This window comes from Cornus florida, unplaced genomic scaffold, assembly GCF_030987335.1.
Source record: "Cornus florida cultivar Cherokee Brave unplaced genomic scaffold, ASM3098733v1 CherokeeBrave_3.0.0_Hap2_Chr02, whole genome shotgun sequence".
Taxonomy (NCBI): domain Eukaryota; kingdom Viridiplantae; phylum Streptophyta; class Magnoliopsida; order Cornales; family Cornaceae; genus Cornus; species Cornus florida.
This window is the reverse complement of record NW_026775572.1, coordinates 61,950,423-62,022,511: the sequence shown is the minus strand read 5'-3', so window position 1 is coordinate 62,022,511 and position 72,089 is coordinate 61,950,423. Positions and strand designations below refer to the sequence as shown.

Here is a 72,089-nt window from a genome sequence, read left to right as displayed (position 1 = left end):
CTTTTATCATCCCATTAACATCCCCAGGGTTTGTTTACAGAAGATAGAAGCAAGAATCGTAACTAAAATCTCAACAGATTTTAATATGCTTTAATGAACAGAACTGGGAGCAACAATACACGAACTGTAAACAGATTTGAAATCAATGCAAACAAATCATCAACAAGCATACATTAAACACATAAGTTTCATTTACTAATTAGTTAATCCCTAGAGACTATCTAGGTGCACAGAACACGAGCCAAAGAAAAGGAGAAAGAGAAGAACTTGCCTGTAGTTTTAGACTCAAAATTTATCGTCGTCGTCCTAACTTCCGGCAACCACAGACTACCTTCTAGCCTCCTCTGGTTCTGGTCTAATCCACCAAAATCCTCCCTTGGTACTCACTGTTCTTCTCCTTGACAATTTTTACAGGGCCTCCATTCGCAACCCTCTGTGCCAAGAACTTACTTCACGTTTATATAATCTGATTTATGGTTGTAAACCCTAGGCTAAAGCATAATGGTTGTATTTATAAGTTTAGCTCTCAAACCCTAATCCTTGTAATTTTAGAGGCAGGGCCCTAATCTTAATCCTAGTCGGCCCATAAACAAAACCTATGATTAAATTAAAAAATCACGTAACTTAATTTTAACAATTATAGTAAGTTAATTACCTAAATTTAAAACAGTGAATTACAAATAATACAATTAATAATTTATGAAAATAGACACAACAATTTAAAACCAATTTAATTTCAAATAACCAATTAAACAAATGAAAAACAATAAAAGAAATAAAAAATGCGATAAAGACAATAAAATAAACAAAAATGCAATACAATAAATAAAAATGCAATACAATAAATATTAAAAATGCCGAGACTATCCTTTTTAAAATTAGGGGTATTACATTCTTCCCCCCTAACAAACGGAATTCCGTCCTCAGAATTCACTCTTACCTTCTTCCAATATTTCAGGAAATTGCGAGCGAATGACATCCTCCCGTTCCCAAGTGGACTCAGCCTCATTGTGATGACTCCACTGCACACGAACCAAAGGGATAACCTTATTGCGAAGGATTTGATCCCGACGATCAATAATACAACATGGTGGCTCCAAATAAGTTGCATCCGGCTGCAACTCAATCTCACCGACATCGATATGCTGATACTGATCCTCATCGCGCAGAAATTTCCGCAACATGGACACATGGAATACGTTGTGTACGCGGTCCAAATTATCCGGCAGTGCCAACCGATAAGCAACAGCTCCAACTCGATCCGTAATCATGAATGGACCGACAAACCGTGGAGACAACTTCCCTTTCTTCCCAAAGCTCATAACACCCTTCATAGGAGATACTTTGAAAAGAACCTGATCCCCAACCTGAAACTCCAAAGTACGAGTGCGACGATCAGCATAGCTCTTCTGCCTACTTTGGGCAGTACGCATGCGATCTCGAATAAGAGCAATCTTTTCAGAGGTATCCTCGATGAACTCAGGACCCAAAAGGTGCCATCCCAATAGTCTTCTGAAAACTATTGTTATAAGCAAACTCCACAAGTGGCAAATACTCCTCCCAGTGGCCCTTGAAATCCAGGACACACGACCGAAGCATATCTTCCATAATCTGATTCACCCTCTCAGTCTGCCCGTCAGTCTGAGGATGATAAGCAGTACTAAGGTGTAACTCCGTACCTAAAGCCTGCTGAAAACTTTTCCAAAATCCAGATACAAAGCTCGAATCCCTGTCCGATATAATAGACAATGGAATGCCATGTAGCTTCACAATCTCTGAAATGTAAAGCCTCGCCAACTGCTCCGAAGTGTAGTCAGTGCAAATAGGCAAGAAATGAGCTGACTTGGTCAACCTATCCACAATGACCCATATGGAATTATACCCCTTGAAAGAATTCGGCAACCCTTCCACAAAATCCATAGATATGCTCTCCCATTTTCACTCCGTAATTGGTAGTGGCTGTAGAGCTCCTGGCGGCCTCTGATGATCAATCTTAACCATCTGACAAGTACTACACTGAGAAACAAAAAGAGCAATGTCCCTCTGATAAGCGCCGAATACTGTATATTCAAGCGCCCTAAATTACATTAACAAAGTCCATTAATTGATTATTTTATGTAGATTATCTCCATTTGCATGTTTTTGTATATTTTTAGGTTAAATTGCAAAAAGGAAGCAAAAATGATGCCTTATGGAATTTTGAACAAAAAGGGTGCCAATTCTGAAAATCTGACAGCAGTAGAACCTGACTTTTGTCTCCATTTTTGACCTAGCAAACTCAAGAACTGGACTTCCATCATAACATGAAAGATTTAGAACTCTGAATTAGCTTTCCAAATCTTTAAGCATTTCATCATTCGGAGTTCAGAGCAGAGAGTTATGATCTTCTTAACAGAGGTACGCAGAACTGTCTGGCAGCACTGAAGTACTGCCTTTCTCCCCATTTTCTGCCAACCAGACTTGAGAATTGGGTCTTCATCAAAACATGAAGTTTTTAAAGCTCTGAATCAGCTCTCCAAATCTTCAAACAGATCATTATTCGGAGTTCGGAGCACAAAGTTATGGTTATTCTTCAACAGTTGGTCAGAGATGCGTAAGAATTGCATGTTGCTCATTACACTAATTTAGAGTGCTCGAGACCACCCTTCGAGTGCTCGAAATTCTGGCAGATTGCATTCGGAAATGGCTCAATTTCAGCCACTTGCACAATGGTTTCCTCAATGCCATCTTCCTTCTTTATGAAGTGGTTGGAGGTGTTCCTTGGAGGAGAGAGAGCCTTGACTTGAGCTTGATAAGAGAGAGGGAGGACCACACAAAAATTATCCTATATTCTAGTAAGATAGAGGAGAGAAAAGAGGGCAAAGAGGGGAGTTCTTCAAGCAAAGGAAGGAGCACGAAAATGGAGTCTTGGATGGAGCTTCTTCCTTCTTCTAGCTTAGCAATGGGTAACTAACTCTTTCTCTAGGGAGGTGATGAAGTCCCTCCCTTGTAAGCATGTCCTAGGATAGTCTATTTTGGGGATTTGCCATGTATATTTTATGGTCTTTTCATAACCAAGAGCACCTCATTTGTTGTAATGAATGTTGATACATGTATGGATGATTTCTTTAAGTTGATTATCTTGTTTTAGATGATGTCTTAGAGTAATCATATTGCTTGAGTTTTCATGGTGAGAGTGGAAGCAAGGTTATGAAATAGTTTCATGGCATGCTGATAGGTGACTTTGATAGACCATTGCTTAGGAAATCCTTTGATGGTGTATGCTTAATCTCTAACTCCATGTGCTTTATCATTTTGTCAAGAACTTGATAGTCTCTTATTTAAGTAAATGTGTATAAGCTACACCTTAGTTAGGTAGTCTAAGCATGTTTATCTTTTGATGGATTATACTTGTTTGAGACCTAATGTACCTCTTGATTACTTACATGGCAACCATGTGTTGCTATGTAAGTCTTGACCATCATATGTTGTTTTTTCCCCAATTTAGGTCTAATCTAGCATATGTATAAGGATGGAGGCGGATTCACTTCCCTAGTCTCCTCTTCTTAATCTTTTCATCCTAAATTCCTTGCAAATTAGTGTTTTATGCACTTTGAATTCCTAATTTAAGTGACAACAAACAAAACCTCTATGAACACCCCTTCATCATCCTAAGAATGACTCTAGACACTTAGGTTGCCTTAGACTAGCGCAGTCCCAGTGGTTCGACTTACCCGACCAATAGCCCTATTTTACAATGATTCGTGCTATTGCGAAGGTTGATGTTAATTGACCAACCGATCAATTTTTGGCGCTATTGCCTGGGACTTGCATACGGTTTAGCAACCAAAGTTTAGGGTTAAATTTAGTTTGATTGTGCATATTGTGTTTTGTGCATATTTTTCGTGTGGTTTAACCATTTTCGTGTTGTAAGATTCTAGGGACCCGAATCTCGCCGTGGGAACGCTAGCAAAGCGTAAGTCTAGAGGACCCCAGGTAAGTTTCTTGACCTTTTAGTTTCGCATTGTTATATATTGTGCATGTGTTAAGCTTAGAAGTAGTTAATTTATTTGCAAGCCCTTGTTGAGGCTATATTATTGTTTTAATTTCGTGTTCAAGCATCGGTCCTTGTCGTGGCCATTTACTTTCTGTCTTGATAATTGAGGAGAACGGGAACATCGTATGTGGAGTTGTGGATAATGAATTGCTTTGTTTATTATATGCTGTGCTGTTGATGTTCGGTTGTAGGTCACTCTCTCTACCCACACTTGACTCGCCTATTGATATAAATTCACTTGAAAGAACTCTTAGACGGAACCTTAGGGAACCCACTCTTACAAGGGATCTTGAAACTGAATTTAATACAATGGGAGATAATATAGGAAATTTGGGGAATGAAAGGGCTGAAATTCCTAATATCGAGCCAATGACTCTTAGAGATCATTTCATCCCTACCACCTATGCTTCTCCTTCTTGCATAGTAATGCCAAACATCGATGCAGCTCAATATGAGATCAAATCAAGCACCATCCAAATGTTTCCATCATTTCATGGCTTTGATAATGAAGATCTATATAAGCATTATGATGAGTTCCTTGAAATCTGTTCGACCATCCGGTTGAGAGGTTTTCCGGACAATGCACTCCATCTCCATCTTTTCCCATTCTCCCTAAAGGATAGGGCAAAATATTGGTTGAACTCCCTCGCTCCCAATTCCATTACTTCTTGGGCTCAATTGCAATAAGAATTCCTTAAGAAGTATTATCCGGTGAGTAAAACCAACCAAATGAGGCGTTCTATTCTAAGCTTTTCTCAAATTGATGGAGAACAACTCCACGAGACTTGGGAAAGGTTGCAAGATCTTCTTCGAAAATGTCCTCATCATTTTATCCCAAAATGGCAATTAGTGCAAGTTTCTATGCTGGCTTGACCGAACCCCATAGATTCATGGTTGACTCTTCTTGTGGTGGGATGTTCATGTCCAAGAATGCGGATGAGGCTTGGACCCTACTTGAGAATTTAAGCGAAAATTCACTTCAACATAATTCTCGTAGGGCTCCGGCCTCAACCAATGTAAAAAACACCAACCTTTCTCAACCAAAATCAATAAGGGAGGAATCATCTCAAGTGGATGCCATAGCTCATAAATTCTACCAATTAATGGCACCACATCTCTCTCCTTCATTGTCTCAAAACTCGGCAAGTTCGGTATGTGCCTCATGTAATAGTCCATTTCATCTCTCGGAAGATTGCCCCACACCGGAGCAATTTCCCAATCCTAACCAAGAGCAAGCTAATGCCATGTTCTCACGGCCCGGGAACAATCCATATTCCAACACCTACAATCCGGGTTGGCGAGATAATCCGAATTTTTTGTGGCGGCAACAAGCCCCACAAAATTCCCAATTCCAAAACCAAGGGCATCAAAATCAGCCCTCTTCTCAATATCAAGGTAGGCCTTTCCAAGCCTCTTCAAGCTACCGTCCTCCTTACAATCCACATGTTTCCAATCAACCTCCTGTGTGTCCAATTGACGAGATAGTAGCTGCAAACAAGCAAATGATGGAATCATTGAACAAGCAAATCATGGATTCCAACAAGCAACTCTTGACATCCTTGCAGCCTACTCTCCAAATGGTTCACTCTCATACTCAATCCATAGCTAAGCTCAAAAATCAAGTGGGCCAAATAGCTAACTCGGTGAATCAATTGCTTCAAAAGGACAAGGGCAAACTTCCCTCTCAACCTTTTGAAAATCCTAGAGGAATGCATGTGATTGATGAAACCCCTCCTCTGAGTGGGCCGACTCATGAACAAGTTCAAGTTATCACCACCCTTCGGAGTGGTAGAGTGGTTGACAACAAGGTTGATGGAGACACAAGTGAGAAAAACCCTCCTTTGAAAAATCCAAATTCAAGCTCTTCTAATCCAAATCCAAGCTCTTCTAATCCAAATCCAAGCTCTTCTAATCCAAATTCTTGTCCAAATACCATTCACAGAAATCCCACACATATCACCCCAAATGTGGAAACTACTTATGAGCCAAAAGCTCCGTTTCCTCAACGTCTTCGAGAGTCGACACATTTTGGGAACAAGAATTGTAAAATTCAAGACATGTGGGAAGTTTTCAAGCAAGTGAAGATTAACTTGCCCCTCTTGGATGCTATCAAGCAAATCCCTCCCTATGCAAAATTTCTCAAAGATTTGTGCACTCAAAAGTGCACTTCTAAAAATCATTTGCCAAAAAAGGTAAGGTTGACTGAAAATGTTAGTGCTATCATTCAGCACAGCACTCCTCCAAAGTATAAGGATCCGGGTGCCCCCACAATCTCTTGCGTCATTAGTGACAGGAAAATCGAGAGGGCCCTCCTTGACTTAGGAGCTAGTGTGAATTTAATTCCATATTCAGTTTACCTACAACTTGGTTTAGGAGATCTTAAGCTGACTTCCGTGGTTTTGCAACTTGCCGATAGATCGGTCAAGCATCCATGAGGTATTCTCGAGGACGTTATCATCAAAGTGGACAAATTCTACTTCCCGGTAGATTTTGTGGTTCTTGATACAGAACCGGTCCATGACCCAAAAAAGCACATTCCCGTGATCCTTGGTAGGCCATTTTTAGCCACGGCTAATGCATCAATTAATTGCCGAACCGGGGTGATGGACATTGCTTTTGGAAACATGCAAGTCAAACTCCACATCTTTCATGCAACTCAACATCCCTCCAATGAGGATGATTGTTTTCTTGTGGATGTCATTGATGAAGTGGTCGAAGAATCTCTCCCCTTTATTCTAAGCAAAGATCCTCTTGAAACTTGCATGTCCCATTTTGACTTCTCAAACTTTGATGTTGATCAAGCCATTCAAGAAGTCAATTCCTTGCTTGATATTAATGCTATCATGGATGTACCTCCTTGGAAAATTCCAAAAGAACCACTTCCCCAACTTTTCACTACTCCTCCAATCCCATCATTGTTATCCCCGCCACAACTTGAGCTTAAGCCGCTTCCGGCCCATCTCAAGTATGTGTTCCTTGGTCCAAAGTAAACCCTTCCGGTCATCATTGCCTCGGACCTTCAAAAAGACCAAGAGACCAACCTTTTAGCGGTGCTCCAAGAGCATAAAGAAGCTATTTGTTGGACAGTAGCAGATTTGAAAGGAATTGACCCCTCCATTTGTATGCACCGCATTCATATAGAGGATGACGCAAAGCCTACTAGAGAGGTCCAGCGCCGGTTAAATCCAAATATGAAGGAAGTGGTCATGAAAGAGGTGATCAAATTGCTAGATGCGGGAATCATCTACCCTATCTCTGATAGCAAGTGGGTGAGCCCCACACAAGTTGTCCCCAAGAAATTCGGTCTCACCGTTGTTGAAAATTCAGCGGGTGAGCTCGTGCCACAACGAACCACCACCGGGTGGCGTGTGTGCATTAACTACCGGAAACTCAATTCATCAACTAGGAAGGATCATTTCCCACTCCCATTTATTGATCATATCCTAGAAAAGTTAGCCGGCCAAAGCTTCTATTGTTTTCTTGATGGTTATTCTGGCTATAACCAAGTGGCAATCGCCCCCCAAGATCAAGAGAAAACAACATTCACATGTCCCTTTGGTACTTTTGCCTATCGACGCATGCCTTTTGGTCTATGCAATGCGCCGGCAATGTTCCAAAGGTGTATGATGTCTATATTCTCGAATATGGTTGAAAAGTTCTTGGAAGTTTTCATGGATGATTTTTTCGTATTTGGCTCCTCCTTTGACTCGTGTCTCAAAAATTTGTCTCCGGTGCTCCAAAGATGCAAAGAGACGAATCTCATTCTAAGTTAGGAGAAAAGCCACTTCATGGTCCAAGAAGGCATTGTTTTAGGACATGTCATTTCTAAACGGGGAATCGAGGTAGACAAGGCAAAAGTTGAGTTGATCTCTAATCTTCCTCCTCTGAATTCCGTCCGTCAAATCCGTTCTTTTCTTGGCCATGCCGAATTCTATTGTCGCTTCATCAAAGATTTTAGCAAAATCTCACTGCCCTTGTGTAATCTCTTAGCCAAGGATGTTCCGTTCAATTTTGATGACGCTTGCATGGAAGCTTTCATCAAACTTCGCACTCTCCTCTCATCCGCCCCAATCATGAAACCCCCTAATTGGTCTCTTCCCTTTGAGATCATGTGTGATGCATCCGACTATGCATTAGGGGCGGTTTTGGGCCAACGTGTGGATAAACTTCCGCATGTCATTTATTATGCTAGCAAAACTCTCTGCGATGCCCAATTGAACTACACCACCGCTGAAAAAGAATTGCTAGCTGTGGTGTACGCCTTGGATAAATTTCGCTCTTATCTTCTTGGCTCCAAGGTCATCGTCCTTTCAGATCATGCCGCTCTTAGGCATTTGTTAGCGAAAAAAGAGACAAAACCCCGTTTAATTCGATGGATCCTCTTACTTCAAGAGTTTGACATTGAAATTCGGGACAAAAAAGGGACCGACAATGTTGTCGCCGATCATCTCTCTCACTTACTTATTGAGAAATCTTCAGAATTCGCAGCCATCCGTGATTCCTTTCCGGATGAGCAACTTCTTCAAGTTTCACATTCTACTCTTCCATGGTTTGCTGATATTGTCAATTATCTTGCGGTTGGCAAAATTCCAGCTCATTGGTCCAAACAAGAGAGGGACCGGTTTTTCTCCCAAGTCAAGCATTTCTTTTGGGAAGATCCAGAACTATTCAAGTATTGCCCGGACCAAATCATCCGGCGATGCATTCCTGAAACCGAGGCCACAAGCATTCTAAATATTTGCCATACTTTTGCTTGTGGAGGCCATTTCAGTGCCAAAAAGACCGCTAACAAAGTTCTTCAAAGCGGATTCTTTTAGCCTACCTTGTTTCGGGATGCATACAATTTTTGCAAATCGTGTGAACGATGTCAAAAACTTGGATCCATGTCCCGAAGAGATATAATGCCCCTCACCAACATTTTAATTGTTGAAATTTTTGATGTGTGGGGGATTGACTTCATGGGACCATTTCCATCTTCTTATGGCTATGAGTACATCCTTGTAGCGGTGGATTATATGTCTAAATGGGTTGAAGCCGAGGCTACCAAAACCGATGATCATAAAGTTGTGATCCATTTCATTCAGTCTCACATCTTTAGTCATTTTGGTACGCCCCGAGCAATCATTAGTGATGGTGGATCTCATTTCCGAAATCGTTATCTCAAATCCGTCCTTGCTAAGTATTCAGTCATTCATAAGGTTACTACACCTTACCACCCTCAAACGAGTGGTCAAGTAGAGATTTCTAACCGGGAGATTAAGCACATTTTGGAAAAAATAGTTAGACCGGACCGCAAAGATTGGTCATTAAGGCTAAACGATGCACTTTGGGCTTACCGGACAGCTTATAAGACACCCATTGGCATGTCACCATATTGACTTGTCTTTGGCAAAGCATGTCATCTCCTGGTAGAATTAGAACACCGTGCTTATTGGGCCATAAAAAGGTTCAATTTTGATCTCAAACAAGCCGGCTCTAATCGTGCGTTGCAATTAAATGAACTTGAGGAATTGCGTAATGACGCGTACGAAAGTGCAAAAATCTACAAGGCAAAGACTAAAGCTTTTCATGACAAACACATCGTCAAGAAGTCTTTTGCCCCAGGACAAAAGGTTTGGTTTTTCAATTCCTGCTTGAAACTCTTTCCCGGTAAACTCCGATCAAGATGGGATGGTCCATACATTGTCACTACCGTCTTTCCTCATGGAGAAATCGAACTTCATGATCCTGCAAGTGGATCACTCTTCAAGGTAAATGGCCAACGGCTTAAGCCTTGCATTGACGGCACAATCCTAACCCGAAAAGTTGAGGAAGTCCTCTTGATGGATCCAATTTATGAGGATTAGTGCCTGCTCTAGCTTTGTCTAGCTATCGACATTAAATTTAGCACCTCAAGGGAAGCAATTCTTTCAATTTCCAAGCTTCCTTCTCTTTGAAATTGCTCGTGCCTTGCAAATTTTCTGGGAAACGGTTTAGAAAAGCCAAAAATTTGATTTTTCTTAAACCTTCTCAACTCTAATTTTCATTCCCGGAAGTCTCCATCGCTTTCTAGCAATTTCATTAGATTTTTCAAATGCGACTCATGTGCATATTTTCTCATTTTTAATGAAAAGTTTGAAAATTTTCTCAAAATTTTTCATGCATTTGAGATGATTAAAAAGTTGAAAAATTGCAAGGTTTCAAAACAAAACTTTCAAAATTTCCCATGCATTGGAATAGAATGAATTTGCAAAGTTAAAAAAAAAAAAAAAAAAAATTCTCCAGAAATTTCATTTATCCATGCATTGTGTGAGGTTGCAAAAGTTGGGAAATTTTCTTGAAATCATCCATACACTCATTAAAAAAAAAAATTTTGCACAGTTTGAAAAATTTTCTAATTTTTCCATGCATTGCAATGAGGTATAAAGTTAAATTTTTCATCCTTGCATTCGAATGACATGATGTTGCCAAGTTTAAATTTTGTTGCAATGTTTCAAGTTAAAAATATATATATATATACAAATTTTTGCAAAATTTTCATGAACTAGAAACATTGCAAATAAAAATAAAAAATAAAAAAATTTTTTTTTTACGTTCATGTCAACTTATTATTATTATTATTGTTAATAATAATAATAATAACGCAAAATTTTTAAGGTTCCAGTTCAAAGTTTTCTTGCATTCATGCATCATGATACCTGCATTCAGCTCTCAGTGCATGTATTGCCTTCATGCATGCATGCAAATTCCATGTAGCAATTCTTGCATGCCTTAACACCTTGCATGCATCGGACTCAATGTTTCATGGCATGCCCACTGTCATCATTTGCTCACTGGCATGCTCACTGTCCCTCCATGGTTCAATGGTTTCAAGAACCAGCTTCATCCTCATGCCCAAGCCCCGAGTGCTCAAGCTCACCCTCTGCTCTCATTTCAGTCCCAACAGCCGAGCCCACTGCCTTATTTTCGAGCACTCTCACTCCCTCTTCCGAGTGCTCGAACACCCCATACAAACCACCCGAGCCTACTGTCTCCATGTCGAGCACTCGACCTCCCCCTTGCGAGTGCTCGAAGCACCTCAACCCAACACCTCCACTTCGAAGCAAACCCACTGCCTTCAATTCGAGTGCTCGCCAGCTCATTTTGAGCACTCGAATCTGCTTCCTCACTCTTCATTCACCCATCAACCCTCTTCCTCACTCTCCTCACCCAAACTAACTCAACCCTAAACTCCCTCTCTCTCCATAACATCAACCCACCAACCCAACTCATCAACCCACCTCCCTCACACGAGCTACCAATATCCCTCCACTCTTGGCCATCACAACTCACAACACCATGCACCTCAACCCCACACAACCAACCTCATCCCTCTCGGCATCTCACCAAACCAACCCTCACCCTTCTCCTTCAACCCACAACCCATCCCCAAGACATGCATGCATGCATGCAAGCTCCATGCATGCATGCAACTTCAGCATCAAACCCAACCATGAAACCACCACCTTCACCTCACCACCTCTCCCATTCTCGGCAACCCAACTTACCAACCTTACCCCCCTCCTCCCTCATCCACAAAACCACAAACCATACACCATCCTAACAAACAACTTCCTGCATGCATCAACCTCAAATCACCCTCAACCCCATCAACCATCTCGGCTACCTCACCCACAAGCCAACCAAACCATGCAAACCACAAACCCACACTCTGCCAACCTAGCAACCAACCAGCCACCAACAAAACTCCACCAACTCACCAACATCCCCCCACCCAACCACAAACCAACCCCCACCCAACCACCTTCCCCCTCTCGGCTGCAAGCCACACCAAGCCCTCACTCTCCTTCCCCAACTCTTCCACCACCCTAGGCCACAAACCCCACACCACCTTAACCTACCATCACCACCACCCCCCCCCCCCCACCTAGGATAGAGTCATTCTTGCTCTAGGATACACTCTCTCTCAAGGTATGCCTCTGCTATCTTTTCTTTTCACTTTCTTAGTTAAGTTGTTGTGATCATATTGAGGAGTATGGGAAATACCTTTAAGGAGGTTTTGTTGTGCTGTTGATGTTGCTCTATGCTAGAACCTTGTTTGTGCACAAATTTTTTGGGTTTTGATCCTCCATCCCACTCCTCTTCACATTCTCTCTTTTGTGGTGCATGCCAGGTGCTCGCTGAAATTCCTCAACCAAGTCCACCTCTCTAAATGTCTCGTGCCGGTCCTTCTCGCCCTCCTAGACCCTCTGCGGGTGCCCGTGCTGTCAATCGTGAGCGACCACGTGATCCTTGGGATCGCAAATAACTCAACTACGAGCTTTCTTTTTCGCTCATGGATGCCTTTGACATTCTACCCACTACTTCGTGGGCTGTAGCCGAATTGACTAACCGGCGTCTACAGCACATTTGCGCGCCCCTTGCCAGGGTTGCCTACCCCCGTGTAGTGCGCCTCTTCTACCAGAATCTCTAATGCCCTGAAGAGCCACCCATTTCTCTCACTACATCCATTGATGGCACCACCTATGCTTTCACTATGACTGACATCATTCAGGTTTCTGGTTGCCCCATTGAGTTCCCCGATGACATTGTCAATCGTAAGAATCTCCCTTTATATGAGGAGCCGGATACATTAACTGTGGAGCAGATTGTCGCTGCCATTTGCAATGTTGACGATCCTAATGGGCCCCGGTCTTTTATCCACAAAACCAATCTTCCGGAACGCCTCTGGTTCATTGACACTGTTTTCAAGCACAATGTCTACCCTTTGGTGCATAGCACCGAGCGTAGGGGCTTCCTTTTGTAAGCCTTATATGCCATGGACCAAGGCCAATGGTTCTCCATCCCGGAGCTCATTTGGACAACATTTATGAAGTTTTGGCATGACGCTCATAATGCACGGGCTCCGCGAGTTGAAAATCAGAAATTGCCTTTGCCGTTTTTCATCACTCAGCTCCTAAAGCACAAGGGTTTCATTGTTCCTCCCCATGAACCAAAAGGCGAAAAGATTAAAACTTTTACCAAGCACCGGTGGATCAATGTTCTTAGCCATTTTAGTACCCCTCAGCCTGCTACCCCCCTGTTCATCCAAGCTCCACCTCCTCCTCTTTCTGAGGATGCTTCCACGGCAGCAGCCGTTGCAAGGGTAGAGCCTCCGGTCAACTCTCAGCAGGACCAAGCTTTCATCCGGGCTAGCATTGCTGGTATTCATGAGCGGATGGATCGTTTTGAGAATTCTTTGTCCGCGTATACTCAGACTATGTGTGAGACTTCTTCACGTGCCGAAGAAGATCATCGTCTTGCTGCTGAAGACAGCCGTGTCGCAGCTGAGGAACGTCGTTTAGCTTCCGCTGAACGGCGTAAGACTCAATCTCTCCTCCATTCCATCCTCGCCTGTTTACCCTCTGGCTCGTAGCTTGTTGCGAGTGTTGGACCTTATCTTTTTGTTCATATGTAAATATTTCTCTTATATCTTTTGTTTTACTTTTGAACTTTCAGAATTTGCTATGTAAAGGTTGCTCTAGTAGACATGATCTATGTACAGCTCTTTTGTAATCATGTAAACTTCCTTTTGAATGCAAATTCTCTCTTTTCTGTTAACTTTTTGTTCATTATTTTTTTTGTATTTATGCTTGTGCTATTAATGATTTTTGTAGTTGTCTCTCTCTGTTTTTCATGATGCTCTCCAGGTTGCGCGGTCCAATTCAAGTTTGGGGGTTCTTCTCACCATGCCGTTTCTTCCCCCTGGGTATTTTTGTTCCTTTTTATACTCTGTCATTTTTGTCTTTAACTTACATCCATGTCCACATTGAGGACACTGTGTAGTTTAAGTTTGGGGGTGCAATATTGTATTTTTGGCATAGTTTTGGTATCACTATTTTGTAAAGCAATGATAGTATAGCTTTAAACTTGTCGGAGACAAAGCATATGTTTAATACCTTGTGTATAGAAGCAATTGAGAATTTTTGAAAATAAAGAAATTTGAATTTGAAGTAATCATGCAAAATACAATGTAGTCTGTATAAATGCCTCAATTAGATTCTTGCTGGATTTACACTCTTATAAGCTTCACAATGCACAGATGCACATTGGAAACTTAACTGTGAGGCATGCAACTTGATTGACCTTGACCTTAACATAGTTAATCTGATTTGATGAACCTGATAGATGAATATCTTTGGCATGATATAAGTTCTTTGTCTAAAAAAAAAAAAAAAAAAATGAAGATGAGAAAGAAAGAAAATAGTGACTAGTTGAAGGTCGTAGCCTTTCCAACTCGAGTTATTAAGCCCTATGGAGTATCTCTACACTTAACACCCTAAAGCCGTCTGGTTTGGGAGTTGTTGGCCTAACGCTTGCTACATGGGTTGGTTAGAAAGCTTAAAGGACTTAAACATTGCACGGTCATTCAAAAAAATGTGTGTAATAAACATGGTTTGTTGGAATTCGTAGCCTTTCCAACTTGAGCTATTAAGCCCTAGGAGTGTCTTTACACTTAGCACCCTAAAGCCGTCTGGTTTGGGAGTTGTTGGCCTAACGCTCGCTACATGGGTTGGTTAGAAAGCTTAGAGGATTTCAACACTGCACAACCATTTTATGTTTCACTTTTGAGTTATAATAAATTCTTAACAGGCAACAAAAGTTGTCTTGAAAATAAAATCATGCCTTAGAGACTTCATGTAAAGGGGAATTCATTGATTTGAAAACTTGTACCTTGGAATTGGAAAAGAAAGTAAAAGCCGCATGTTGAGAATTCAATTCACTTTCACTGGAGTTTGAGTTATTTCCATTTAAGAGATGATAATTGAATTATTTATATGGACTATGATGTTGATGCATGCATGTTCAAATGGTTTTTGCCAATTTTTGTATCAATGCTACATATATGCAAGGTAGTCTTCCCAATGATCCCGTCTCCAGCTCTTTATCTGTTTCAAGTTATATTTGAGCTATGTTTATGTTTATTTTTGCCATGGTGGATATTTTTGTAATAGCATTCCCATGTTTTTCATTCCATTGAGCTTTGCATTTTGGTTTTGTTAAGGGACTAGCAAAATGTAAGTTTGGGGGTGCGATAAGCGCCGAATACTGTATATTCAAGCTCCCTAAATTACATTAACAAAGTCCATTAATTGATTACTTTATGTAGATTATCTCCATTTGCATGTTTTTGTATATTTTCGGGTTAAATTGCAAAAAGGAAGCAAAAATGATGCCTTGTGGAATTTTGAACAAAAAGGGTGCCAATTCTGAAATTCTGGCAGCAGTAGAACCTGACTTTTGTCACCATTTTCGACCTAGCAAACTCAAGAACTGGACTTCCATCATAACATGAAAGATTTAGATCTCTGAATCAGCTTTCCAAATCTTCAAGCGGTTCATCATTCGGAGTTTGGATCAGAGAGTTATGATCTTCTTAACAGAGGTGCGCAGAACTGCCTGGCAGCACTGAAGTACTGCCTTTCTCCCCATTTTCGACCAACCAAAATTGAGAATTGGGTTTTCATCAAAACATGAAGTCTTTAAAGCTCTGAATCAGCTCTCCAAATCTTCAAACAGATCATCATTCGGAGTTCGGAGCATAAAGTTATAGTTATTCTTCCACAGTGGGTCAGAGATGGGCAAGAATTGCATGTTGCTCATTACACTAATTTAGAGTGTTCGAGACCACCCTTTGAGTGCTCGAAATTCTGGCAGATTGCATTCGGAAATGGCTCAATTTCAGCCACTTGCACATTGGTTTCCTCAATGCCATCTTCCTTCTATATGAAGTGGTTGGAGGTGTTCCTTGGAGGAAAGAGAGCCTTGACTTGAGCTTGATAAGAGAAAGGGAGGACCACACAAAAATTATCCTATATTCTAGCAAGATAGAAGAGAGAGAAGAGGGCAAAGAGGGGAGTTCTTCAAGCAAAGGAAGGAGCACGAAAATGGAGTCTTGGATGGAGCTTCTTCCTTCTTCTAGCTTAGCAATGGGTAACTAACTCTTTCTCTAGGGAGGTGATGAAGTCCCTCCCTTGTAAGCATGTCCTAGGATAGTCTATTTTGGGGATTTGCCATGTATATTTTATGGTCTTTTCATAACCAAGAGCACCTCATTTGTTGTAATGAATGTTGATACATGTATGGATGATTTCTTTAAGTTGATTATCTTGTTTTAGATGATGTCTTAGAGTAATCATATTGCTTAAGTTTTCATGGTGAGAGTGGAAGCAAGGTTATGAAATGGTTTCATGGCATATTGATAGGTGACTTTAATAGACCATTGCTTAGGAAATCCTTTGATGGTGTATGCTTAATTTCTAACTCCATGTGCTTTATCATTTTGTCAAGAACTTGATAGTCTCTCATTTAAGTAAATGTGTATAAGCTACACCTTAGTTAGGTAGTCTAAGCATGTTTATCTTTTGATGGATTATACTTGTTTGAGACCTAATGTACCTCTTGATTACTTACATGGCAACCATGTGTTGCTATGTAAGTCTTGACCATCATATGTCGTTTTTCCCCCAATTTAGGTCTAATCTAGCATATGTATAGGGATGGAGGCTGATTCACTTCCCTAGTCTCCTCTTCTTAATCTTTTCATCCTAAATTCCTTGCAAATTAGTGTTTTATGCACTTTGAATTCCTAATTTAAGTGACAACAAACAAAACCTCTATGAACACCCCTTCATCATCCTAAGAATGACTCTAGACACTTAGGTTGCCTTAGACTAGCGCAGTCCCAGTGGTTCGACTTACCCAACCAATAGCCCTATTTTACAATGATTCGTGCTATTGCAAAGGTTGATGTTAATTGACCAACCGATCACCCTCTTCATACCTGCCCACCAAAACTGCCACTTCATATCTTGATACATCTTATCGCCTCCTGGATGAACAGAGAACTCAGAGTGATGAGTCTTAGTCATCACATCCTTCCTCAAACCATCAGCAGAAGGTACCACTAACCGTCCCTTGTACCTTAAACCTCCATCAGCCCCAACATAGTAGAATGGAACCTCTCCGGAAGCTATCTCTGCGACCTTGTCGACACACTATTGATCGGTGAGTTGTGCTTGTAAAACCTTGCGAATGATGGAAGGTGTAACCACCATGCAAGCCATAAAAGCGTCTAACAACTCATCTACATTCTTCAAAGCATTCCACTCAGTAGTGAATGGAGCATAAAGACTACCAACAGGTCGGCGACTAAGTGCATCCGCCACCACATTCGCTTTCCCTGGATGGTACTGTATAGAAAAATGATAGTCTTTTACAAACTCCAACCATCTGGCTGTCTCATATTCAGCTCCCGCTGAGTGAACAAGTACTGCAGACTCTTGTGATCACTGAATAATCTGAAGGACTCACCTAACAGATAATGCCTCCAAATACGCAAGGCAAAAACCACTGCTGCCAACTCCAAATCATGTGTTGGATAATTAAACTCATGAGGCTTAAGTTTCCGAGATCCATAAGAAATCAGTCGCTCCTCCTGCATCAATACACATCCAAGACCCTGTAACGAAGCATCCGTGTAAACAAGATACTCTATCCCGCTCTGCGGAGTAGCCAGAACCGGTGCAGAAGTCAGCTTCCTTTTCAGCTCATCAAAAGCTCGCTGACAGTGTTCATCCCACACGAACTGTACACCCTTCCTGGTCAGATGAGTGGGTGGTCCTGCTATCTTGGAGAACCCCTGGATGAATCTCCTGTAATATCCTGCCAGACCGAGAAAACTTCGAATCTCAGTAGGTGATGTAGGCTGTCCCCACTCAACCACCGCTGAAACCTTGGCCGGATCCACTGCTATCCCCTTTTCTGACACCACGTGACCCAGAAATTTCACCTCCCGCTGCCAAAATTCACACTTCTCGAACTTGGCATATAACTGGTGCTCACGAAGCGTCTGCAAGACTATGCGAAGATGTCTAGCATGATCGTCCTCCGACCGAGAATAGATCAAGATGTCATCAATAAAGACAATAACAAACTGATCCAGATAAGCCCGGAAGACTCTATTCATGAAGTCCATGAACACTGCAGGTGCATTAGTTGTCCCAAACGGCATAACACGAAACTCATAAGAACCATATCTCGTGAGAAATGCTGTCTTAGGAATATCCTGCTCCCTAACCCTCAGCTGATGATACCCAGAACGCAGATCAATCTTGGAGAAGTATGTGGCTCCCCTTAACTGATCAAACAAGTCATCAATCCTGGGCAAAGGATACTTGTTACGAATCGTAACCTTGTTCAACTCCCTGTAATCTATACATAGACGAAGCGAACCATCCTTTTTCTTTACAAATAGAACCGGTGCTCCCCAAGGTGATGTACTCCTACGAATAAAACCCTGGCTGAGTAACTGCTGAATCTGATCCCTCAGCTCTCTCATCTCTACCGGTGCCATTCTATAGGGTGCCCTAGCAATAGGAGCAATGCCTGGAGCTAAGTCTATCACAAAATCGATCTCGCGACTAGGTGGCAACCCTGGAATCTCCTGAAATACATCCGGGAAATCATATACAATTGGTATGTTATCCAATGACACAGTAATCCCCTCATCCTTTTTCTCCTCCACATGGAACAAATAGGTGCTACTGCCTCCTTTAGAACGTGGCATAGCTACTACATGCATATCCTGACCAGGTATGGTAAAAATAATAGATCTATCAAAACAATCAACTTGGGCATGGTAGTAAGACAACCAATCCATCCCAAGTATCACATCATAAGTGTGCATGTCCAGGACCAATAGATTGGCTAGAAATCTGAGTCTGCCAATATCTAGTGTCACAGGCCCATCACTCTCATATATAATAGTTGTATCACCTAATGGTGTAGAAATACCCTGAGGTCTAGCGCATACCCTCGTCTTTATCCCAGATAAAGCAACAAAAGTCCTAGCTACAAATGAGTGTGTAGCACCTGTATCAAATAAAACACGTCCATGCAAACCATGAATAGGAAACTTACCCTCAATAATCTGAGGTGCTTGAACATCCTGTGGCATGGGGTTATACACCCTGCCATAATGCAACTGCTGTGATGCATGTCCCTTAGTATGCGGCGGTGCCGGTAAAGCCAGATGTGTCTGTCCCTGAATCCGTGGAACCTGTGGAGCTGGTAGAGGCACTGGTGCCCTCTGTCCCTGCTGCACATACTGTCCCTGTCCCTGTCCTGCTTTAGGACACTGCCTGGTGGTATGACCATACTCTCCACAAGTGTAACAACTACCCTGGAAAATACCAAATGGCCTCCTCTGTCGGTTAGCCTGTGGCTGACCCTGTCTTGCCTGTGGTCCCCCATTCTGTTGCCTCTGAATAGGTGCCCCATTCCGATGAGCATCTGAACCACCCTTGTGCTTCTTCCAAGGCTGTTGGCCCTGGAACTTGCCTTTGTCATTCTGCCGGTGACCATTGCCATTCCCCTTTTTAGCTGACTGGTTAGTAGAGTCTTTATCACCCCACTTCTCACCACGAGCCTGTCTGATGTCCACAGTCAACTGATACTGTTGTAGAGCGGCGTCTACCACCTGAGCATAGGTAGTATAGGCTGGACTACCTATAATAGCTCTTTTGATAGACCACATCAGTCCCTTAACGAAACTGTTATGCTTCTTCTCCTCTATATCCACCTCCTCCGGTGCAAAGAGAGACAAGCGTGTGAACTGCTGCTCATACTCCGCCACTGTCAAGTTTCTCTGCTGTAGATTTAGAAACTCAGTCTTCATAGCTGTCCTGACCGCATAGGGAAAATATTTCTCATCAAAGTGAGCACTGAACTCATCATAAGACAATGTCATCCTCTCCTCTGAGGTGGTAACTGACTCCCACCACTGTAGTGCATCCCCAACTAGCTTGAAAGTAGCAAGCATCTGCTTTTGAACCTCCGTGCACTGAACCAAACAAAGATGATGCTCAATGTCCTGTTTCCACTGGTGAGCTGTTCTCGCATCAGTTGAGCCTGAGAACACAGGTGGACTCCCCTTTGTGAAAGAGCTCCTAGCCTTTCCCCAAGAATCCGTCTGAACCACTGGTACTGGTAGCGGTGCCAGCTGTACCTGAGGCTGATTCCGAAGTGCAACTGTTACCCCAGCTTCTATAGCCCAAGCAATGAGGTCATTAAGGTGTGGAGGAATCTCTGGATCTCTGTCCCAACCCTGAGTCTATTGAACTTCCTCCTGCTCCTCCTGAAACCCTGGCATTTGCTGCTCTTCTTCCATTTGCCGACGTTCTAGACGTTCCTACTGTCTACGTGCCGCTCTCCTCTGTCGATTGTTCATATTCTGTCCTCTTCCAGTGTTAACCATGTTGTTAACATAGAAAGACAAACATCAGTACGAGTTTAAACGAACCGTAAAAGAATTCAACGAATCCTAAACATAAGCTCTATATAAAAAAAAACGTTACGCGGAAGTCTTAATACGAAACGTCCTAGAGACACTTGAACCTGGAGTGCTCTGATACCAACTGTGATACCCCTCGGATCCGAGACACGGGTTGATTAGGCCCAGGCCCAAACCCGAGGGAATATCAAACAATTAAAGTATTTTAAAACGAACACAGATGACAAAAAGAACAATAAAGATAGAATAAAACTGAAAGAAACATTAATTATAAAATCCTCTATGTATAACTGAAAATTGAAACTCCAATCCTCCAAAACTTCAAGGTTACAACTTGGGAATCCACTGATGGACCCCTAACCAAAAGTTCAACTGAAACTGAAAACTGAAAATAGATAATGCTAGAAATATCGAGAGAAGTCCTACGTAATCAGATGAAGGTGAGACTGTCCTCGACAAGCACGATCAAGCTCTAAAGCTGGAACCGTCCTGTACCTGAAAAGAATAATGAAGGAGTGGGTCAGGCCCACGAGCAAATTCTAATCTAACTGCAATCCATACAGTGACCCGATACGCAGATACACCGTATACACCTCATAATATCTATCTAGTCCATACGTATAAATATATCCACACTAAGGGACATTCACTAGTCTATAATAGGGGTCTCAACCTGAATAGAAGGCAACATGCGAATACGCACCCAAAGGTGGGCATGAGTACCTAGACCTAACAGAGTACACCTCAACCTATTATAACCAGCTACGCATCCACTGCATATACGCACCCTAACCAATGAGACTGAGACTCAAGCTCAACTTGTGGTACCATAAACATATATATAAAGTCCGTCCAAATCCAGGGTAAGCAGTTCAACTATTTATTAAACTAACATACAATAAACCACCTAGTTAGTCACTCAACTTATTCAGTTGATATGACTTAACTACCATCCGTTAATCCAAGAAGTCATCTAACTTGGTTACAGCTGATCTGACTTAGTCACAATTAGGATTCGATATCTTTCAATCCATTCCATTAATCCATTAGGTTAGGTTTATACGTTTTGAGCTAAACCGTCCCTAGTATGTCACCGTCCCATACCGGTACATACAATCCTCCATATCCAGGTAAATTACAACATATATAACAGTTTAATAATTTACAGACCCAAAAACCACCATCCAAACAATTGCAGAAAAATATTTAAAGCTTCAGCAATTTAAATCCAAGCATTTAACCATATAGTTGCAGGAGACGATTTAACAAATCAACAACTAACATCCAGAGCATGCATAAACCAAATTTAATATGTCAGGGACTCCATCATGCATGTGAATAGGTTAAATAATCCTATTATTATCCAATAAATTGCTAAAACAATTTCAAAAGATTGTTTAATATTTCGGCAATTTAAATCCAAGCATTAACCATATAGTTGCAGGAAACGATTTAATAATTCAGCAACTAGCCTCCTAAGCATGCATAGATCAAAATTAATAATTAAATGACCTTATCATGCACTTGAATGCATTCTAAAACAAGTTTTATAAACACATTATATTCCATCAAATTGCTGAAATTAAATTCAACAATTAAGTCAACTTCCATTTGTTAAGTGCCATAATTTTTACACTGTTTGTCCCGACAATTTAGAATTAAACTTTAATCAATTTAGGATCTGAATAACACTTAAAATTCATTCCTTAATCCCTCTGTAAAGTTCCAAATTCACTCAAATAGTCTCCATGCTCCAACAGTGAACATAGTACGTAGAAAATTAAAAAAAAAAAACTTAAAATAAATCAAAAATAAAAAGGGAGCCTGCTCCAAAATTTGGAGCAGGCTCTTTTTCCAGCCTAGAGCCGGCTCTAGGACTCCTTAGAGCCGGCTCTACTTTGTTATGGGAGCCGGCTCCCACTTCTATGGAGCCGGCCCTCACCTCCTTTGAGAGCCTTCGTCCCCGGTGCGTCGTTTCAGCTCTTGTGCTCCTTCTCCGGCTTATTCCTAACACTCTGTTAGTTTTTAAAACCAAACTTAGGTGTCATACTAATACCCAGTAGCATCCCAATGGCTTGATAACAACAATTAAAATCAATTACAGAGGTTAAATTTGCTACCGAACTAACCCGCGTTAGGAACAAAACTGAAACTATAATTCTATTCCAACCTCTCTGTTTCTCTTCACAAAACTGATCTTAGGAGTCTTATATCATCCCATTAACATCCCCAGGGTTTGTTTACAGAAGATAGAAGCAAGAATCGTAACTAAAATCTCAACAGATTTTAATATGCTTAAATGAACAGAACTGGGAGCAACAATACACGAACTGTAAATAGATTTGAAATCAATGCAAACAAATCATCAACAAACATACATTAAACACATAAGTTTCATTTACTAATTAGTTAATCCCTAGAGACTATCTAGGTGCACAGAACACGAGCCAAAGAGAAGGAGAAAGAGAAGAACTTGCCTGTAGTTTTCGACTCAAAATTTGTCGTCGTCGTCCTAACTTCCGGCAACCACAGACTACCTTCTAGCCTTCTCTGGTTCTGGTCTAATCCACCAAAATCCTCCCTTGGTACTCACTGTTCTTCTCCTTGACAATTTTTACAGGGCCTCCATTCACAACCCTCTGTGCTAAGAACTTACTTCATGTTTATGTAATCTGATTTATGGTTGTAAACCCTAGGCTAAAGCATAATGGTTGTATTTATAGGTTTAGCTCTCAAACCCTAATCCTTGTAATTTTAGAGGCAGGGCCCTAATCTTAATCCTAGTCGACCCATAAACAAAACCTATGATTAAATTAAAAAATCACGTAACTTAATTTTAACAATTATAATAAGTTAATTACCTAAGTTTAAAACAGTGAATTACAAATAATACAATTAATAATTTAAAAAAATAGACACAACAATTTAAAACCAATTTAATTTCAAATAACCAATTAAACAAATGAAAAACAATTAAAGAAATAAAAAATGCGATAAAGACAATAAAATAAATAAAAATGCAATACAATAAATAAAAATGCAATACAATAAATATTAAAAATGCCGAGACTATCCTTTTTAAAATTAGGAGTATTACATATGTGGAGCTCACCAAGCCGGCATAAAGATGAGATGGTTGATACGCCGATATGGATATTATTGGCCTGGAATGAGAAAAGATTGTATGACTTATGCAAAAGGTTGTATAGACTGTCAAAAGCATGGTCCAATGCAGTGGGTTCCAGCAATAGAAATGCAATTATTAGTTAAACCATGGCCTTTCAGAGGTTGGGCCATGGATCTAATCGGTAAGATTAATCCTCCTTCATCAAAAGGTCATCATTGGATTATTTTAGCTACCGATTATTTTACTAAGTGGGTTGAAGCCGAGGAATATGTTTTAGTAACTCATAACACGGTGATACAGTTTCTAGAGCGACATATCTTTCACCGATTTGGCTTACCAGAAACAATTGTTGCCGATAATGGATCTGTGTTTCGAGCAAATGAAGTATTACAACTCGGCATTGATCTGCAAGTAAAAATGGTAACTTCCACACCATATTATGCTCAAGGGAATGGCCAAGCAGAGGCTTCAAATAAAGTTGTTATTGAAATTATTGAGAAAATGATAAAAGACAAGCTGAGGCGTTGGCATAAAACCCTTTCAGAAGCTTTGTGGGCTTATAGAAATTCGAAGCGGACAAGTACTGGGACACCTCCTTATCGGCTTACATTTGGTCATGATGTCGTGCTGCCGATGGAGTTAAATGTAAAATCGGCAAAAGTAGCTTTATAACACAATCTAATACCTGCCGATTACAATGAAGCTATGCTTGCCGAGTTGGAAGACTTGGATGAAGTTCAGAAATTTGCTTTAGACCACCTTATGATCCATAAAGCAAAGGTAATGAAGGCTTATAATAAAAGGGTGAAGTTCAAATCATATGCAAAGGGTGACATGGTTTGGCAAACAATTCCTCCACCTGGAAAGATAGATAGAACTTATGGCAAATGGTCACCTACTTGGAAAGGACCATATATAGTCCATCAAGTATTACATGGAGGTGCTTATAAATTGAAGGATTTGGATGGTGAGGTGCATGAAAGGCCAATAAATGGAAGATATCTGAAAAAATATCAACCCACTATTTTTGAACTTGTGGAGGACAAGAAAGCCTCTAAGAAGTCAAATGTAGAGGGTCAGTGTTTAGTTTAAGCCATCTATTTTAGTTGTTTGCAAATGTGTTGAGCGGCACTATAGTGCATACACAATTTTGTTACAATGGGTGTAGTTAAATTTTGGAAGCCGAAGGGTTAAAACGGCTATCAAAATTGGGGGGCATTGTTGACACCCATTTTGGTAATTACATAGGCATTAACATGGCAATAAGCGTTGGTTTGAAATGGAACATTCTCGACAAAATTACTTAGCAGTGACGTGGCTATAATTTGGGCTGAAATGGGTTTATATTGTTTACGTGGATTAAAATGCATGCTAAGGTTGGAGAAGCCTTTGAATTGATTAGTGGACAAGGTCAAAAGCTAGTATTTATCTTTTAGATAAGTTTAGTTATATAATTTTAATATATATCAATTAGTTTATGTTAGTTAAATGGTGATAATTATCTCTAGGATTAGTTTATTTTGAATTTAAATTCAGTGATGAGATAAAGTTTTATTGTAATTAGAATACTTATTAGTAGGAGTTTGTTTCTAATAATTTCTATAAATAAACAAAAAGACATGCTGAGATAAAGGTTCAGCACCTTCAGAATCATTATTATTATTTGTTTGCCTTCTCAAGCTTTTCCGAGAATAGCATCCTTATTATTTCTTCTTTCTATCTCTCTATCTCTATATCTATCTCAATCTCTCGATCTCTATCTCTCTCTTCTCAATCTTTCTTTCTATTTCTTTCTATATCTGTTTCTCCATTTTTCTATTCTCTTAACGTTACTATAATTTGTTCATTGAAAAGTCCTTTTAACTAAGACAATTCTAAACTCAAAGAGGAATTTTTATTGTTCCCTTTTTTCCTCGCAATCACCTAAAAGTCAACTTTCTCAAATGGACTATAGTTGATAATTTACAATTGAACCATATATTTAATTCTGACACACCGATTTACATCAAATTAAGATCAGATCTTAGGAATCCATTTTAGATTCAACACCAAAAATGTTGACAAAAGATCTACAATTTGGTCAGTGGAAAAGCTTTCCAATTCCCACTTGAACCATTGACAATCCCCAACAAGTAACATGTTTGTCCGGGTCTTACTACGTCACTCGTAACGAATGATAGACAATTTTGTTGAAAATTTACAAAGTGACAAAATGGTAATAGAATCGTCAATTCTTATTTGGTCCAACAAAGTGAGAAAATGGTACTATAATCGTCAGTGTCACACGGCACGAAGGAGCCGCCAATGTAGACTACATATATATATATATATATATATATATATATATATAGTAACAGCGTTCTGTGGACCCCACGTTCATACCTAGCAATTGTAAGAGACTATCAAAGCCATTAGTGTCTTAACGTTATCCATCTATCTATTTTGCCTCTGCGTGTGTGTATAAATATATATAGTACTTCTTATAATATAGCAAAGAGCTCTGAACTGTCACACAAATAATTTGGCGGAGAGAGAAAGATGAGCAACAAGGAAGCAGTCGCAATGACAGAGTCATATCCGATGAAAGGTGGAGATGGCACTTACAGCTACACCAAGAACTCCACCTATCAGGTACTAAATTATGTGTGTATATCAGCATCTGATTATTTTGTTGAATAGGTACTCTTGTTCTATAAATTATTAGATTTGCCAAGGCTTATGGTGGTGATGAATTTAACATTTCACTCAATTGGGTGACTTATTCACCCCAATAAACATAATTCTTTCAGTAATTCGTAACGGAAAAGAATCTTATATTTTTTGACATAGAAGTATTCAAATTCCAAAAACAGGAAAAAAAAAATATTCAGAAATCTGTATCCATACATTTTGCTCCCTAAATGGAAAATGTAAAACAGATACTGATAAACCAAATAAACTGATGGCTGAAGTATAAATCTTGAATTTGGGTTTTCTTTTTTTCTTTTCTTTTATGATTAGTGTGTGGTGGTTGTGTTGAAGCTCATTTTGTACTTGGTTGTTGAAATTACTAAATCAGTTTGTGAGTTAGTACTGTTCTTTGTTGTCTATCAGTTCATGTTTTGCTAAACCTGGCAATGGAATACTTTGGTGGTTTTTTTTTTTTAGTTGGTACTCCCACACACGTCCCTCCATTTAAGCTTGAACCTTTGACCTTTTTTTTTTTTTTTTTTGAGAGATAAGAGCCTAGTACTGCTAGGCCACTAACCCATTAATCTGACAATAGGATACTTGAACATGCATTATCCTTTATTTTCCATCTTCTGGGGAAGATACTTGAATAGGCCATAAAAATGGCAACTGTTGCTTCAAACATGAGGTATACATACATTACAGAATCAATTCAACCATAATTTGCAAATTTCAGTAATTTGCAAATTAGTTGGTTCTCTATCATGTTAAAGGCTATATTGGTATGTTCAGCCATCAGATACACTAACCTATAGATATTGGAAAGCAACTAAATATTCACAATTTTTCATACTAATCTATTATTTCGTAGGATACGATGATATTCTATCATACATAGTCCAAGATGAGTATTTCCTTTGTTTTTGGATAATCCATATTAAAACAAACATAACAGAATGGTTTTATGAATAATTATAAAGAGAACGTGAATTTTAGATATATATGTGAGGTGGATGTCCAACAGATATGTCAAAGACATGTTCAATATTATACCCAGGTTTTCATCCTCATTTTAAAATAGTTCTATTATGGATGCCCTTCTCCCAATTTGAATAGCATATTTCAAGAACTATAGCAGAAATGAGCTCGTATATTGAAAGGGGGGGAATTTTTTTTAATGAATCATAGATTTTTCAATATGGTAATACCATCCGGTACAACAGATTCAGTCATGACATATAACTAGGTTTCGCCATCTTTGAAGTGGAATCAAGTAGTTTTTACTAGTCCATGCACTAATTGGATTTGTTAATGATGATCAAAGCATTCCGAATCTGATAGCAATGACAATGATGATTATAGCAACAAGAGCAGTAACATCTTTTTTCGATTTTACAGCAAGAATCTGCAAATTATGCTCAAGAAATGATCGATGAAGCAATTGCAAAGAAGCTCGACATAAAAAGCCTCATTTCTAATTCAAGCACATTGTGCATAGCAGATTTGGGATGTTCTGTCGGGCCAAATACCTTCATTGCCATGCAAAATGTACTTGAAGCCATGGAAAAAAAGTGTCTTTCCCAAAGCAATGCTTCTAAAGCACCCAAATTCCAAGTGTTCTTCAACGATCATGCAGCCAATGATTTCAATGCACTTTTTGCATCCCTCCCTCATGATAGGCAATACTTTGCTGCTGGAGTGCCAGGTTCTTTTCATGGCCGCTTATTCCCGGAGTCCTCTCTCCATTTTGTGTATTCCTCCACTGCACTCCAATGGCTTTCTAAGTTGCCTGAAGAGTTGCTCGACAAAAACTCACGAGCATGGAACAAGGGGAGAATTTACTACACAAGTGCGTCGGAAGAAGTAGCAAATGCTTATGCAGCTCAATTTACAAAAGACATGAAGAACTTTCTGAATGCTAGAGCTAAAGAGATTGTGGCTGGAGGGATGATGGTGGTGCTCATGCCTGGTCTTTCGGATGATATCCATTATTCTCAGCGGTCAGCAGGTCTGCTGATTGATTTCATTGGGTCTACACTCATGGATATGGTGAATGAGGTGAGTCAATGTTTAGCTTTTCAAATTGAAGTCCAAAAAAATAATATCTACCAATTGACATCTAAAATAATGGGAAAACCTTTGCTAACTAATGGTGGGGATTATTGGCAATTAACTCGTCAATGATTTTGAAATTACTGAATATACAATCACATTAAAATCATAAAACGACAGGTTTTGTTCTATTCAGTGTTGCACTGATACAGCAGGAATATGCATTCTGCATTACATTTTGATAAATCTATGTTGCACTTGAATCATATTTCCATTGTAATTCTGTGTACACCTTAATGCGTACCACTCTTATAGGGATTAGTCAGTGAAGCTCAAGTGGATTCATTTAACATTCCTGTGTATTGTCCCTCCCCCAAGGAGATTGCACGGCTTGTAGAAGAAAACGGGTGTTTCAGCATTGAGAGAATGCAGATGATGGATTCAAGGTCAAAGAGGAATGCCCCACTTGTTGATGCGCACACATTTATAATGCACCTAAGAGCTGCCATGGAAGGAGTTTTCACCAAACATTTTGGAAGCGAGATTGTTGGCGAAATGTTTGACAGAGTTTCTCAAAAAAGTGCAGAGGTTTCCTGCCTGCTGGACAAAGGCTACAATGAAAGAGAAAGAAATCAAGTATTTTTTGTTTTGAAGCATAAATGATGTGAGTTGGGATGGTATTGGCCTCATTATAAGGGTAATTTACATGTCGTTGCTATCTTATTCCCCTCTTCTTCTTTTTTTTCTTTTTTTTTTTTTTATTGTACTTGGATAAATAATATAATGTTATTCAAGAAAAAATTAAAAAATAAAAAATAATAATAATAATAATAATTAAAAAAAAAAAAAAGGAATAATCAATAAGAAAATGGTTTAAACTCAAGCGTGGGACTTATTTATTGTCAACAATCAATAAGAAATTTAGATTTTGTGCTGAAATCCAGAAATTGACAGATTTTGAATTTGATTCTGACAAGAAGATAACTATTTACCCTATTACATAATTTCCCAAAGGCTCTGCAAGAACCCTTTTGCTTGGACAATGTTATGTTATGCTGACTGATTAATTGAATACACTGTGATGTACTTCTGCAGTGACAAGCATCACCAAGATAAATCATATTTGCTTTCTCAGCAGTTACATCCTGCCTTTTTTATATAGATTATGGGACTTGAAGACCTAATAGATATGTAAAATAAGCCTATCTAGGAAAAGGAACTGATATTGGCACTCCAAGAGGAGTCTTAGGCACTGACTATGATATTTGGATTTAAGCAGTGGAGTGTCTCAGAATGTTTCCTTGGAGCCCCATATATCTTCCATGAACAAATGTTTTGGACATCTACTCTAATTTATGTAGTAATATTTCTTTTTTCTGTTATTCCATTTAGGGCTTGTTTGGTGTGCAATAATGAAATGGAATGGAATAGGAATGAAGCTAGGAATGGAATGAGAAGGGAATGGAATGGGAATGATGATTCTCGTTCTCTTATTTGGTTGCAAATTGCAAATATGGAATGTGTAAAAATAAAATGATGATTTCCATTTCCTTATTTGGTTGGACAAAAAATTAAAATGAAATGAATTTATATTGTTTTCTTCAAATTAACTTTATGATAGAAAAATAAATAAATAAATAAAAACTTAACTAAAAAGTTAACATCCTAAAGAAATTTTTTCCAATCCAGTGATAAGAAAGAGGCCTGGAATACATGGGAGAACCGGCCGGGCAGAGGAAAGTCCTCCGTAATACCATTGGGTTAAAGGTTCTGTAGACTGTAGTTTGGATACCGGGTAGAGCATTCAAGAGAGAAAACTGGTGGGGCAGAGAGAGAGAAAAAGAGATTGGGTGAAGCCATTAAATTAAAAAGATACCATAGAACGGTAAAAAAATGGAAACGCTATCGGTGGGAATTGAACCCCTTTTGAATTGTCAGCAAGATGGCGGTGAACTGATGGTGAGCATAAAGGACGGGTTGATGAGACTGATGGCGAGCAGAAAGGACAGCAGCTCTGACAGTTGTATTGTCGACGGTGAAGCTTTTAAGTATGCTTGGAGAATGCCGACAATGGACAAGGACGGCAGCCAGAGAGCTCCACAACGGTGACCAAATTTCTATTCAACAATGAGTTGGGTTGGGTTGTGTGTTCTTGTATGTTTCACTGTTGATAAAGGAGATGATGGTGGCAGCAAGAAAGAAGGCTAGATTGTTGTGGTGGGTTTGTAATTTATTAGGTTTTATTTTTTAATATTTTTTTTAGTTTGTATTTTTTTTAAGTAGGAATGGAATAGACATTCTTTTTGTCAAAAGGTGGAATGATTTTGATGGAATAACCAAAATGGTAAAGAATGACATTCTAAGTTTAAAATTAGACACCAAACACAAGAATGGTGATAATAATAGAGTAAATAAAAACTGATTTTTATTTCATAAAAATGATTTTTAAGAAAATCAATGTAAGTAAAATTATATATATTTTATTTCATAGAGGCGACTTTTACGAAAGCATATTTTATTTCATAAAGATGGTTTTTAAGAAAACCAAAGCAAAGTAAAAATAGATATTTATTTCATTATAAGTGGTTCCTAAGAGAACCAAAGTGAGTAAAACAGATATAATTTCATGGTTTTAAGAAAACTAAATAAGCCACTTAAATTGTTTTAAAGATATTAAAAGAAAAGAAATTTATTTCTTTTGGGTAAAACTTGAATTATCTAGAGAATACTAGTCTTATTTTTTTTTTAAGAAAATATGATTTAAGATGGGTATTTATTTAGAAAATATTATTTTTAAGGAAGGATACTTTTTTGGAAAATACTAAATTTTCAAAAAAATAATGTCCACAGCACGATTATTTATTTAGGGTGATATGAATAAATATTACAACCTACCCTATAAAAAGGGTAGTCAGCCAATCCAAAAGGTAGACAAAAATTCTTAGCAAAGTTCATTCATCTTCTTGTACTAACTTGATGGTCGAAGACTCTTGGATAATATCGCACCAGTGCCTTTCTGATAACTTTTTCTCTTCTTTGTAGCTTCTTTGTAAGTTACGACGTCATTTTGGGTCGTGACAGAATCTTGCATCGTCAATTATTATGGTAAGTAATTTTCATGTAAAGTCTCACATAGTTTTGCTGTCATTTTCTATATATGTTCGTATATAATTGAATTGGGTCATTATATTGTTTGGAAAAAGGCATGGGTATTTTCGTCTCTTAATTAATTCTTTAGGTTAAAGGGATTTTGATAAAGTGAAATGATAATAATATCTTTTTACATATAAAAAATAATATGACATAATTAAAAAAAAAAAAAAAGGATAAGTGAAAAATGGACCAAACCTAAACGCAATATAACTAAAATTAATCCTAAAATAACAAAGTCAACTGCGGCCAACTAACTTGGAAATTTACATGATATACAATCCTTAACAAAGCGTTTTCATTTTCTTAAATGTGGCCCTACCGATTGACAAAATTTTAGTACTTCGAACAATCGTCAACGTTACACGTCACATGAATCCGCCAATGGATACTAGTAACAGTGTAGGGTCTAAAGTCTCATCACAGTTTGAGATAGGGAAGAGAGAGAGAGAGGGTAAAAGGATAGAAATGAGCAAAGCCGACGCAAGCGCAGTTACGCAAGCGCAGTTCCAGAATCGTGTCCGATGAACGGTGGAGATGGCATTAATAGCTACACCAAGAACTCTATCTATCAAGTATATAATTACATGCTTCATAATATATATACACACACGTGTGCGCATATATGCTGATATAGATTTATGTGTCTATATAATTAGCATCTGGGTATTTAGTTGAAGAGTTTGTGGACTTCTAGGCTCGATTGGGATGGACGGATTTATAATAAATAAGGAATATATAGGTCCAACTTTTTACTTAGAAGTACGGCTTAAATTTTAGATTTAAAAGTTTTTTTATCTTTCAAAAAATATATATTAAATATATATATATAATAACAAGAAATTCATGTACTTATTTTGTTACCAACGAGACCGTGTAGTATAAATACATCTTTTGTATTTTCAAAAGTGAATGGTGAAAGTTCATTTAAAGGGACAAAGTCTGAAGATGCAAGACTTCGTTTCTTTTTTCTCTCTAGAATTCTTACCCTTCAATAGAATCCAAAAAATTCCCCCCTTCTTATCCACCAGACCATTACAATTATTATTGTTAACTGATTACATTGGGCCTATATTCAAAAGTTTTCTTCCTTCTGGGCCTAATCTTCCAATGGGCTTGATCTTCCTCGGTGGATCCTCTAGGTTTGGCCCATTCCGGGGTGCTTTGGTATGGGCCATACTTCAATTGTTCGACCCGATCCCGTTCCAGCGAACTATATCCAGCCCATGCCACTTGTTGCATCCTCAACTGCCCACATAATTACCCCTTATTGATTAGGGGGTAATTATTAGAGGCTGCTAATGATAACCTGATGGCTCGAAAAGATCGCGTGGGGGAATGGACGGTTAGATTTAGGGGTCGGCGTTTCGAGATTCAAAAAACTCATCACTTTCCTGACTCCTCGGCCCTTGAGCTCACCTTGTCTTTATAAGCTTCATAGATGTTCCATCGATCCTCTTTACCGTCTCCATCTCACTTTCTGTTGTTCAAATCCTCTCCGGCGATCTCTTGCAAAAGATCCTCCTTCCAGTGGCCTTGCAGTACTTTTTGCCGTTCTCACTCTCTGAGGTTAGTTTCATTTGCATTTTTCTTTTGGAAGACTTCTTTCTCCTCCTCGAAATCGTCATTCATTCTCACCATGACAGTAGATCTAGACGTTCTTCGCATGAAACTTCACCTCCCTGACGATGTAGAAATTAGAAATTGCCCCCGAGAGGTGAATATTAGAACCGATGCTGGCCTTCTTCCCGGCGAGGTCCTGTTTTCACTCCTCCATCTTAATCTCCTTAAGTTTCCTTTGCATCCCTTCTTTTGCTATGTTTTCAACAAGCTAAATCTTTCCCCTTTGCAAGTAAACCCAAATTTCCTTAGGATTTTGTCTGTTATGCTACTCCTGATTCGTGACAGAGGTCTGGATCTGGACCTCGTAAATCTTCTCCTCTGTTACAAGGTTAGCAAGATCAGAACTGATGAACGATTTTACTACTTTTTCCCCATTGAGAAGAGGTCCATCTACACGGATAAAATCAAATCCAAGAAGGGTTGGAGGAAAAATATAATTGGGGTTAGGGGGGCTTGGTTCTCTCCAGCTGCAGAGGATTTCCCTATCCCGAGCACTTTTGGAGAGTGCTCTGTCTCTTTTTACAAGAAATATAAAAACCATAAGAGTGACTGTCCTTGCGAGATTTGCATTCCTCGTTTTTGTACTTTCTTGTGCCATTCCTTAGGCATTCCTTGTGATGATTTGAGCTACGGTGTGTGCAGGGATAGGGATAACTACCTGAAGCAGTACGTTCTGACCAACGTTCCCTCCTGCTCGAACCTCCTCACTTCAGACAATCTCCTCGATATCTCAGTCCTCGGCAAGACAATGAGCCAACTCCAGATCCCTTCCTTCGGCAGGAAGAAAACTGCCCCCAGGCCTATTATCACCCCTGCATCAAATTCTTCACCAGCTTCAGCATCTTCCTCTGCTACCCTTTCTGATACCACTCCTTCCACCAATCCATCCGTGACGGCTGCTGACCCGGTCGCTAACACAGGGACCGCCAGTCCGAACGTTACCCCTTCTGCAGCAATCCTCCTGGTTCTACTACTGCTTCCGCACGGGAAAAGGCAAGAGGAAAAAGGCACCAACCTAATAGTGCCCTCAGCATCGATGATGTTCCTTTGTCTCAGAGGGTTAGACCCTCTGGGCCGAACGTGATATCCCTAGCGAGACCTCCTCAGACTAGGCCCCCTACCCCTTCTGGGCATGCCTCCGCTTCAGGAACGGCGCCATGGAACCCTCGCTCTATTCGAACAGACGGATCGTCTGTTAAACCGACCGAGACCATGTTCAAAGATGGTCAGACCACAATGGCTTACTACAGGAGCATGTGGACTCCCAAGGACATTGAGGTAGCCAAAGGTCTGTCTTAGAGGGAAGTATTCAGCCGATTTCCCTTATCCGCCATGGAGGTAACTTCTGCCCCTTAGTCAATAAGTCTTTACACAGTCTTTACACTTATTTTCTTCTAACCATCTGCTCGGCTTAACCAGTTGTCATGTATATCTCTACAGACCCTGTACAGGATGATAGCTATGCAGAAACAAGTTGAGCTTGTGAATGCCAAGGTCCGTGCGCTTTCTGACAGCCTTAATGCAGCAAACAAGGAGAACGATGATTTGGCTGCTCAGAAGACCGGGTTGATGGTTCAGCTTGGTAAGATTGAAAAGGAGAGGGATTCGTTGAGGAAGGAGACTGACTCTCTTTAGGATGAGAGGAATGCATTGCAGCTCGAAAAGAGTGTCTGGCATACCGAGCGGGAATCCCTTAAGGCTGAAAAGGAAGAACTGCTACGCCTTCTGAGTGATGAGCAATCCGCTCGGATGGCCTTTGAGAAAAGGGCCTTGGACGAGCGCAACGCTTTACTCGATACCATCAGTAGGGTAAATGGTGGTATGCTAGCTCTGTATGCTCGGTTTTCTAGAGTTGGAGCCCTCAGATATGCTCAGGGGTTCCGAGAGGGTTATGCCGATTGTGTTCCGGATGATGATCAGACCGGTTCTACCCCTGATAATGTTGACAAGGAACTGGATATTGACCCTCCTGGTGTTTATGCCGATCCAGACTCCACCGCTGCTGAGGGCATATTTGATGAATGCCAAGAGATTGCCTCTTCTCGGATCACTCCTACTCCTTCTGCTACTCTGACTTTGGATATTCTTCCTCTGTCCACCTTGACTCCATCTGTTATTACTGCTGAAGATAACCCTCAGCAGAATGATTCTTCCAACGCTATTGAGGGTAGGACTCAACAGAACGATTCTGTCATTCACCTCGACTCTCTATCTCGTGAGGATGGTGATACCAACAATAATAAGGAGACAGCCCAGCACCATCAAGAGGCTGACGAGGCAAACGCCTCTTAGTTAGAACTCTTTTTTTTTTTTTAATGTAATGACTTTTGTATATTCGCCATCTTTACACCTCATCTTTTTTGTAACTCTTTGAACTTTATTAATGAGATGGCCGACTTCTGATCGGCTTATAGTGCCAGCTGCCACTTAATATGCTCAGGCGCCTGGTGCTCGGCTAGAATGCCACTTGCCACTTGGCCCTCTCTTCTTTCTTTTTCTTTTTTCTTTTTTTTTAACGAGTGTTTGGCGTTCGGCTCATAATGCCAGCTGCCACTTACTTTGCTCAGGCGCCTGGCGCTCGACTAGAATGTCACTTGCTACTTGACCCTCTGTTTTTTTTTTCTTAGCAAGGGTTTGGCATTCAACTCATAGTGCCAGCTGCCACTTACTTTGCTCAGGCGCCTGGCGCTCGGCTAGAATGCCACTTGCCACTTGGCCCTCTTTTTTTTTCTTAGCAAGTGTTTGGCGTTCAGCTCATAGTGCCAGCTGCCACTTACTTTGCTCAGGCGCCTGGCGCTCGATTAGAATGCCACTTGCCACTTGGCCCTCTTTTTTTTTTCTTAGCAAGTGTTTGGCGTTCGGCTCATAGTGCTAGCTGCCACTTACTTTGCTCAGGCGCCTGGCGCTTGGCTAAAATGCCACTTGCCACTTGGCCCCCTTTTTTTTTCTTAGCAAATGTTTGGCGTTCGGCTCATAGTGCCAGCTACCACTTACTTTGCTCATGCGCCTGGCGCTCGGCTAGAATGCCACTTACCACTTGGCCCTCTTTTTTTTTCTTAGCAAGTGTTTGGCGTTCGGCTTATAGTGCCAGCTGCCACTTACTTTGCTCAGGCGTCTGGCGCTCGGCTAGAATGCCACTTACCACTTGGCCCTCTTTTTTTTTCTTAGCAAGTGTTTGGCGTTCGGCTCATAGTGCCAGCTGCCACTTACTTTGCTCAGGCGTCTGACGCTCGGCTAGAATGCCACTTGCCACTTGGCCCTCTCTTTTTTTTTCTTAGCAAGTGTTTGGCGTTCGGCTCATAGTGCCAGCTGCCACTTATTTTGCTCAGGCGCCCGGCGCTCGGCTAGAATGCCACTTGCCACTTGGCACTCTTTTTTTTTTCTTAGCAAGTGTTTGGCATTCGGCTCATAGTGCCAGCTGCCACTTACTTTGCTTAACCTTTTAAAGAGGAGTATAATCTTTATAAATCTCAAAAACTTGTACATTCGACTGTGTTCAATTGAAAATGAACAAAATTTAGTATTGAATCTCAACTTTTTATTGATAATACCTCTTCAGAGAAGTAGCATTCCAAGGCTTGTTAACCAGCCTTCCGGCCATGGTTTCTAAGGTATACGCCCCATTTCCTATGGCTTCTACAATTCTGTATGGGCCTTCCCATGGTGGCATAATCTTTTTTACTATCCCCACCTTCTTTTTCAGAACCAGATCACCTGGTCTAAAGTCTCTGTGCTTTACTTTCTTGTTATGGCTGTTCGCAAGCGTCTGCTGGTAGGATGCGAGCCTTACCGCTGCTGCATCTCTTTTTTCTTCTAGCAAATCGAGGTTAAACCTTAACATACTGTCATTATGCTCACGGTTCCATGCCAAGCTTCGAACAGTCGGAACTAAGTGCTCGACTGGTATAACTGCCTCGGTACCATACGCCATGGTGAATGGGCTTTCTCCGGTCGGTCGTCTTGGGGTCGTTCTGTAGGCCCATAGGACGTTCGGCAGTTCATCTAACCACCTTCTTTTCTTTTCTTCTAGCTTCTTCTTGATACAAGTAAAGATTATTCTATTTGTAATTTTCGCCTGTCCATTGGCCTATGGGTGACTTACTGCCGCCAGCTTTAGATTAATTCCATATTCCTCCTACAGCTCTCTTACTTGCTTACTGTCAAGGTTAGTCCCATTATCCATGACGATTGACCTCGGAATACCAAACCGGCAAATAATATTACTCCAAATGAATCGTCTCACATGAGTTTGAGTAACGCTCGGATATGGCTCTACTTCCACCCACTTAGTAAAGTAATCTGTAGCCAGCAGCACATACTTGTTCTGAGCTCTGGCAGTTGGTAGAGGACCAACTACATCCATCCTCCACTGTGCGAAAGGCCATGGTGTGGCCATTATGTGCAAGTCTTCAAGTTGTTGGTGAATCAGTGGTCCGAACCTTTAGCACTTATCGCACCTTCTGGACAATTCTTCCGAGTCTCGCGACATGTTCGGCCAGAAGTACCCTTGCGCCATTGCTTTATGCGCTAAAGATCTCCCCCCTGAGTGGTTTCCACATACACCTTCATGAATAGCTCGTAGTATTTGCCGAGCCTCTGTAGGGGTAACACACTTTAAGTATGGTCCGAAAAAAGATCTTCTGTACAACTGGTTATGCACTACGGCGTACTTCGCAGCATTCGCTTTGATTTTCCTAGCCTCATCTCTTTGCTCAGGCAGAGTACCATATCGGATGTAAGTTATGATCGGATCAATCCAACTTGGCTCATATGGAATAACATTCACTTGCCAAGGATCCGAGCCTGAAGGTTCTTCGAAAATGGATGGCTGGTTTAATATTCCCACTGGAATCACCCTTGCCAATGTTTCTCCAGAACCCGAGGCACTACATGCTAGCCAGTCGGCATCTTCATTATACTCCCTTGGAATTTGAATGAATTCAATTTTTTCAAAGTTTTTGGCCTCCCGCATAACAGCAGAACGATATGCTTCCATCATTTCATCCTTGGTTTCATACTCACCCCTCACTTGCCGAACAATTAACTGTGAGTCACTAAAAACATTCAAATTCCTGACCTTAAGCTCCTTGGCAAGCTTAATTCCTGCCAGCAACGCTTCATACTCTGCCTCATTGTTCGTGGCTCCAAATTCAAGCCAAAGCGCTTGGCTTAAGGCTGTACCTTCTGGCGTTTGCAATTTGATCCCAATGCCTGCACCCATCTGATTTGAGGATACATCAGCGAAGAGTTTCCATAAGCAACCACGAAGATCCTCCTCCACATCCTCTGAATCACATTCTAATAAAAAATCTGCCACCGCTTGCCCTTTGACTACTGTTCTAGGTTCGTATGTGATATCAAATGAGCTTAACTCTATGGCCCACTTTGTCATTCTTCCTGAGAGATCTGGTTTGTGCAGGATTATTCTGATAGGGAAAGTGGTTAGAACGATGATAGGATGGGATTCAAAATAATGCCTGAGTTTTCTTTTCGCATGCACTAGCGAGAGTATCACCCGCTCTGCCTTTGAATAACGTCTTTCGGCCTCAGTCATTGTCTTGCTAACATAGAACACTGGATATTGCTTCCCTTCTGCGTAGTGGATCAGAACGCCACTTGTCGCGATGCTAGATACTCCGAGATATAAAAACAGCTTTTCGCCCGATTCTGGAGCTGACAGTACCGGAAGGTTCTGCATATACTTTTTCAGAGCAGTTAACGCTATGTGTTGTTCATCCCCCCAAACCTGCCTGTCGTGGCTTCGTATTGTGTCAAAAAATGGTTTGCATCAATCTGCCAATTTGAAAATGAACCGGCTCAGTGCAGCAATCCGTCCCGTAAGTGTTTGCACTTCTTTGACTATCGTCAGCTCGGCATTCTTAGTCAGAGCATCTGCTTAGGCAGGGCTTGCCTCGATGCCTCTGAGATTAACCACATGCCCTAGGAATTGGCCTGAACGTACACCGAATGAGCACTTGGTCGGATTGAGCTTCATTCCATATCGCCTCAACACATCAAACACGTCTCGCAGATGCTTCACATGATCAGCTTTCTTCTTACTTTTTACCACTATGTCATCAATGTAAGCTTCCACTGTCTTCGCTATTTGTTCCTTAAAAATTTTGCTAATAAGTCTTTGGTAAGTTGCTCCGGCGTTCTTCAGTCCGAATGGCATAACTTTGTAGCAATACGTCCCGCGTTCGGTAACGAAAGAAGTTTTTTCTTCATCAGCGGGGTCCATAGGGATCTGATTATAACCTGAATAAGCATCTAAAAAGGTCAAGCGTTCATATCCAGTAGTTGCATCCACCATCTGATCAATCTTTGGCAGCGGAAAGCTATCCTTCAGACAGGCTTTGTTTAAATTGGTAAAATCAATGCATACGTGCCATTTCCCATTTTTCTTCTGCACAACGACCACATTCGATAACCAGTCAGGGTAGTACACTTCTCTTACAAACCCCGCATCAAGCAGCTTGTCAACCTCCTCGGCAATAATTCGGTTGCGCTCGGGGGTAAACCGTCGCTGCTTCTGCTTTACAGGTTTTGCATTGGGGTTAACGTATGGGAGCTTTCCCCTTTCCGGCATGTTTCAGTGTTACAGAATAACATTCTTTAGCTGCAACTTGGTTTCCATGAATGTCAATCACTTTGGTTCCGTCTGGCCCCAGGCATCTCATTACCTGATGCAGAGTGGAAGGAACACCTTGAACTCTGTGGATCCACCCTCTGCCCATCAAAAGATTGTAAGAGGGATGAATTTCAACAACCACAAAGGTTTCCATCAAAATCCTCTCGGCAGCATGTACCGCTACCTCCACTATACCGACGGGCTCCACTCGCTTTCCATCAAACCCTAGTAATGGATTATCGGTGGATTTCAGCCGATCCTGTTTGATCTCGAGTCGATCGAATGTATCTCTTGGCATGATGTTCGCACTACTTCTAGGGTCAATTAGAACTCTGCGCACCAAGCATTTTGCCACTATCAAACTTACAACCAGCGGGTCCTCATGAGGGATCTGAACATGCAACAAGTCTGTTACATCAAACTTTATCTGCGTTGATGCGCTCTGTTGGTGCAGAGTGTTTACACTGCCTATCCTTCTCTTCATCCATGCCTAGCGAAGGCGTGTTCGAAGCAGTTCATCTGACTCCTCGGCAAGTTCTGGCCGACCGTGAATTGCATTGATTACTCGAACTGGTTGCGTGTTGTGAGAATTCGACTTCTGATTCTTCTTCACGTGCTCCATTGGTAGGTTCTGTTCCACCGCTGGTCCTTGAATATAACTTGCGAACTCCCCTCTGGCTATCAGCATCTCTACCTGTCTCCTTAGGTTCCTGCATTCGTTAGTCTAGTGGCCAAAATCAGAATGAAATGCACAGTGCTTAGACTGATCCCTCTGTTCGAGAGGTTGTCTGATTGGTAAAGGAGGTCGGAACTTATCTTTATTTTCTTGGTACAGTTTTGCTAAGGTAACTTTCAATGGAGTAACCAGCTCTTCCTTTCTGGGCCTCTTCTCAGATTTCCACGAGGAGCGTTGCGGCTGAACCTGTTTTTGCCTGATGTTTGCTTTAGTATTTTCTTCCGTGTATATGACGGATGTCTTCCGAGCGTTTGCCGCCTCTTCTTCTTCCAAGCGCACAAATCCATCGGCTCTTTCGTTAAGTTCATCCATAGTCTTCGGCGTGTTCACCACCAAACTTGTGTAGAATGGGGTGCCACAATTCATGGCCAGTATGAATGCTTGAACTGCCATTGAAGGGTGACATTCAATAACCATGCTCTTGGTAAGGTTAAACCTGGTTAGGAAAGCCTGGAGACGCTCATCAGCATGTTGCTTCATTGTGAATAGGCTCAAAATATCTTTCGCTAGACGCTTGTTTCCATAGTATTGGCTTATGAACCGATCACACAAGCTTCGAAAACTATCCACTGAACCCCTCGGCAGGTTCTTGAACCAATTCAGAGCTGGTCCGGCTAGACTCGTAGGAAAGCACTTGCACATCAAAGAGTCATTCTTAGTGTTTAGAGCCATTTTCAACTGGATGTGATACACGTGATCGATCGGATCGGTCGTTCAGTCGAACAGAATGAAAACGGGCATGGAAAATTTCCTCGGACTCGGAGCATTCAGAATCTCATCAGTGAATGGTGAATCAACCGTTCGAGCTGCTGAACGGAGTGCTTCATTTTCCCTCTGGAACCCCGCGGTTACTCTCTGGTCTACTGATCTCCTCTCTGAGCTGTGATAGTCGAACGTCGTCATGGAAGGCCGATAGGTCGGATCGAATGACCTATCCTCAACAAAGTCTTTGCACCATGGAGGCATAGCTTTGTGACGATTCAACTATGTTGCTTCACCTCAGCTGAGCGTTTCTTGATGTGGATCAAAAGTCATTGCTTCGTTTCGCCTGATCTGCTCATGCCGTGGATCCATGTGAGTTGATCATTCACGATCATCAATAGGACGAAGATTTAGCGGCAAACTGTCTCGCCGGATTTCCTCGCGGTGAAGATCTACTAGATTATTTCCGATCTCCTCACCGTGATGTGCTGCATCGATACGTGCACCTTCTTCTCCTACCAGTAGTGGTCGTGGAATTACTGGAGCTTCTTGACGCTGCATTTCAGTCCTTAGATCCGCATTTTCTCTCTGGAGAGCTTCGATCATGTTCATCAACTCATCAAGTTTCACTTGCTGGACGTTCTCAACTGTATTGGAGTTTTCACCCCCTATTATGATTCCGGATCGAAGCAAAGACATGAATTACGAACTCCGAAACAGATCTAAGCGTCACCGATGCAAACTCCGTTAGATCTGGGCTCAACTTCACCGAATCGTGATCACTGTTTGCTAGATCTGAACTTTTCTAGCTTTGAACTCACCGGATCCGACTGCAATTGAGCAAATCACAATTGCATCATTCCGAAGCAAATGCCTCAAAATCCACAATAAGCAAGAATTCTCTCTAAACAAACTACAATCTCACTGATCTGGATTCAACTTCCAGAAATCACACTGTGTACTCACAAACTTGATTGAAATAATATGGTACTGATCGGGCTCGAATTGATCTTCTTCTTCGTTCCCACAGACGGCGCCAATTGAAGATGCAAGACTTCGTTTCTTTTTTCTCTCTCTAGAATTTTTACCCTTCAATAGAATCCAAAAAATTCCCCCCTCCATTACAATTATTATTGTTAACTGATTACATTGGGCCTATATTCAAAAGTTTTCTTCCTTCTAGGCCTGATCTTCCAATGGGCTTGATCTTCCTCGGTGGATCCTCTAGGTTCAGCCCATTCCGGGGTGCTTTGGCATGGGCCATACTTCAATTGTTCGACCCGATCCCGTTCCAGCGAACTATATCCGGCCCATGCCACTTGCTGCATCCTCAAAGTCGAATTGATGTATGAGTGAATAACTTGAATCCTTCTCTTACTAAATACAACAAGGAACGAAAATTTAAATTCATTTATTTATGCCCATTTATCGTAAAACATTGTGCGCCAATTTATTTGGTTACTCCCTCCGTCCTATAATAGATGGAACTTTGGGAACTGTGACTTTAAATTTATTTATTTATGCCTATTTATTATAAAACATTGTGCGCCAATTTATTTGGCTACTCCCTTCGTCCCAATGTAACAGTTCCCAAAGTATCCATCTACTGTGGGACGGAAGTAGTATATCTGATCCATAACCATTGAATACTTATGATAAGTTGGAATTACCTCATTTTTATTTATATATTTTTAAATTTTCTATTAAGAAACTCAGAAATTCATATGCCGCTGTGAGAAAAGTTGAAATCCATTTTGATGAAATCTATAATAATATGCATCGTGATTGTATTACAGGATATGCATTAACTTTTAATGGATCAACTATAAACGCATAATAAATTTCTAGTCTAGATTAACAAAATGCTGACCAATCACTAAAAAGCATGAGTTTATTGTTGAATGAGGCAACCATCCATTTTTAACTCAATTGGGTGGTTTATTACACCGAAATAAGTAAATAAATTAGATAAATTTTATAACGATTTCGTTTTGGATGTGATATTTGTACTAGGAAAAAGTATTCTAGCACTCTACTTTTCTTAATAAAATAACATAATTTCCCACTCAAAATATACCTCATGTTTGAAGCAACAGTTGCCAAAAGTGAAATGTAGAAGTAGAAATGAACACTAGTCAAGTGTAAGGCTAATCAAAAAAAGAAAAAATAAAAACACACTGGTAAAGTACTTAACCAATCTACCCATGTCCGGCTTGGATCTTAACTTTCAAAATTTAGGTCAGATTTCAAGACAACAATCATACTTTTATGGCGTGCTAATATTCATTAGTCTTTATCTAATTAACTTAAAAATATTCAAATTTCCATAAAAAATAAATACATAATTTACAAAATTTTGTATGCATAGTGGTAGTATGCACAGGGGCAAACTCAAATTTTTTCATATGGGGTGCCAACTAGTATCATTTAACTAAAACTAAAATTTGAAGAACTCGTAAAGCAATTGTAAAATAATTCTCGTTATATTTGTATTCAAAGTATATATATTGACATATATACCATTCAAAAAAAGAGAAAAATGCAACTTAAATACATAGGTTCCGTTTGGTTAGATGGAAAACTTTATGGAAAGTGAAAGTGAAAGTGAAATAAAGTGAAGTGAAAGAAAGGAAAATCAAGTTCCATCATGCATTTGGTTAACAAGAAAATTTTTGAAGAAAATTGTGGAAAAATTTTATTTTGTTAATTTAAATAGCATGAACAGGAAAAGAAAATGATTCTACTTACCAAAAATATCCTTATAAATTCAAATAGTAAAATAAATAAATAAATTTATGCTAGATAAATATTATTTATACTTAATTATTTATTTTAGTAAGGAAATAGTGAAATATGGAATAGAATAATATATATATATATATATATATATATATATATATATATATATATTCACTTGTGGATTCAAATATTCGTTTTCACCTTATGTTAGTTTTATTTTTATTAATTATTATTATTATTATTATTTTGAAATTGAGAAAAATAAAATTTTTGATAAACAGAACTTTTTATGTCACGAGTCTATGGACCAAAAAAGTAGAAGATAAAGAAAATTCACACAAAGTTATTTGTTTAAATTCTTATATAGCTTTTACTTCTAAAAATAATTCATCAATATGAAAACTAACACATATTCTTAAAAGGGCAAAACTATAGCTTCTGCTGGTACCAAAAAAAAAAAAAAATGAAGAAGTGAGCTTTGGAGTATTTGTAAAGTTAGAGTTTTGGCTCTAGTTCGAACACACACAGACGACTATGATATTACCTACATGAATAGGAAATAAATCGAAGTGAGAGATTGATTTTAAGTGAGTTTCAAATCGTTGACCAAAATTTCCATCACTAACTAAATTTTCACCCAACACTATTATCAACAAATAGTTATGTATTGTTGGGAAACGTGCTAGTTTTAAAAACTTTTCGAGGGATTTAAATTCATAAATCTTGATTCATTACATAGAGACAAGTTTTATGCAAAAATAAAACATGATGTATCATTCAATTAAAAGATTAAATACTTACATCAAGGTTTGAGTAAACCTTAGATCTCTCATCTAAAGTGAATGTTCTCACTTATTATAGATCCCTTAGCAAGATGCATTCTCCTTGGATCTCCATCTTCTTGGTAATTGTTTTGCCTTTAGGAATCACTCATATGCCTCCATGAATGACCTTGGAAAACTAGGCTTGTGGGTGCCTCCATTAGATGAGAACATAAACCCTAATTTTCTAAAGAGAGAAAATATATTCCTTTTTCCTTCTACTAAAAATCACACCTAAAATATACATAGACCATGTATATTTATAGGCAACATAAAGGTAAAGAAAAGGAAACAACTAATCCTTCTCAATCTCTAATTCACATGTCTCAAATCTAATATAATTCCAATATCAAGTTGGGCTATGAGTGAGAATCCATTGGGCCTATTATTTTATTGGCTACAATGAATTAATAATTGGCCCGGTCCATGGATCCAATTCAATTAATTCATAAATTAATTTCTACTCCACTAAAAGAAATTAATTGAACTCCAATTAAATAATAAATAACCTCTAAGTCAATATTGCACTTTGACCCCTCTATGCATAATTAGTTATCGGATAAATTAAGCCATCAATCCGACTACTTAATTAATATATTTATTTTGGTACCTCTGATTATTTCTGGCTCGATCACAATAAAACATTTGTTTAATAAAAATAATAATTTAAATAAATAAATATATAATAAATCATTTTGTCTAAAAATACACAAAGGCCTTCGAATTTACTTTGTGATCAACCATAATCAATACAAAATAAATACAAGTAACAATGATGCAAATATTGAAAATATAACCCTCTAACTATTAATTACATAACTACCCAAAGTGTCGGTCTAGGGATTCCGAAGAATCCGCCGAACAAATCAAAGTAATTATTAATTAATAAAAGAGTCTATAATTTTCTCATACTTAAGAGTCAAATGCCATGACGGTGATAGGGAGCAATTGCATACGATGGCTCTCGCAATATATCTCAACCTAACGCGGATCAAGTTCAAATCTTAATTAATTATGAGTCCATCCATAATTACCGACTATGAACCATTTATGATTACTATTTATATATCATGCATTGATTGCCATTACAAACATATATATAAATATCTCTTGTAATCAAATGGACACTATCAATTCTATAATGAATCGAAATATAATACATTGAATTCACCAATTGTATAAAATATAAATATTTCATAAACGTCAGGAACATATGTCACTTTAATCCAAACAGGAATTTGCTATGCCAGGGCATATAAATCCCAACAGCTCCCACTTGCCCTCATAGCCAATTCAAATTGCACCTAATTCCAATGTTATCCAGATGATGATCAAAATTATTGATCAATAACAACTTTGATAATGGATCAACAAAGTTGTGTTCTAATGCAATGTTCTAGCCACAAGTACATTTTCCTCATAGCCAATTCAAATTCCATCTAACTCCAATGTTATCCAGGTGTTGATCAAAACTATTGATCGACGACACCTTTGTTAATGGATCAACAAAGTTGTGTTCCAATGCAATGTTCTAGCCACAAGTACATTTTCTTGCCGGACAATATCATGTAGAACATGATACTTCCTATCAGTGTATTTTGTTCATCTATGGAACCTTGGGTCATTGGTTTGGACTACTTCTGCACTATTGTCGCAATATAGCTCAATAGGCAGGCTAGTATGCTCCACAACCTCTAAATCATTGAGATCAAACCAATAGGCTTCTTTTGCCGCCTTTATGGCTGCAATATATTCCACCTGCAGGTTTGAGTCAGCAGTTGAAATCTGCTTAACAATCTACCAACTGATTTCCCTTCCATTAAGTGAACATACACTAAGTCATGAACCTCATAGTATCTACTTCTGATTGAAAATCAAAACTAGCATACCTGACTAGGACCATATCATCACATCCATAAATAAGTATGATATCATTGATTCTCGTTAGGTACTTAATGATATTTTTCACAACAGACTAATTGTCAAGTCCAGTATTGGACTGATTTTTACTGACTATCCCTACTATGTAGCGGATGTCCTGTTTGGTATAGACCATGGCATATATGAGACTCTCATATGCCGAAGTATATTGTTCCAGTCTCATTTGCTCAATCTCCTTTGATAGTCTTGAAAAACTACTTACTAGAGAGAGCAATCCATATCAATAAAGCAAGAACTCATTCTTTGAGTTATGCATACCAAACCTGGTCAAAACTTTATCAATGTAGGATTATTAAGATAAGCCTATTTTCCTTTTAACCTGATCTTGCAAAAGCTTGATCCTAGAAATATAGCTTACATCTTGAAAAAACCTTCATTTAAAAGTAATTGAACAACTACATCTTTATTGATGATAAACCTTCCATATCATTCTATATGAGTAGGATGTCATCAATATATATAAAATCAGAAAAATAATGACATTCCCTTGTACACTCATAATTTATTCACTAAGAAATCTTCTGGTATCTTTTTGTAGATTAACTTGCCTTCCATAGGAATCACCCTACTAGAAAGTTCTACAAGATCCCAGAATTTATTAGAATACATAGATTCCAACTCTGATTTCATAGTAACTCGCCAAAACGATCTGTATCCATATCGGTTCACGCTTCCGTGTAGCTTACTGGGTCCAACTCATGTTTAACAGGGATATCCATAATTGTCTCACCTAAAAACATGATTCTGTCGGTTGGATGATAATCCTCCCACTACATTAATGTACCGATGCAGGAATCTGTGTACTAGATGATGCTGACGCATCAATATGGAATTCATATATTATTCTCAATCTCTATAATAAGTGTGTTCACATGTGGTACATCTGGTATTCATACCATATTCTCTAACATTATGCTACTAGGTATGTGATTCATAATATGATTCTCCTATAGATAAACAATGAGTGTAAACAATTAATTTTTATCTTTGAGATCATAAAATAATCCATTCTAGTGACTTAAGAGTAGCTATCAAATCTAGCATGCCTATGATCTGCTTCCAACTTACTTGTCCATATCAAACGCACATGTGCAAGACTACCCCATACGTGCATGTGATTCAAACTAAGATTTAGTCTAAAACACAGCTCAACGGTATCCTTGAGACAGATTAAAATGGAATGCAGTTCATAATGCGTATCGATGTCATTAACGCTAAACTCTTAAATGAAAGAGATAATGTGGCATAACTGATTATAGATCTAACCATGTTAAGTGGAATTCTGTTATTCCTATTTGACACCTAAATGCATTTAGCGTCAATTGCGGAAAACTGGTACATAATACCCTCATTGACCATATAGTCTTTGCACTATCCTAAGAAATACTCATATCCTCGATCAGATCGAAGTGTCTTGATAAGTTTACCTAATATGTGCTCCACATCAGTCTTAACCTTCTCAGAATATACCAAGAGTTTAAGACTTGTGTTGCATCAGATAAACTTATCCAAAACGTGAGTAATCTTGCTTGGATGTTCATAAGACCACACGTGTCAATCTGTACCGACTCCAATTGTCCTTTATGTCTATTTCATCTGGCTGATTAAGCCCTTAGAGTTATCTATCATTCAAAACAGGATTCACAAGTTTGGTTTAGGCTCATCTGCCTCACTAGGTAATAAACCTTCTTTGACCAATCTTTGAATCTCATTTTGATTGATTACAATCCAAAAATTGACACTAAAAATACAATGAGTCAGGAATAACAATTTTTCTCTTAACATTCAATCTAGAAGATGCAACATTAGTTTTTACATCTTGCAAATCTTAAGAGTTTTTTATTATAGTACATTAACCATCTTTCAATGCATCAGAAGTAATAGCATATCTATTCAATTTTATAAAACCAGTTTTACAAAATAACAACACAGTTTTTATAAACCACAAGTGAAACAAAAATTAGATTGCGTCTAACTTCTGTGCATAAAGATAGTTCTCTAATACTAATATCCTCATACTCTCTAATTTCAGATGTAATACTCCCACTGACCTAACTACAACCTTGGCATCAGGTCAAAAGATAAATATATATCCATATCATCAAGGCTTCTGGATTCCTGAAATCCTTACAATGAATTGCAAACATGTTTAGTGGCTCCAGAATCTATCCATCGGGAATTAATAGATGCAACCACATAACATGGCTCAATGATTAAATATATATTTTCCTATGCCACGTCATTGCTTAGACAGTTCGTCCTATAGTGTTTTAGTTAACAGCAAAATAAACAGTTTCATTCGCCCTCAACATACACTGCCTTATTCCCTTTAACCTTTTAGATACCTATGTTTTGTACTAGCCTAGTCCCATTATCATCCTTCTTCTTTGTTTTGCCCGTCCACTTGGGCCTAGAAGAAGATGGTATAGACTAGGTTAGATTGATAGGAACGCCCATACTCTTGATTATCCCTTCATCTGTTACCAATTCTATAAGAATATCAGCGAGTGTGAACTCAAACTGATTCCTTATTTAGTTCACTCTAACAGAGTCGAACGAGTTTGGTAACAAGGCAATAATCATGTCAACTTGAAACTTACCACCCAAGTCAGCCCTATTGATCTCCAGCTAATTTTTAAATAATAAACAATCATTTTTCAAAATTCGATTTCATACTGGAGTTCCTTAGGCTATCTTGATGCTATTCAAGTCTGACATAGTACTTTGGCATACTCTCTATCTAATCTCACCAAAACATCTTATTGAATTTTAACATGATGCTTGAAGAAAATAAAATAATGTAAATGTTAGCTTTGGAGCGTATTCGAGGTAAACTCTAGAATATTGCACCAAATCATCTCATTTGCCTTATTTAACTTATTCAAAGCATTAATGTTCTCTTGGGTATCTTAAAGTAAAATGATTAGGTTTAGGAGTAGTAAATACATTTATACCCTTACATTGTGAATAAAATATCTAAGTTCCTTTCTCAGTCAATATTAATGAGATCCAGTTACATTGAATATGTAAGCAAGCAGATAAACTGGATTAGACATAATTAATCTGAATATAAATGCATTAATACAATATGCAAGGTGAATTATTAATACTGTCATGCATATTTAAAATTAAAATGAGCTTGTTAACCACATAATACAATAAATCTCAATCGAACAAGAGATCATTATCATTATTGGTGAACAATCCCTTTTAATTAATGCGGGTCCCTCAACTCTGTAGCATAATAAATCAACCAATCAATATGTCAATAACTTATCATGTTGGAGGAGTTCATTATTACTATTGTTGAGATTCATTTACTATTAAGCGAGCACTTCCATTAAAATAGTATGTGGGTCCCTTAACCACTGCATGAACAATCGAATAACCAATACGCCAATAACTTATTCGGTTGGCGAAGTTCATTATTGCTATTGGCAGGCAAATCCCATCATTTCCATATCTCTTAAGACAATGCCTTGTCTATCTATATGAAATGATTCCCGATTATGTTTAGCCTTTCTAAAATCACCTAGTATAGACCACTCCGTTGGGGAGCTAACACTATTGATTTTAGATTGAGTGTATAACGTTATTAAAGCTCTAATGAAAAATAAAATATTAAATATCTTGTCATTATAATCTAGACTCTTTAAATCATGCGTAGGGCCTTATTTTTAAATATCTAATTATAATGAACATTTAATATTATTATTTTCATGAGATAACCATTCTTGTAATATTAAGACTCTTCAAATCATGCGTGGGGCCTTATTTTTGAAGACCTAATTACAATGGTGTTAATAACGAAGGCCATGGGGCAATGTATAAAAATCCCCGCTCCCACTCAATTTTTAATCATTCATAATTAGGGTTTTCATTTTATTCATTTACATGATATAATGCATGCAAAACGTATTGATTTTAATCCAATTAAATTTAGAAAATATTTGGATTTTAAATGATTCACTAATATTTAATTTGAGGCACACTTTTTTAAATAATTTACAAAAATAATTTTTTCGTTTCCCAATAAATGCTCTCAAATTAATTAGTAATCAAATCCAATTAATTTTCATAATTTAATTAATATAAATCAAGTCATTTAATTAAATATCATGGATTCAATGCATGAATAATAATAATAAACAATTAATTATTTCATGTATCAGTTAAATAAATAAATAAATAACAGACAGAAGCAATTTAAATGGCCAATGGATTCAGCTTTTTAACATTTATATGCTCTAAGTAATGCGTGAGGGTCTATCATTAGCCGCGTCACATGGGATTATTTCCCATCAATCCCACTTGATCTCCGGCCAAAACGTTGCCGCCAACAACTCTCTGGTCGCCGGAAAATCGACGAAAAAATTTCAGAAATTAAATTAGGCCTTAAAAAATTCTAGAAAAATTCCGGAAAATTTCTAAAAAATCCCAGAAAATTCCAGAAGATTACATGGCTTTAAAAATATTTACAATTTGAAATACAATGGAAAAAATTAAATTACATCATTGAACTTTCAAACGGCTAAATCAAAGCCTTAATTACATTCATCCAAAGATAAAATTACATTAATTTAACCTATAAGCTTCATCCATGGCCCAACCATATATCATCATTCATTCACAATTATTCATACATCATCATGTATCAATATATATCAACATATTAAATCATACATCAACATACATCAATAAAAATATATATGAATATAATTTTGGATCCATGAATGATGATTTTCATAAAATCATGATCTCTAGTAATGAATCAAACCATGCTCTGATACCACTGTTGGGAAACGTGCTAGTTTTAAAAACTTTTCGAGGGATTTAAATTCATAGATCTTGATTCATTACATAGAGACAAGTTTTATGCAAAAATAAAACATGATGTATCATTCAATTAAAAGATTAAATACTTACATCAAGGTTTGAGTAAGCCTTAGATCTCTCCTCTAAAGTGAATGTTCTCACTTATTATAGATCCCTTAGCAAGATGCATTCTCCTTGGATCTCCATCTTCTTGGTAATTGTTTTGCCTTTAGGAATCACTCATATGCCTCCATGAATGACCTTGGAAAATTAGGCTTGTGGGAGCCTCCATTAGATGAGAACATAAACCCTAATTTTCTAGAGAGAGAAAATATATTCCTTTTTCCTTCTACTAAAAATCACACCTAAAATATACATAGACCATGTATATTTATAGGCAACATAAAGGTAAAGAAAAGGAAACAACTAATCCTTCTCAATCTCTAATTCACATGTCTCAAATCTAATATGATTCCAATATCAAGTTGGGCTATGAGTGAGAATCCATTGGGCCTATTATTTTATTGGCTACAATGAATTAATAATTGGCCCGGTCCATGGACCCAATTCAATTAATTCATAAATTAATTTCTACTCCACTAAAAGAAATTAATTGAACTCCAATTAAATAATAAATAACCTCTAAGTCAATATTGTACTTTGACCCCTCTATGCATAATTAGTTATCGGATAAATTAAGCCATCAATCCGACTACTTAATTAATATATTTATTTTGATACCTCTGATTATTTCTGGCTTGATCATAGTAAAATATTTGTTTAACAAAAATAATAATTTAAATAAATAAATATATAATAAATCATTTTGTCTAAAAATACACGAAGGCCTTCGAATTTACTTTGTGATCAACCATAATCAATACAAAATAAATACAAGTAATAATGATGCAAATATTGAAAATATAACCATCTAACTATTAATTACATAACTACCCAAAGTGTCGGTCTAGGGATTCCGAAGAATCCGCCGAACAAATCAAAGTAATTATTAATTAATAAAAGAGTCTATAATTTTCTCATACTTAAGAGTCAAATGCCATGACAGTGATAGGGAGTAATTGCATATGACGGCTCTCGCAATATATCTCAACCTAACGCGGATCAAGTTCAAATCTTAATTAATTATGAGTCCATCCATACTTACCGACTATGAACCATTTATGATTACTATTTATATATCATGCATTGATTGCCATTACAAACATATATATAAATATCTCTTGTAATCAAATGGACACTATCAATTCTATAATGAATTGAAATATAATACATTGAATTCACCAATTGTATAAAACATAAATATTTCATAAACGTCAGGAACATATGTCACTTTAATCTAAACAGGAATTTGCTATGCCAGGGCATATAAATCCCAACATGTATATACTCCGTATATAACAACTCTTAATCATTTCGGGCGGAAAAAAAAAATTAAATTAATAACGAAAGGAAAAAATAAATTAAATTTGGATGACATAAAAATACAAATAATTAAATCAAATAATTAAATTAGTAATACATGATTGTATAAACAAATAATATAAGAATGAAACTCATATTTTCAATGATATTCAGAGAAGAAGAATGAAGAGAGACAACTGACATTGGTATAATAGGAAAGTAATAGGTAAAGTACACAACTTTTGCGAGAAAGTTAATTTTATTGTGTTTTATGCACGAAAAATTTTTGGGAAAAATTTTCAGATGCCAGAATCGTATTTTCCCCAAAACTTTCACTTTCCCTCTCCCTCTAACCAAACTTCTTAAAAATTAAAATATTTTCGTTTTCTTTTCCTTTCTGGTTACTTGACTCTAACCAAACAAACCCACAGAATAAATATGAGAAGGAAAAAAAAACATAGGGTTACATGTCAAAAGAGAAGCGGTAGATTTGAAGCATTGATAAGAATTAATTTTCCTTAGAAATTCTTTCCATATTTGAAACTTTAATTTCTGGATCTTTGAGTATGATTCCACATTTAGGAAAGAAGCATCCTTGATGGAATATTAATGCAACTATTTACCCTTATAACTGAACAAATCCTATATATAGTCGCAAATATTAACATAAAGATGAAAGTAGATGAGTGTAGGCTGATTCATTAGTTATTTACTACGTACTTGATTCAAACCCGCGACGGTTATACTTCTAAGGTACGCCTTCTCTTGCGATGGGACAATAGTGTAATTTACCCTCTTTTTTTTTTTTTTTCCCTTCTTGAATTCATATATACGAATATTAGAGCATCTCTTTTGTGTAAATCTGATTTGTGTTTACATAAAAAATTTGTAGTACCTATTTTTATCTCCAGCGGTTATTTTATACCTTTTGTTAAAAAAAAAAAAAAAAAAAATTTCCTCAATAATAACTAATCGCATGTCATACCCAAGGCCCTACATAACTTTTACCAACTTACTTGATTCATTCTACCTTTTTTGCGATTAAATCTCACGTCCCAATCTTAATAATTTCCCCCTATATTTCACTCTCTCATCTCGCTAATAGAAAACCTTTCATGCCGCCACTAGAATTTTAACTTAATAACAAATAATAAAATAAGATTCAAGTATGTAGAAACTACATAATCAAAGGTTTTATATTAACAATTATATAAAAACATGGTTAAAATATATATCTCATTTTTGGCTAGCTAGTACATATTTATCTTATTAGAATAAAATGTAAAATGATAAAAAAATCTAAAAAAAACCTTAGAATCTACGGCGATAATTGCAGAAGATAAGATCAAACGAAAGTGATAAATCAAACTATGTTTATTAAAAAAAATAAAAATAAAATAAAAGATGGTCGAGTAGTTCTTACTTTGTTGCAAGTTGTAGATTCTTCTCTATAGTGCTCTAGAAAAGTGGGAAACAAAGAGGCGTAAAGGATTGAGAGAGAAGAAAGAGAACCGCAAGTGGAAAAGGGGGAGGAAAGAGAAAATATGCTTACGTGGCTGTGTAAAAGGGCGGTGTAAAATACACAATCTTTTTACACATTGGTGATGTGGCAGTATATCTTAACAGATTGCTGGAGATGAAAAAAAATTACAAATCATATATGACAGTGTATATTTTACACATAATAGTTTTTTAACGTACTATTGGAGATGCTCTTATATATGTATGGATGTAATTATAAATGAAGTATTGACATGTTGCCATAAGGAATACAATAATAATGAACTTATGTATTTTTTTTAATACAAGATCTGGCTTTTAAAATTAAGGCTACAAAGATCCAAATTGAAATTTTCTATTACGTTTTAGTGGATACAAGTTTTTTTAATTTCTAAACTCGGTGTTTGTGGAGCCATTTAATAAGTGTTTTGAAAAATTTTAGGGGGGCAATTATAATTTTCTATGTTTTGGTGGACCATAAGTTAGGTTTATTACATTCACTATTTTTTGGGAGCCATAAATAAGAATTTTGAAAGTTTTTAGTTCCCCCCTTTGACATAATATATATGGTTATGCCCCTGCCAGTATGCTCTAGGGGTGTTAAAAAAATCCGGTAAATTAAAAAATCGGACCGGATCATACTGAATTAGGCGATTTAAGCTAGTTGTATAGTGGTTTGGTCCGGTCCAGAGCCCAAATTTATGGAATCGTAATTTTTCAGTCCGGTCCTAGTTTAGGGTCGTGCTGGACCGGACCGAATTGTTACTATGTTATATATATATATATATATATATATATATATATATATATATATATATATAAATCAAGTAAAGTTCTCACGTGCTCCCTTTCTTTCTTTTGTTCTTTAAATTTCTTAAATTTCTTTTAAAAAAAAAAAGTCAAATTTCCCTTTTCAAATATATTTCAATTTTTTTTCCTTTCAAATATATGTCAATTTTCTTTCATTTATTTCTTCTTAAATTTTTTTTTTTTTTTAAAACTTTGGCCCCTCTAAATTAAAATAAAATAAAAATAAAATCAATTGAAACGACAAACCTAATTAAACCAAACCGGTTTTTCACGGTTTGGTTTGGTTTAGTTCCATGGACATTATGGTTTGATCTAATTTCAAAAATAGTGGAACCGTTATAAATGGTTTGGTCCCAAAATACTCCCAATCCGGTCCAAACCGGACCATATGCACCCCTAGTATGCTCCATAAAAAGTTAGATATTCACAAAAAAAGATAAAAAAATAAAAATCCTGGAGTATGTGACTTCTTTGTTCTCTGTGACCTCTAATATCATAATTGTTACTCCTCTGTATCAATTTAGTTCTTTGTGTTATTTCAAAATACTTGTCTCATTTAAAAAGTCAAATAAGATAAATGTATTTTTTTTTTTTCGGTAAATTAAGTTTTTAAAATTTCTAACTTGATAATATATGTATTCGAGATTGAAAAGAAAGCTTAGTAATTTTAAAATATCGAAATGGGACTATTAGGGCAATCCGTGTATTAACTTATTAAACCATAATAACTTCCCCATGTTTTTAGTTCACTCAATATGAAGTTAAATAAAGGGCAATTTGTTGGCCCTATGTTATGTTAAAGCCTATGTTATATGAAATCGGGTAGGACATGTATGTGCATCTAAATACAAAAATCGAAGAACATACCATAATGTGAGAGAAAAAAATAAGAGTTTTATGTATAATCATACCATAAACTTGAATTATGAAAAATATTCTTGCTAGGTAAGCACCCAATTAAATATGTTGAACATAGTCGGTTGTTTTGTGTTTTGCACAGGTATTTCATGCGCTCATGAGAGCAAATTTTTTTAGCTTATTTAATTTTTTTTCAAATGGAAGGTGTCAAACTGAAACAATTAATTAATGCAAACCCCATAGTTGGAATTGACTCCAATTGTTATTTATCTCTTTTTTTTAGTTGGTATTTACACACACACATCTTCGTTGAGACTTGAAATCTCACATCTCTTTGAAAAGTAAGGTCTGATACCGCTACAGTGAGTGACCAAACGAAGTGCATAGGATATTCAAAGTCATTGCTAACAATTTAAAAAAAAAAAAAAATCCTAATAAATAGTTATTTTGAATAGAATGCTCAAAAAAATAAAAAATAAATATTAATTTATAGACCTAGAATAATTGTAGTGAATTATTAAATCTACCCTTTTAATTAGAACATTCTATTATGTAATTCACTAAAAGTATTCTGTTGTAGTATCAGTGCTAAAAATAAAAAATAATAAATAATAAAAATTCTAGTCAATCTTTCCATTCTAAATGGACGCATTTGTCTTTAGCTTTTTGTCTTCTGGGAAAGCAATAAGTCAATAATAATAAGAAAAAATATTCACAGAAGCGAATATTTGGACAAAATGAAAAGCAGCATCCAAATGAGACTAATCAAAACCTACTCACCTTCCCGTCTAATAATGCAAATAAACAATGTGTAAATATTTTACCAAAAAAATAAAAATAAAAATAAAAATAAAAGAAAATTGTCTATATTAAGTTAAGGGCAATAAAATAAAATAAATTTGTCTATATTAAGTTAAGGGCTCTGAATTCTCATTTCAGCTTCAGAGGAGAGAGAGAGAGAGAGAGAGATGAGCAACACCAAAACTGCAGCCAGGCCGGAATCATATCCGATGACTAGTGGTGATGGCACTTACAGCTACTCCAATAACTCCATTTATCAAGTAAGTAAATTACATGTTTAATATGTGTGTGTATAGATATATATTATAGGATAAAGTGCAATAAACCCTACCTCAACTATATCCAATGAGCACAAAACCTCCCTGAATTTCTAAAGTAACAGAAAACCTCCCCAAACTATGTTGTTTGGTTGCAGTTTACCTAATCCGACGATCGGTCAATCAGTTTTTAACACCTGCCTTGCACGTGAGAGCCCATATTCATCTAAATGACTATACAACCCTAATCAAATGTGCCATTGAAAGACTGTTACTAACCAAAAAAGCCCTAACGCATAAGTTCCCCTAATTCACTCATTGCCCTTCCTCCTTCATCGATCTGTGGTGGTGTTCCTTCAATATAAGAGTGTATAGCATCTCTATTCAAACTGCAAATGGGAAAAATAAAACGATGTCAACCCCACAGATCAATACTCTTATCAAACTGCATCTGAGATCGACGATAACGGTGGTTGTGGCAGTGGGTTGGTTTCAATTGGGTTTGATGGTTTGTGGTGTGTGGGTTTGTGGTTTCAATTGGGTTTGACGGTGTTTGGTAGAGGAAAACAATCATAATTTTATCAACATTGAAGCTTATCACCAAAGGTCAATTACAACAGCAAGAAGAAAACAGAGTCCACCTTGAAAACTATTTTCATGATTATATTTACCTTTTAATTTATTGGTTATTAAAGTGTGAAATGGAGTGATAGGATGAGTTGTCAATTATTTATTAGGAATGGAGATTATGTTAGCCACGTGAACAACTCTCATTAGATAGCATATAAAACGAGGTAGTTTTATTAAAGGGGCAAAAGAGTCATTTAACTTTTCCATCAACAGCAATGGATCGCAAAAACCTCCTCTGTCCTAAAACTTAACCAACTTCAGGGTTGAGAGAGTTTTTTGGTAGTTGAGGGGTTAGTTGCATTTGAGGTATAGTTGAGGGGGTTTAATGTACTTTACCCTGTATTATATCTATAGACAACATGTTGCTATTTTGCCTGAATAGGTATTCAACTCTCTGATTAAGTTTTAGGCTTCCTTTAGATTGAAGGAGATTTATATCGACTTAAGATTTAAGAAGCATACATTAAATTTAGATTAATAGTTTTGACTAATGTTTAAATAATACGAAAGTTTTGATCTGAGTAGCTGCTTATATTGATGGATGTCAAGTACCTACTTTAAAACCAATGGTGGTAACGATTATAATTAATTTTGACAGGATGGTACTAAACTATGTAAAATTATTAAATAATTAGTTAGAGAAAATTTAAATTGACATAAATATTTTTTCAGAAATTAATTTACACAAATATTTAATAAATTAGAATTTACAAATTAAGAAGATGCAAGATTAATATGCAAAGGACATGGAGATCTTTCTGGGTGCCAGAGCTAAAGAGATGATTGTTGGAGCTATGATGGTAGTCATCATTATGGGTTTCCCAGATGACATCCATCATTCTAAGCTCTTCCTTGGTGAGCCATATGATTTTCTCAGTTCCTGCCTCATGGATTTGGTCAATATGGTGAGTCCCCACAATCAGCTATACAAATTAAAGCCAAAAAGGAAACCAACTATTCTTATTCAAGTTAAAGGCGCCCAAAAAATTTCTTATATACTATACTCTATATATATATATATATATAATCTTTCCGAAAGTTCAAGTACACGCACACAAGCATACTCACAATATTGCCTCTGGCAAACTCAAATATTCAACCTCTCCTTTAGAGTAATAACCATTGGTTACTATTCAATCTTGCTTGTTGCACAAATGCACCAAAATACTTACATCCCAAAATGTGATGACCTACCTCACGCTATGTAGATTTTGTCCGTTTTGCACATTCTTCGTATTCACGGTTTTTAAAACACGTCTACATATTTAAAAGGCATCCACACATAACTAAAGACAACTTCTCCTCTACCAGGGAAAAATGGACAATATCTGCACGGGGTGGGTTGCATTAATTTGAACCACAGTTGCATCAAATCCTTAGTGTAACCCTATAACACAAACTTTATAGTGTAACCCTAAATACAAAAATCTAAGTACATACCATAATGTGAGAGAAAAAAAATAAGAGTTTTATGTATAATCATACCATAAACTTAAATTATGAAAATATTCTTGCTAGGTAAGCACCCAATTAAATATGTTGAACATAGTCGGTTGTTTTGTGTTTTGCACAGGTATTTCATGCTTTTATGAGAGCAAAATTTTTTAGCTTATTCAATTTTTTTCAAATGGGAGGTATCATTGGTGCTCTGTTTTTCTCTGAATGTGCTCTATGGTAGTAATTTTGCCAGAACCACATTTCTTAATATGAATTGCATATTTCAAAAACTAGAGTACAAAGAGAGCTCAATATTCTATTAGTTCGTCCATCATTAGCTTAGAACCCCATTCATCACATGTTTACCTCACCTTGTTTGTGTTAGTTCACTTGTATTATATTTGGGCTATAGTACTAAAACTATTCACTATGACAGATCTAGTCATGAATATAACTCTATTTGACACTCTTTCTAAGTTGAATCGAGTTTTTTACTATGACAAGCATAGACAGGACTTGTTATTGTTGATATCAGTGCTATGATAGCAATGACTGGCCTATTTTACAGAGAGAAGGTTCAGATTCTACGAAGGAATTGATCAATGAAGCAATATCAGAGAAGCTTGACATAAAAAGCCTCACTTCTACTTCAAGCACATTGCGCGTAGCAGATTTGGGATGTTCAGTCGGGCCAAATACCTTCTTTGCTATGCAAAACGTACTGCAAGCCATGGAAAAGAAGTACCATTCCCAAGGCCTCGCACCTAAAATGCTCGAATTCCAAGTGTTCTTCAATGATCACGCTTCCAATGATTTCAATACCCTTTTCGCTTCTCTCCCATTTGATAGGCAATACTTTGCTGCAGGAGTGCCAGGTTCTTTCTATGGCCGGTTATTCCCCGACTCCTCTCTCCATTTTTTGTTTTCCTGTTATGCGCTCCACTGGCTCTCTAAGGTTCCTGAAGAATTGCTGGACAAAAACTCTCCTGCGTGGAACAAGGGTAACATTCACTACACAAGGGCCTCTGAAGAAGTTGCCAAGAGCTATGGAGCTCAATTTGCAAAAGACATGGAGATCTTTCTGAATGCTAGAGCTAAAGAGACTGTAATTGGAGGGATGATGGTACTTATCATGCCAGGTCTCCCGAATGATATCCATCATTCTCAGCTCTTATCAGGTCTCACACTTGATTTTCTTGGATCCTGCCTCATGTATATGGTCAATGAGGTAAGTCAATGTTCAGCTATTCAAATTAGTGCCAGAAAAGCAATGAAACTTACTAGTTGAAAACTATCAGGCGATACAATCACATTTAAATTCAATTTTATGACCAGAAAAACTTGTTCGAACTATACTAGCTGCATTAATTTAGCTGCAGTTTGTATTCCGTTTAGGATAATGATTTGGAGTCCAATAGTCAGACAACTCCGGCTGATTTATGGGAGTGGGGGCTGATGTCATTAATATTCTTGACGTCATGATGACATCAGCACATACTCATAAAATTAGTAGGATTTGCTCAACTGTTAGACTCCCTATCATTACTATTACACATATCATCCTTTATCTTGTCAACTTTGATGAGTCTGTTACATTTGAACCTTGTGTCAGATCTTCTGTGTAACCCGATAACGCAAACCTTTATTACAGGGATTAGTGTGTGATGATCAAGTGGATTCATTCAACTTGCCAATGTATTTTCCCACCCCCAAGGAGATGGCGCAGCTGGTTGAAAAAGATGGGCGTTTCAGTATTCAGAGAATGGAGTTGATGGAGCACAGTTCCAAGATTAATGCCCCAGTTGATGGGCAGACATTGATACTGCACCTACGAGCTAGCATGGAAGGGATTTTCACCAAACACTTTGGACATGATATAGTTGATAAAATGTTTGAGCAGGCTTTTAAAAAAACTGCAGAGTTATCTTGTGTGCTGGAGTCGACAAACACTATTAAAGCCAAACTATTTCTTGTTTTGATGCGTAAATGATGTGAGTTGAAGAAATTAGTCAGTGAAGCACAAGTGATTCATTCAACTTGCCTGTATATGCTCTATCCCACAAGGAGATGGTGTGCTTATTGAAAGAATGGTGTTGATGGATGCCAGGTCAAAGATTGATTCCCCACTTTTTGTTGAAAATGCACCAATCATTTGGATGGGAGACTGTTGGTGAAATGTTGGAGCAGACTTTGCCTGTGTCTGCTATCTTCTCTTTTTTTCCTACTGTATTTAGAAAATATATGGTTAAAAACTATACTGTGTTGGAATATTTGGTGTTCAAAATATAATTGAGTTGTAATCTTTGTTTTTGAGTCCTTGTGATGTGTTTGAAAAGCTTCAAAGTTCATGATTTTGTGGTTCAAATGCAGAAATTTAAAGCTTTGATAGTGGAGAATGCACACTCTAGGTACAGGAATACATGGAGTGGTGTGAGGACTCTTTGCTTCTAAAGCTAATATTATTTTGAAGTGTTCAAACTAGCAGGAGTTGGAAATTTGGCCAAGTGTTTGGACTGTAAGTTTGCACCAAATTGATACTATTTGTTAATGCAATTTATTGTGGCGTCCAAGATCTGGAGAAAAAGTGATTGATATTTGTGTGTGCGTGGACATCCTAACTATATAGATGCGTTTCAAGTAAAATAGTGAAAAAAAAGTATGCAAAGCGAATAATATCTACATGTTGTGGAAGGATAATAGCTATTGTCTTAACTATTCTACTTTTTGGTTCTGTTCTTTGTTCTAGCAACAGAATTAATTGTCCGTGTTTGAATGATTTTATTTCCAAAAAGTTTATACTGTTAGTAATTTTCCTTGCTAGGTGGAAGATCGGAAGAATGGTGTTGATGGATGTTAGGTCAATGATTCATGCCACTTAATTTTGGTGTTGACAAATTGTAGTGTCGAATTTCTAGAATGTTTTGAACTACCTTTATTTGAGAAATGGAAGACAATGAATTTTTTTCTTACTAATTTTTAACTTTATTTTTATTAAACTAAAACAGACACACGAATTTTTATGGGATACAACTAGGGTGGCAAATGGACGGGTTGGGTTGGATTTGGGTTGGGTTAAAAATGAACGAGTTGGGTTGAATTTGGATTGGGTTGAATTTGGACGGGTCAATATGGGTCAAGATCCATATTCAACCCGTTTAAAAAGGGTTAAAAATAGGCGAGTCAACCCATTATGACATGTGGATCCATTAATTATTATTTTTAATTATTTTATATTTTTTAAATTTTTAAATTTTTAATTATTTTTAAATTTTTTTATTATTTATTATTTTTTAAAAATTTTTAATTCATACAAACGGATCTAACAAAATAAATCTGTGGTTGAGAGTTGTTTTTTTTCAAGTGCAAATATTATATATCTATCTCCCATTGAGTTATATAGCTATATATATATTTGACTGAACCCACTTTGGTTGTAATTTGTGAGGCACAGGGAGTTGGAGTGAAAAATGTGTCTGGAGAGAGAATAGCGGAGAAAGAAAGGAAGGTATTATTTAACAGTCATATTTTGCAATTTGTGAAATTTTTTTCCTGAAAAAACAGAATATGACCATTACTAAATTATTAGACGTAACCTTATTTAAAATAAAAAAAAAAAAAGAGAAAGAAGTTAAGTCAGAAGGAAAATACTTGAGCCTTCCATATCCAAATAATTGTTTTAGCTTTATTTTCACATTTAAAATTACCAAGCATGTTTTAGTTTTGACAGAAATAATAGTACCAGTTTTACTAAACACGCCCAAATTTAATAATTTTGTTAAGAAAATTATAACTAAATCAAGTGAAAATATTAAAAGAGGATTAAAAAAAAGAAAAAAGGAAAGTGAAGAATATTTTTAGAAATTTAAAATGAAAAGAATATTTTAGAAATTTTCGTTCATTTTCTCACTCTTGGTCGCCCCAATCAATGTCACAAAGACACAACGGCGTTTGTCACCACTCCCTCCGCCCTATACGAATAAACTCCTTTTATGTTTTTCTATTCCATAAACTATTACTGTATATTGTATGATATATGTATGCAGAGTCATACATACATACATACATACATATATATATATATATGTTCCTGTAATGAACAAATGTCATTTTTATATATGCAGAGCCCTAATTACTGTGAACTATGGGACTAATTTTTAATCTGTCTGAAATTATTAGTCCTACTTAATTGGGATCACGGTCACGCTCAGGAGCCAAGTAAATTAAAAAAATTATTTAATTTTTTAAATTTATTTTTAAATTTTTTTATTTATTTTAAATTTTTATTATTTTTTAAATTTTTTTAATTTTTTAAAATTTTTATAATTTAAAAAAAAAATTAATTATTTTTATTTTTAAATTATTTTTTTGGAAGGTTTTAAATTTTTTTATTTTTAAATTTATTAGTTTTTTAATTATTTAAAATTATTATTTAATTTTTTAAAATTATTTTTAATTATTTATTTTTTTAGAAGAAATTTTTAGAGAGACAAATTTAGAGAGAGGGGATTGTGGGTGAGAGAATTTTAGAGAGAGAAATGAGTTGAGTAGAATATGGAATAGATGTGTGTTGTGTGTTTATTATGTGATGGGTGAAATATGGGTTGAATGTGGTTAACCATATTCAACCCATTTTGACCCTCAAATTAAATGGTTAAAAATTACCCAACCCATCTTGACCCTCAATTAAATATAGTTCATCCATAACCATTAAAAAGCGGACGAATATGGACGGGTTAATAGTTCCTGACCCATTTTGTCACCCCTAGATACAACCTTTGAGTGTTTAATAATTGATGAGAGCTATTTTTCCTCCAATTTTAATAAATTGTAAATTTGTAATATATTTCTAATATTTTCCTTACTCATTGTTTTACATTAATACTTAATAGTGTTGTAACATGTTAATTAAATCATTATAAATGGTTTAAAAAAAAAATTCCAAAAATACGAAAAAAACTAAACAAACGAGTTGGTTGGGTTCCGGTTGATACCATGATACCATTTCCACGGGTTCGGTAAATAAATTAAATATAGGGCCCATGTTATTCTAATTGGTCGGTATTGGATCGAGTTTGAGCTCATATGATTCAACCAACCCGACCCATTGCCACAACCAATTACCAGATAGTAGTGGCGGGACCACAATAGGAGTTCTAGTTATCAACTAATACTCTGTATTTTCCAGATAGTTCCACAATAGGAGTTGTAGTTATCAACTACACAACTTAAACACCTATTTGATCTCTTCTTTTGCTATACATATATATACACGCGTTTTTTTATATTACTACATCAAAAATTAGGGTTCATAGTTTTCAATCTGTTTGATCACTGCCTCTCTTTGCATCCAAAGAAGAAGAAGAAGAAGACTTCTAGGGTTTTGTATTTTCTCTTTCTATACATCTTTTTTCCAGATTTTATTTTCTTCCTGTTTAAAATCTATCTTTATATATATATATGCACACCCGGTATACGGATATAACCGATGGTTTTTGAAGGGATTAGTGTGATTTTTATTAGGTGTCGTCCGGTTTTGTTTGAATCGGCTATTGATTCTTATTTGGTTGTTTCTGAGGCCTTTTCTGAATAGATTTTCCTTTTGTGGGTTTGTATCGAAATTGTTGTTTTGTGATTTGGGATTGATTATTTAACTCCAAGGAAGGTTTGACTGAGTTGTTGGAGAGGAGCATTCAATTAATCAATTAATGGAGTAGAAGTTGCTTGGAGCCAAGTGAGGCAACATTATGCAGAGCAGCAAGGCTCACCTTCTTCAGTCATTGAAACATGAAAACATTGTCGGAACGGACGAAAGACCTCGTTCATGAGGCTCTGAAATGTTGATGGGGCATTTGTGAGGCCGAAAGGCATCACAAGAAATTCGCGCATATTTGGCCAATAGAAATCTTGTTGAACACGATGCAAGGTCTGATCTCCGAGGTCTACACTATCTCCACAGTCACACCATTATTCATGAAGATCTCGAGTGTGAGAATTTTTTTGTGAATGGCAATAGTGCAGAGTTAAAAATTGGGGGTCTTGCGTTGGCTTCTGTTATGCATTCTCCAAGTAGTGGTGTTGGCACTCCTGAATTGGTTTACCAACTGTTTGATATACATTCCTTTGGAATGTGCATGCTAGAGTTGGTTTCTTGTGAAAACCTATATGGTGAATGCAAAAGTCAAGCACAAATATATAAGGTTATGTCTGGATTGATGAAGCCAACTGCTCTTGAGAGGGTGAATGATCCCCAAGTGAGGCTGTTTATAGAAAAGTGTTTGGTTCCAACATCACTGGGTTTGTCCGCGGCAGAGCTGTTGAAAGATCCCTTCCTTTCGTCTCCAAATTGAAAGGGGCTTATTTGTGATCCTCTTGTACCAATAAAGGTGCCAAAGTCCGGTTCTATTCCGACGGACATAGACACTAGCAACAAACCTTTCAGCTCCAGAGTTTCAGTGGTTCGGATAAGAGGTGAGAAAGTTGATGATATCTCTGTTTCATTGACCTTGCGTGTTGCTAACTTGTGTGGTCAGGTGAACACAATTGAGTTTAAGTTTGATCTTGATACTGATACTGTACCCTCAATAGCTGGTGAGATGGTTGAACAACTCAATTTTTTGTCGAAGGATGATAAGCCATCATTAGTGAAGTTAATGGACAGGTTGATTGACAAACTTGTACCCAACTGGAAAAATTCATCAGGAAATGGATTAACAGATTCATACGGGAATTCTGCTGTACTTCAACATGATCAAAACTCACAAAGTTTGTCTGTTTTGAGATCCGATGATGAAAATACTGATCAACACAAAAAAGGTAGTGTTCGGGGGAATGTCATATCGAGTCAACCAATGAAGGATTCAGAGATACCCTCTGCTGCTTCATCCAGTGCACTGTCTAAGGAGATGAGTTTGTTAAGTCTCTTTTCACCATCTGAAGCAGACGATGATCGGTTGAAGCTGAAGCTTAATGGTATTGAGATGGAATACTACCAACGCCTTCGTGAACTGTTGAGAATGAGGGAGGATGCCATATATGATGCCAGTCAGAGGTGTATAAAAAAGAATTAGATATCTATTTTTTTTTTTTATGTAAATAGATTTTATTTTCTCAAATACAATTCAGAATATGCATGTTTCAGTTTTTAAAGAAATGGAAGTGTCATGTTCTTTCAGCATTGCTTGAATGATTATATGATGAATTTGTTATTTCTTACACACACACACACATATATATATATATACTTCTGTTTTGTTATTTTTTTAGCTTTCCTTGTCTGCTGTTGTTTCAAATATGGTCAACTCAGGCCCTGGTAGTGCAGTGACAATTCTTATAGAGTAGCCCCATCAGATGGTGCTTGTTTGACACTCGTTTGAAATAACAAACAAATTGAAGGCTGAGACATGTGATGGTGGTTAGATTTTTTAGCCTGTGTTATAAGCTTGGCATAAACATATAGTGTATTTCATAAATTCTCGCATAATTTTTGAGCAACCAGATTGCTAGCTTACTTTCCAGTTTGGTAACTTATGATTTTGGTAGCTTATTATCACGCCCCGCCGATGGAGCTTATGCCACGCAAGCAACACGTAAGTACTGAGTAGGACGCTTCATGATGAGATAAATTTATGGAGTCTTCTGCAGTTATCTAGAGTAGGATGGAGGATTCTATATCCACTGAACAGTTGGCAGGGCCAAAATACACTATAATGTTGGGCTTTGGACGGGCTGACCCATTAAACCCACTTTTTTTTTTCTTTTTTTATTTTTTTCCCCTTACCAATAAATATGCAAAATACATTTCTTTATTTTCCCTGTTTGAAACATCAATTTTTTCACAAAATTTTAATTCATTAATAATTTCTTTTAATCTGATCAGACTATTAGTATTGTGACTGAAGTATTCAATTATTAATTTTTGTATTTTTTCAACTCTAATTTTATTTTTATTAATACAAAAAAATAAAACTTACCTTATTTTATTTTAAATATAAAAATAAAATAAAATATTCTTTTTATTTGTTATTAAATAAATTTTTATTTTAAAATTATTCGAGTTGGCGATTGCTTGATACCTGTTTGCATTTGGGTTATCTCCCTCTCCAATCACAAATATATATCAATGACCAATTAGGGTTTTCAGTAAATGATACAGACACTTCACATAAATAGATACATATATATCAAAGATTTGGATGCCCAAAAAAAAAAAAAAAAAAAAACCCGGAAATTTTTTAAAATTTTGGGTTTTGGGTTGGGTTCGGGTCGAGCCCGAGCCCAACCCGAAGACGTTTGCGCTTTGAAAAATTCCAACTGGATTTAGTCCTGATTTATTAATTTAAAAGCCCAAGTTCCAAAAAAATTGGGCTGAGCTTGATTGGCCCACCCAAGTTGCACCCCTAGATCGAATAGGAGTATTTCATGCTAATATGCCTTGAATGAAATCAATTTTGCTACAACACCTATGATGGCCCTGGTTTTTCAAACCAGCGCGTCCTGCGATGAATGAAAGTTTGACTCGATAACGGATCCCGAATGCGAAAGCGAAAATAGAAACTAAGCTTCTAGAGATACAATACATCTCTAAAACACAAAAAGTGACCTTCCATGAGGCCACGGAACTCAACGAGAACAGACTCGGAAGAAAAAACTCAAAAATAGACCAAGTATACCCCCCAAGGGCAAAATGGTCTTTTCATACGGAAATAAAGTCTCGAGAGATGTACGTCATCCCTAAGACAAAAGCATGACTTCACATGAAGTCACAGAACTCAAAAAGACAAAGTATGGAGTGACGTTTTAAAAAGGACAAGTTTAGTCCTAGGGGCAAAATAGTCATTTTAAAAAAGATCGAGGTGCAACCGTGCATACCATTGGATAGACAACGAAAAATTAACGAATTAAACTCAAAAATCACTTGATTTGGAGTCTAGATGGAAGAGAAATAGCAGAACAAAAAAAGGACGTTGACGCGGCCAAGGGGCACCAAGGCAGCCCCCCATGCACGGCAAGGACTGAACAGCACTGAATAGTGTTTTTGCAAATAGTGTACTATTTTGGACCCTTAAATGGATTTTTTTGAAAAAATACAAAGAAGAAACCTCCCTTAAAATCAAGTTTTCTAGCTGACTATGTCAAAAAAAAAAAAAAAAAAATGCAATTTTGCTTCAAGTATTCATTTCGACAAATATGATACTGTGTGCTAAAAAATTTGTGCACGCAAACGCAATAAGTGTTTTGAGACGTGCGGGAATGGTCTACGGCCCCCAAATATTCCCCAAGCATAAAATGACCTATTAAACCTCAAATTTGCCTAAATTGACTTTTAAAACAAAAGTTTGAAACCAAAACCCATGGATGCTTTCAAAAGACAGTTTGACACTTGGCCACACTTCATACATATATAAAGAGACCCTAAGGGTGTGCTATTGCACACTTTACACATCCCAAATAAAAGATACTACCTTCATCCCAAATTAGATGTCCTGTTTGGGGAACTAATTTGTGAGTCACGGTTCCCCAAACAAGACATCTCTTTTAGGATAGAGGGAGTATCATCCTAAAGCGTCTAATTTCTCTATTTTACTTAGTTATACATGGAATCCAAAGTACTCAAACCCTTGGCCTTATTACAAACATGTCAAATACATCTCAAAAGGTGAACTTATGTACACATTACATATTTAAAACAAAGTATACATGTTTTGACATATAAAACCAAAAGTAAGGCATTTCATACTAACAAGGGCATGAACAAAGTACTACAAAATATTCCAAGCATTCAAAATGATCCAGGGATGTGATGCATCCCAAAACAACGTTTCTTTACCTGAAAAACAACCTAAATCACTAGGGTGAGTAAACGAGTTACTCGTAAAAAGTGGATATGCGTATAACCTAAAGTTTTACAAACTTTGCAAATTAATATAAATCAATCTATGTGGTACATGCCACCTAACATCTATGTTCCAAATGAGTCTAAGGGATCATCTTAGGCTACATTAGAACAATAAAACACAAATCACAATATCCATAATATTTAGCTGGCATTGGAACTTCCAACACAACGCAATAAGATTTAAACTCACAAAGTTATCAATTTGGAATTTAAAATGCGAAATCTAATAGTGGAAAACTTAGACATCACGTCGGATTTTAACCGAACAATAACAGTTTCATTCGGGTTACTAGCCCGCTTAGAACTACCCTAGTGCGCACGTGTGGGGAGAGCTAATCTCCCACCCTTGAGCTATACTCTAATCATATTCGAAACAGACGACATCCCAAGTTTCCAAAATCAGCAAATTGTGCATCAACGTACATATCATCGTGTATATTGATGAGCGCTGAAAAGTGCGTATTTAAACCCCTTAAACTTAGACATTCTAGTACCTTTATCTATCTTACTTTACCGTTTTAGATTAATTTTGTATTATTTCCATTTTCAGGCACTTATCCCTAAAATAAGCTAACTCAGCCAAATAAGAGCTTAATTGAAGCAATTATGGGATTAAACAAAGAAAGGAGCAAAGTGGAGAAAGAAGGAAGCAAATGAAGCCAAAGGTGGAAAGTAGTAAAGTTCGATCGATCCAATTTCAAGGTTCGATCGATCAAACACTGATCGATCTCAGCACTTCAAGATAGATCCAAGCCTTGGCCCAAAAACAAAAAGTCCAAAATTCGATCGATCCAACACCACCCTTCGATCGATCGAACACCACCCTTCGATCGATCGAACACTTTTGTCCTTATTCAAATGATTGATCCTATCCACAGCTGTACCACCTACTAACCACTTTTGTCTTTTTCCCAAAAATATCTCCCAAAATATCTCGGATTTGTCTTTTCCCAAAAAACTCAACCAGTTAGATCGATTCAACTTAAGTTCGATGGATCTCAGCCAGTTCGATCGATCCAAGTCCAAGGTTTGATCGATCGAACTTCCTCTAGTGCGAAAAAGTTAAATTTCCATCTCATTGAAAGTTGACTTTTATCCAATCTTTAGGGAATATTGTGTGCACGACCCCAGCTCATTTTGGGTATCATTTGACCTACCTATATAAGGATAAGGATTGCTTTTTACAAGGGGAGCTAATATCATTTTTCATATCATCTCTTGGAGAGCAAGCTTAGAGGAGGAGGAGGCTAGAGACACCATTGGAGTTCTTCATCAACAAGGAGCAGTTTTCTTCCATGGAGTTAGCCCTTGAGGGTTGGAGCAACATAACCATGAGTGGCTAGACATCCTCTTGGGGCTAGAGTTAGCCCTAAGCATGCTTTCTATATCTTAATCTTGTGTATTATTGAGGGATTAGTGTTGTAATTAATATTTTGATACTTCGATATATATAGATCTTGATTGTTCAATGATTTATGTGGTTAAATGCTTTCAATTGATCATTTCATTCTATCCATATGTCTATGTATGCTAGAATAGATATTCATGTGCTTGTCTCTAGATTTTGTGTTATTGATGCATATCTATGTGTATTGATGCTATAGATTTAGAGATTGTCAAAACATAGTGCTTAATGGAATGCTCTTGTGATTCTCTTGATGGTTCATACTTATTCCTTGATGGATTGTGCCTCTCCCCTAGTTTATTTTCATGCTAGTAGTGTAGTTGTAGTGTAGTGTTAAATGGGAGGACAATCCATGCTTGTTGTTTGATGATCCAAGCTTTTGAATGCAAGTAACATATGTCTCTAACCTTGTGTTATATTCGGATTGTGAGCTTAATGAAAGGATTAATGACTTGTTTTGATCTATTGTACCTTTCACATGTTGTTTAGACAATATATGCTTCATTGCTTAGATATATTGTATCTTTCACATGATATTTAGACCATACATGTTTAACTAGTCATCCTTACTTGTTGAATCAACCAAACACACACACACACACCAATATTGCAACACACCATTTGCCTTCATTAGTCACTTGTCAATGGTATAGAAATGCATTGCTTGGTGGTAATCTCTAAACCCCACGACTCTTCTCTCTCTCTTATTTACTCTTAGCTGCTTTCTTTTGCGATCACTTAGTTTAATTTAGTTGCTCTCTAATCAACCAACCAACTAGCCCTAATAGCGATTCCACGACCTTGTTCGATCCTCATAATCCCTTGGGACGATCCCTTCTCGCCCTAACTATATTTATAGCGAAAGGTAGTAGTGGCTTCTATAAATGTAAAACTCTTGGCCTTCGCCTTAAAATGCACACACTCTCTTAAGCTTGACGGTAGTGCGGCAGACCAAGTCGACCATTCAAATGAAATAGCCGCCGAAATGAAGTCCTTATCTCAAAGGTTTGATCAATTTTTGATTAACCAGAACTCGGCGAACCAAGTATCTTCCTTCCCTAACCATTCTCATCGTGCATCAAATGAAACATATATGACTTGTGCTAGTGTTCTTCATTATACTTCTCATTGTCCTTACGGACAAGTGCAAAATGAACCTAATGAACAAGTCAATTGTAATACCCCTAATTTTAAAAGGATAGTCTCGGTATTTATTTATTTATTTTTATTGTATTTTTTTTAATTGTTTAATTGATTATTTGACTAATTGTTTATGTGTTTAATTGAATTAAGTGTTACTTGATTAATTGGCTACTTATCTATGTGTTATTTGTATTTTGTCTAGGTGTTATTTATATTATTTGTTTAATTAGATTGTGTGCTTAAATGATGTATTTGATTAATTGTAATTAATTGTAAATTAAATGATTAAATGTTTTATTTTATTTTATTTTATGGTTATGGTTAGTGGTAATGGGCTAACTAATTGGGTCCCATGAACTACTTGGATAGGAAGTTGGATGGGTATGGATAATTACCCATGGATAGTTGTATATGTATATATATAGATATATATGTATATACATATATATAAAAAGGAAAGTAATTTATTAATTTTATAGTAACTTTAGTATTAATAAATAATCTGATGTATATATTTTATATATTTATATAATAAGGATATACATATATTTTATACGTAATATGTTTTAAGTTACC

The 72,089-nt window shown here is 37.3% G+C and overlaps 3 protein-coding genes across 5 annotated transcripts; all 3 read left to right on the top strand.

Moving 5' to 3' along the window:
- The first annotated feature begins 25,921 nt into the window (after window positions 1-25,921).
- LOC132295133 (loganic acid O-methyltransferase-like) lies at window positions 25,922-28,920 on the top strand. 2 transcript variants are annotated; one of them, XM_059793256.1, is made up of 3 exons: window positions 25,922-26,106; window positions 27,544-28,203; window positions 28,576-28,920. In XM_059793256.1, the coding sequence occupies exons 1-3, from the start codon at window positions 26,014-26,016 to the stop codon at window positions 28,858-28,860; spliced, it is 1,038 nt and encodes a 345-aa protein (XP_059649239.1). In that variant the 5' UTR covers window positions 25,922-26,013; the 3' UTR covers window positions 28,861-28,920. The 2 variants fall into 2 exon arrangements, with proteins under 2 accessions (XP_059649239.1, XP_059649238.1); XM_059793255.1 differs by having other exon boundaries at window positions 28,513-28,920.
- Window positions 28,921-31,854: 2,934 nt separating this feature from the next.
- LOC132295132 (loganic acid O-methyltransferase-like) lies at window positions 31,855-61,386 on the top strand. Of its 2 annotated transcripts, none has more exons than XM_059793253.1 (3): window positions 31,855-31,922; window positions 59,639-60,298; window positions 60,722-61,386. In XM_059793253.1, exons 1-3 carry the CDS (start codon window positions 31,872-31,874, stop codon window positions 61,058-61,060), a joined length of 1,050 nt encoding a protein of 349 aa, XP_059649236.1. In that variant the 5' UTR covers window positions 31,855-31,871; the 3' UTR covers window positions 61,061-61,386. The 2 variants fall into 2 exon arrangements, with proteins under 2 accessions (XP_059649236.1, XP_059649235.1); XM_059793252.1 differs by lacking the exon at window positions 31,855-31,922 and adding an exon at window positions 56,787-57,006.
- Window positions 61,210-66,137, top strand: LOC132296316 (probable serine/threonine-protein kinase WNK9). The gene is made up of 4 exons (XM_059794528.1): window positions 61,210-61,296; window positions 62,522-62,575; window positions 64,935-65,321; window positions 65,454-66,137. The coding sequence occupies exons 1-4, from the start codon at window positions 61,210-61,212 to the stop codon at window positions 66,135-66,137; spliced, it is 1,212 nt and encodes a 403-aa protein (XP_059650511.1).
- The last annotated feature ends 5,952 nt before the right edge of the window (window positions 66,138-72,089 follow it).

Bases quoted from the DNA above. Each gene is read 5' to 3' on its own strand.
- LOC132295133 (XM_059793255.1), top strand. From the start codon at position 26,014: ATGAGCAACAAGGAAGCAGTCGCAATGACAGAGTCATATCCGATGAAA. The intron at 26,107-27,543 runs GTACTAAATTAT...TCGATTTTACAG, and splicing joins CCAAGAACTCCACCTATCAG to CAAGAATCTGCAAATTATGC. The intron at 28,204-28,512 runs GTGAGTCAATGT...CCACTCTTATAG, and splicing joins TCATGGATATGGTGAATGAG to GGATTAGTCAGTGAAGCTCA.
- LOC132295132 (XM_059793252.1), top strand. From the start codon at position 56,914: ATGAGCAACACCAAAACTGCAGCCAGGCCGGAATCATATCCGATGACT. The intron at 57,007-59,638 runs GTAAGTAAATTA...CCTATTTTACAG, and splicing joins CCAATAACTCCATTTATCAA to AGAGAAGGTTCAGATTCTAC. The intron at 60,299-60,721 runs GTAAGTCAATGT...CCTTTATTACAG, and splicing joins TCATGTATATGGTCAATGAG to GGATTAGTGTGTGATGATCA.
- LOC132296316 (XM_059794528.1), top strand. From the start codon at position 61,210: ATGCACCAATCATTTGGATGGGAGACTGTTGGTGAAATGTTGGAGCAG. The intron at 61,297-62,521 runs GTATTTAGAAAA...TGTGAGGCACAG, and splicing joins TCTTCTCTTTTTTTCCTACT to GGAGTTGGAGTGAAAAATGT. The intron at 62,576-64,934 runs GTATTATTTAAC...TGAGGCCGAAAG, and splicing joins TAGCGGAGAAAGAAAGGAAG to GCATCACAAGAAATTCGCGC.